Source organism: Drosophila elegans, unplaced genomic scaffold, assembly GCF_018152505.1.
Source record: "Drosophila elegans isolate 14027-0461.03 unplaced genomic scaffold, ASM1815250v1 contig_405, whole genome shotgun sequence".
Classification (NCBI taxonomy): Eukaryota; Metazoa; Arthropoda; class Insecta; order Diptera; family Drosophilidae; genus Drosophila; species Drosophila elegans.
The window spans coordinates 26,697-87,896 of record NW_024545792.1 but is presented as its reverse complement, the minus strand read 5'-3'; the positions used below and the strand labels follow the sequence as shown (position 1 = coordinate 87,896).

The 61,200-nt window shown below is 36.5% G+C and overlaps 1 protein-coding gene across 2 annotated transcripts; it reads right to left on the bottom strand.

The window, feature by feature from the left end:
• Positions 1–2,093: 2,093 nt before the first annotated feature.
• LOC108150543 lies at positions 2,094–36,013 on the bottom strand. Of its 2 annotated transcripts, XM_041708877.1 has the most exons (5): positions 35,723–36,013; positions 21,040–21,330; positions 6,990–7,163; positions 2,595–6,121; positions 2,094–2,420 (listed from the first exon to the last, which is right to left on the bottom strand). In XM_041708877.1, exons 2-5 carry the CDS (start codon positions 21,116–21,118, stop codon positions 2,109–2,111), a joined length of 4,092 nt encoding a protein of 1,363 aa, XP_041564811.1. In that variant the 5' UTR covers positions 21,119–21,330; positions 35,723–36,013; the 3' UTR covers positions 2,094–2,108. The 2 variants fall into 2 exon arrangements, with proteins under 2 accessions (XP_041564811.1, XP_041564812.1); XM_041708878.1 differs by lacking the exons at positions 21,040–21,330; positions 35,723–36,013 and having other exon boundaries at positions 7,012–7,030.
• Positions 36,014–61,200: the final 25,187 nt, after the last annotated feature.

Genomic DNA, 61,200 nt, shown 5'->3' with positions numbered 1-61,200 from the left:
GTCCGTCTGTCCGTCTGTTTCTACGCAAAGCTATCTGCCTGCCTATTGCAAGTAGTATTGCAAATATTGCAATACATTTTTAGTTCTTCGGGATATAGTAATGGTTATATATTTTAGAATTACGGCTTAAATTTCATCAAAATCGGACGACTATAACATAAAGCTCCCATGAAAACAATAAATATATTAAAAAAATAAAAATTTAAACTTTTTTAATATGTATTTTTTTTCAGAAATTTCATTTTGATTATTTAATTATTTGACAGTTGTGAATTATGCTTTTATTTATTAAAATTGGAATTTTATTATTAAAATCGGAAAACGATATCATATAGCTGCCAAAGGAACTATCGAATAATTATGCTGCAAATCATCATAGCTTCAATGTTTTTAAACATTTACGCAAGTAAATCATAATTTTAATGTGTTCAAGAATATTTCGCTTTTGCAATAGCTGTAAGGGTATATGAACTTCGGCTCGCCGAAGTTTGCTTCCTTTCCTGTCCTAATACCTATTCCCATTTATTTTGTGAAACTAAAACGAAATGCTTCCGTAAATGCGACTATAATAAGCCCCACTACTTGATTACCGAATACAACAGGACAATTGCACAATTGCATGTGTATGGAAAGTGCCACTGAATTATTCTATAGCGTTTTAAATACGTTTTTTAATGAATGCGTTCCTGACAGTCTTCCTCCAAGACATAACAGAACTCCGTGGTTTACACAAGAGCTTCAAAGACTTAAAAACCTAAAAACAAATACTTACAAAAAGTACAAAAGGGCGAGCAAGCCATCTGATTTTTATACCCTTGTAGAGAGTATTATAATTTCAGTCAGAAGTTTGCAACGCAGTGAAAGAGACTACTCCGACCCTATTAAGTATATATATTCTTGATCAGCAGATCTAGAAGAGTCGATCTAGCCATGTCCGTCCGTCTGTCCGTCCGCCTGTCCGTCCGTCTGTCAGTCTGTCCGTCCGTTTCTACGCAAACTAGTCTCTCAGTTTTAAAGCTATCTGCATGAAACTTTCCCAAAAGTTGTCTTTTTATTGCAGGTAATATATAAGTCGGAAAGAGCCGGATCGGTCGACTATAGCATATAGCTCCCATAGGAACAATCGGAAAAAAAAATTAAAAAGAATTATAACTTAGCTGTTTTTTAATTTTGTTTTTTTAGTTCTTCGACATATAGTAATGGTTAGTTATTTCAGAATTCCAGTTTAAATTTCATCAAAATCGGACGACTATAGCATATAGCTCCCATAGGAACAATTGTATAGCTGCCATAGGAACTATCGAATAATTAAGCTGCAAATCATCATAGCTTCAATGTTTTTAAACATACACGTAAGTAAATCATAATTAAAACGTTTTAAAGAGTGTTTAGTTTTTGAAATAGCTGCAAGGGTATATGAACTTCGGCTTGCCGAAGTTTGCTTCCTTTCTTGTTTTGTTTAGAAATTCTTTTTTTTTTTAAACTGAAAACCGAAAATAATTTTATCTTGAAGATGGAACATTCACGAATCTAACAAGTTATTAACCTCAACATTAAAAGCTAGTAAAATAAGCTGTCGATGACCGAAATGGGCTAAACAACACTGGAGATACAAAATAAAATTGGCCACTGGAAAAAAACGTTTTATAAACTTTAAAAAAATTATACCAATTTTGAGTGTTATTTTTGAATATGGGAGGTCATCTACACCAGAAAATTAAGGTTTTATCGCTAAAATCTCTGGACGATTTTTCGATTTAAATGAATTGATTCAATGAATTGCAAAATTAGTAATTATACTACGAAAGATTTATTAAGCAATAAAAACCTCGCTGGTTCAATTATTTTGTGTGTGGGTTAAAATTTTAACCCTAAAGATTAAATTTAAATGAAAAGTTTTTGTTTTTTTTTGCATAGCCGACACGAAAAAATTAAATTTTTCTCCAATTAACTTCTTTTGTACCAGATTTTATGATAATAATTAAATTCTACACTGAATTTAATTATTATTATTGGGTGTACAAGTAGAAAACCGCCGTTTTCCACTGGGTGGCGCCACCTTTGGAAATCGGTGAGGGAATTCCGATCAGAAGCATCACATAGCAAGCTTAGGTATCGGTCAACAACTCCACATCATCTCGCTCGTCTATTCTCATTGTCCATTTTTTTGTTGGTGCGCGAATACGTCGAAATTTTAACCGGATAAGCGTCATTTGCGGGAGATTTTGCTTTTCGCGTTTCATCCAAAAAAATCTGTTGCTGAAGTGCGTCAAATGATTGTGGCAACATATAGTGAGTCGTGTATCAGTGAAAGAACGTGCCGAGAATGGTTCGTGAAATTCAAAAATGGTGATTATGACGTGGAAGACAAGGATCGGCCGGGTCCCGTGAAAAAGTTTGAAGATGCAGCTTTGGAGACTCTGTTGGATGAAGATTCTTGTTAGACACAACAAGCCTCAAACTATGAAAAAAACGGCGGTTTTCTACTTGTACACCTAATATTATTATTATTTAAAATAAGAAAATACTACATTCTTAGGTAAATCATAAAAGTAAAGAAAAAGTGGTATCTTTCGGAAAACTTATGCACTCACCAAAACAAACTTCTGATTCTCCTTGTCCATCAGAAACTCCATACTCTTGTGCGGCCTGCGAACGGACGCGATTGGGACGCAACCTTTGCCTGTAGAGGGTATGACAGCTTCTCCGTCTATATTGTCCATGTCGTAGATAGCCCTGGTCAAATTTAGACGCTTTACAAGGTAAGCCTTGTTCGAAAAGCTAAGAGGGTTGAATTTTATGTCCATAAGCGAACGCGTCTTCCCCGAAATGACCGTTTCATGAGTGTCCAGATTGGTTTCGATCAAACCCATCTTACCTCCCTCTCGCATGGGAGGAACAGCCACCGGAACGGCGGTAACCACAGTGGGCCTGGCCGTGAACATATTCGTCGTTAGTGCGACGCTCACCCGCGATGGTAACTTAGTGCCCCGCATATTTTCCGCATTAAAGTCCGCCGTCAACTGATTACCGACAAGCTTGTACTGTTCCTGTTCGGCACTTAGAAGCAGTTCGGTGGCATTGGCAGCTGTGGTGCCGCTAGCAGCAACTCCCAAAGGCGAAGGTGACTGGTTGCCACTCCGGGTTGGCAGCTTGGGCAGCGGCGGCTTACAGATCACCACTTTTTGCAGGGTTGGGGTCTTGCCTAGGTGCCCCAGCTGACGGCTGCTGTTTACACTGGCAGTGCATGCCTTGCTGTCTTCCAATTGTGGTATTCTCGATGGCTTCAGCGGGATATGCAAACTGTCGCATGACTTGGCGCTTCCGGTGCTATTCTTAATGGGCGAAGCCTTGAGCACCAATATCTGATTAGGCGTCCCCTTCTCGTCACGATGCTCCAGATTCTGTAGCTTTTTTTTTCGGCGCAGAGAGAAGCGGAGACCGTTGGTAATTCTGGAAAGGAAGCCCTTAGGGCCGGGCTGTTTTTCGTCGGCCCTGCCCACAGTCGTGGTTGGCAGCATCTCGCTTGTCTGGGGACTCTCGTTAAGCTCAAGCAGTTGCTGTGAGGCGTACAGAATGTGGAGGGCGCGGTTGGTAGGCGGCTCGCTTAGAATAGGCAGGGTTAGACTCAGGGGTCGTGCGTTCGCTTCATGTGCTGAATTGAACGACAAGTTTGCGACAACGCAAGGTTCAAGACTGACTGCGCTGCTTGTTGCAAGCTCGCTTTCCGAAGTGGTTTTAGCTTCGGTTCTTTGACCGAAGCAATCGGGTGTGGCGATGTTGACTTTATATTCGGTGGTGGCGTTCTCTTCGATCGACGACTCTCTTAAGTGCAGCGCCTGGTTTTGTTCGTAAAGCGAGGAAATGTTTTCATTCTCTTTAGTGTTGTGCACTACAGTAGCGTCCTGCATATCTTCGTCGCTCGAGGGACCCTGCTCGCTGGACTGACACTGATCGTCGTTTGGCTGCCAGCAGTACTTGCTCACCACCGGACAGAAGCTAACTTCCTTGCCAAACGAGTGTCGCGACCCGGCGTGCAGTAGTATACCTAAAGGTTTAGGCAAGTGGTGCATTGAGGTGTGAGCACTATTCACGTAGATTTCGTCCTCCGGCTCCTGCCGGTCGTTGTCACAAGCCGATAGATTTGGCGTGCTGCTTACCAGGCTGCGTTGCTTTAAGGACTGAAACTGCCGCTTCGGCAGTGGTCTTTGCGAGATGACTTGCTGGTGGCACGGAACCGCAATGTTCTGCAAGTCAAAGTGACAGTGCTCAAGGCTCTGAGCGTAATTGGTGCTCAGATTGGTTGGGTCTTGGTCAAAAGTCTTGCCGAAGGACTGTTTGGGGTTACTAGCCGAACCCTTGTGGCGCGGTGGCTGCTTAATAATCAGCTGCACGTGCTGCATTTGGGGCTCCTCGGGTGCATTAGAAATACAGTCCCCTGGCGGCGGCAACGTCTCCTCCTGAATCGGCTTATCCGTCAGTATGGAAATATTTTTGTCATATATCTTGCTGATTTCGTCCAGCAAGAAGTTGTTCTTGCAGATAATCTGTTCGTAGATACCTCCCGACATGTCTTCCGACTTGCTCCTCTTGTGATTTCTCCCTAAATGCTCTTTTGGCGGACAAGCGTCCGTGTAGTCCAGAAGTGTAAGGTTTTGGTAGCTAGCGTTAAGATACCCTGCACTGGCCACACACAATGTTCGCCTGGCACTCTCGCTCACGCTGCAGCTCCTCCGAATACTCTGACATTCAAGGAAAAAGTCGTCGCGGGATTGGTCTCGCGCAAAGAAAAACGCCTCGCTGCAGCTGTTACTCACGCTGCTGTTCGTGTGCTGGTTGTGACGCAGGCGGCGGCGCAGTCCAAGCTGTTGCAGTTCGTTGGGAAAAGAGGTCGTTGTAGGCAAGCTGCTGTCGTTGGAACTGCTGCTCTGGCTACGGAAGCTGTGGCTGCTTGGGCCCAGAACGGAGCTGTAAGGGGAATACAGGTTGCCAATTCGAAATGAGAGTGGACCTCGCGGCTCGCGGATGTCGGGCAAACTGTTACGTAGACAAGTAAACGAGGCGAGAGACGACGTTGATGTGGTCGATCCGGTCGGGGACGGAAGAGGCGAAGACATTTCGGTCTGAGAGCCGGCCCTCTCAGGAAAACTATAAATAGACAACGAAGGAGAGCACGGAGAGCATGGCGTTGCGGCGGTGTCCGTAGTCTGCTCTATTTTGGGCAGACACAAATCAGGAGAGTTTCGGGAATGCGGCGAGCCCTCCTCCAGTAGCACCAGTTCCTCCTCCTCCTCGCTGAGCTTTTCGAAATTCATTGGTGTGCATTTAGACTTTTCTAGCTGCAGAGTTCTGAGCTCACAGTAGCCAGAGACTTCCGATCGATTTTTGGTAGAGTTGGGCGGCACTCGCCGGGTGGCCGTTATAGACTGAATTTTAGTTATCCTTGCATTTCCGCTGCCGAGATACGATCTTTGAAGGCTGTGACTACTGCTATCGCTGGACGAGCTGGAACTGGAGCAGGTCTCCGAGTCGGACTTCAGTTCAGTCTGGTGCGCGCACTTGAAGAACAGTCGCTGCTGGTCCTCAAATTTAAGCTTGTTCAGCTCGTAGTACGTCTGATGCAGACGACCATCGCTAGACTCATATCGCTTTATTAGCGACAGGGACGACGAAGATTCCCTTCTGCTCTCTGGATTGCTGTCACTGGGTCGAGTTGAGGCACCTAGCTCGCAGGTAAAAAGCGAGGGCGAGCTGTTGCCCAAAGTGCTCATACTTTGGTGTTGCTCCTGGAGTGTAAGCTGCCGCTCGAGGGACTCAAACAGCACCAAAGAAGAGCTGCGTGATAGCGAGTGGTAGGAGTCATTGTCCGAATTATAGTCCTCAAAGAAGCCGCCGCGCCGATTGCCTGAGTTGCTTCGCTGGCTCTGGCTTCCACAGCTATCCCGAGCACATGTATCTGGGACCAGAAAGCGCTCTAAACTATTGTGGTACTCGGAATGCTGACGCTGAGGACGGCGCATCAGGACGTTATCCTCAAAACCCTGGCAAGGATCGGTCTCCAAACTATGCCTTGGTCTCTTGGGCGGGCAGGCAAAGTCACGCTCAGACATGGAATCGACATCTTCATGAAAAAGTTTAATTAAACAAGAAAGGAAGCAAACTTCGGCAAGCCAAAGTTCATATACCCTTGCAGCTATTGCAAAAACTTAATATTCTTGAAATCAATCAAATAATGATTTACTTGCGTATATGCTTAAAAACATTCAAGCTATGATGATTCGCAGCTCAATTATTCGATAGTTCCTATGGCAGCTTTATGATATCGTTTTCGATTTTAATAAAATTAAAGGCGTTATTCTGAACTGTCAAATTATTAATAAGAATTTTTTAAAAAAGTACAAAATAGAAAAGTTACATTTAAAAAGAAACATTTTTTATATAGTTTTATAGTTTCCATGGGAGCTATATGATATAGTCGTCCGATTTTGATGAAATTTTAACCGTAATTCTGAAATATTTGACTATTACTATTTGTTGAACAACAAAAAAAAATATTTAAAAACAGCAAAGTTATAATTATTTTTCCGATTGTTCCTATGGGAACTTTATGATATAGTCGTCCGATTTTGATGAAATTTAAACCGTAATTCTGAAATAATTAACCCATTACTGCATGTCGAAGAACTAAAAAAAAAATTAAAAACACCAAAGTTATAATTTTTTTTATTTATTTTTCCGATTGTTCCTATGGGAGCTATATGCTATAGTCGTTCGATCCGGCTCCTTCCGACTTCTATACGACCTGCAATAGAAATACAACTTTTGAGAGACTAGTTTTCGTAGAAACGGACGGACAGACGGACATGGCAAGATCGACTCTCCTAGTGATGCTGATCAAGAACATATATACTTTATAGGGTCTTCTGACTGAAATTAAAATACTCTCTGCAAGGGTATAAAAAGGGAATTGTATATTTATAGCAGCTTACCCTTAATCACATCTATGCGTACCATTGTGCCCGATTCAGACTTAATGGAGCTCCAATAGCTGAAGCGCTGCTCTGGGCAGCCACTCCAGGTGCACTGGCCATGTTCCTCGTCTTCGCTAGTCTCCTCCATGATGGGCTCCAAGATTTGCCGAGAACTGGACAAGTAAACAGCATCTAAAATAAATCGACGGAATACTGTTATTATGTCCCGATTCTTTTCGATTTTTAGGCGTGTTTTTTTATTCTTTTTATACCTTTGCAGAGGGTATTATAATTTCTGTCAGAAGTTTGCAACACAGTGAAGGAGACATCTCCGACACTATAAAGTGTATATATTCTTGATCACCATCACTAGGCGAGTCGTTCTAGCCAGTCCGTCCGTCTGTCAGTCCGTCTGTCCGTCCGTCTGTCCGTCCGTCTGTCCGTCTGTCCGTCTGTCCGTCCGTCTGTCCGTCCGTCTGTCCGTCCGTCTGTCCGTCCGTCTGTCCGTCCGTCTGTCCGTCCGTTTCTACGCAAACTAGTCTCTCAGTTTTAAAGCTATCTGCATGAAACTTTCAAAAAAGTTGTCTTTCTATTGCAGGTAGTATATAAGTCGGAACGAGCCGGATCGGTCGACTTTGCTGTTTTTTAATTTTTTGTTTAGTTCTTCGACTTTTAGTAATGGTTAAATATTTCCGATTTACGGTTTAAATTTCATCAAAATCGGACGACTATAGCATATAGCTCCCATAGGAACAATCGGAAAAATAAATGAAAAAAATTAGAACTTTTCTGTTTTTTAATTTTTTGTTAAGTCCTTCGACACTTAGTAATGGTTAAATATTTCCGATTTACGGTTTAAATTTCATCAAAATCGGACGACTATAGCATATAGCTCCCATAGGAACAATCGGAAAAATAAATGAAAAAAATTATAACTTTTCTGTTTTTTAATTTTTTGTTCAGTTCTTCGACATATAGCAATGGTTAAATATTTCAGAATTATGGTTTAGATTTTATCAAAATCGGACGTCTATATCATATAGCTCCCATAGAAATAATAAAAATATATAAAATAACTATCAAATAATTGGGTTGCTAATCATCATAGCTTCAATGTTTTTAAACATATACGCAGTAAATCATAATTTTAATGTTTTCAAAAATGTTAAATTCTTGCAATAGCTGCAAGGGTATATGAACTTCGGCTTGCCGAAGTTTGCTGTCTTTCTTGTTTTTATTTATTTTTATTAAAAAATACCAAAGAGCTATATGCTGTAGTCGTCCGATTTTGATGAAATTTTAACCGTAATTCTGAAATATTGAACTATTACTATATCTCGAAGAACTAAAAAAAAAATTAAAAAACAACAAAGTTATAAGTTTTTTTTCATTTATTTTTCCGATTGTTCCTATGGGAGCTATATGCTATAGTCGTCCGATTTTTATGAAATTTAAACCGTAATTCTAAAATACATATATATCTCGAAGAACTAAAAACAAAATTAAAAAACACCAAAAATATATTTTTTTAAATTTATTTTTCCGATTGTCCCTATGGGAGCTATATGCTATAGTCGTCCGATCCGGCTCGATCCGACTTATATACTACCTTCAATAAAAAGACAACTTTTGGGAAAGTTTCATGCAGATAGCCTTAAAATTGAGAGACAAGTTTGCGTAGAAACGGACGGACAGACTGACAGACGGACAGACGGACAGACGGACGGACAGACGGACAGACGGTTATGGCTAGATCGACTCGGCTAGTGATGCTGATCAAGAATATATATACTTTATAGGGTCGGAGATGTCTCCTTCACTGCGTTGCAAACTTCTGACTGAAATTATAATACCCTCTGCAAGAGTATAAAAAATTAAAATAAGTTATAATTTTTTATACCCTTGAAGAGGGTCAGAAGTTTGCAACGCAGTGAAGGAGACGTTTCCGACCCTATAAAGTATATATATTCTTGATCAGCATCACTATTAGAGTCGATCTAGCCATGTCCGTATGTCCGTCCGTCTGTCCGTCCGTTTATATGCAAACTAGTCTCTCAGTTTTAAAGCTATCTGCATGAAACTTTCCCAAAAAGTGTCTTTCTATTGCAGGTAGTATATAAGTCGGAACGAGCCGGATCGGACGACTATAGCATATAGCTCCCATAGGAACAATCGGAAAAATAATTGAAAAAAAATTATAACTTTGCTGTTTTTTAATTTTTTGTTTAGTTCTTCGACATATAGCAATGGTTAAATATTTCAGAATTATGGTTTAACTTTCATCAAAATCGGACGACTATAGAATATAGCTCCCATAGGAACAATCGGAAAAATAATTGAAAAAAAATTATAACTTAGCTGTTCTTTAATTTTTTGTTTTGTTCTTCGACATAAAGCAATGGTTAAATATTTCAGAATTATGGTTAAAATTTCATCAAAATCGGACGACTATACAATATAGCTCCCATAGGAACAATCGGAAAAATAATTGAAAAAAATTGTAACTTTGCTGTTTTTTAATTTTTTGTTTAGTTCTTCGACATACAGCAATGGTTAAATATTTCAGAATTATGGTTAAAATTTCATCAAAATCGGACGACTATAGCATATAGCTCCCATAGGAACAATCGGAAAAATAATTGAAAAAAAATTATAACTTTGCTGTTTTTTAATTTTTTTTTTAGTTCTTCGACATATAGCAATGGTTAAATATTTCAGAATTATGGTTTAAATTTCATCAAAATCGGACGACTATATCATATAGCTCCCATACAAACAATAAAAATATATAAAAGAACAATCAAATAATTAAGCTGCAAATCGTCATAGCTTCAATGTTTTTAAACATATACGCAAGTAAATCATAATTTTAATGTTTTCAAAAATATTTAATTCTTGCGATAGCTGCAAGGGTATATGAACTTCGGCTTGCCGAAGTTTGCGTTCTTTCTTGTTTTTTTATATTTTTTTATGATTGTTCCTATGGGAGCTATATGCTATAGTCGTCCGATTTTGATGAAATTTTAACCGTAATTCTGAAATATTTAACTATTACTATATCTCGCAGATATATAACCATTACTATATCTCGAAGAACTAAAAACAAAATTAAAAAACACCAAAGTTATAATTTTTTTTTATTTTTTTATGATTGTTTCTATGGGAGCTATATGCTTTATTCGTCCGATTTTGATGAAATTTAAATCGTAACTCTGAAATATTTAACCATTACTATATCTCGAAGAACTAAAAAAAAAATTAAAAACACCAAAGTTATAATTTTTTTTTTATTTATTTTTTATGATTGTTCCTATGGGAGCTATATGCTATAGTCGTCCGATTTTTATGAAATTTAAACCGTAATTCTAAAATATATATATATCTCGAAGAACTAAAAACAAAATTAAAAAACACCAAAGTTATAATTTTTTTATATTTTTTTTATGATTGTTCCTATGGGAGCTATATGCTATAGTCGTCCGATTTTGATGAAATTTTAACCGTAATTCTGAAATATTTAACTATTACTATATCTCGCAGATCTAAAAAAAAAATTAAAAAACACCAAACAAAAATATTTTTTATACCATTGCAGAGGGTATTATAATTTCAGTCAGAAGTTTGCAACGCAGTGAAGGAGACGTTTCCGACCCTATAAAGTATATATATTCTTGATCAGCATCACTAGTAGAGTCGATCTAGCCATGTCCGTCTGTCCGTCCGTCTGTCCGTCTGTCCGTCCGTTTATATGCAAACTAGTCTCTCAGTTTTAAAGCTATCTGCATGAAACTTTCCCAAAAGGTGTCTTTCTATTGCAGGTAGTATATAAGTCGGAACGAGCCCGATCGGAAGACTATAGCATATAGCTCCCATAGGAACAATCTGAAAAATAAATGAAAAAAATTATAACTTTGCTGTTTTTTAATTTTTTGTTTTGTTCTTCGACGTATAGTAATGGTTAAATATTTCCGATTTACGGTTTAAATTTCATCAAAATCGGACGACTATAGCATATAGCTCCCATAGGAACAATCGGAAAAATAAATGAAAAAAATTATAACTTTGCTGTTTTTTAATTTTTTGTTTAGTCCTTCGACACTTAGTAATGGTTAAATATTTCAGAATTATGGTTTAAATTTCATCAAAATCGGACGACTATAGCATATAGCTCCCATAGGAACAATCGGAAAAATAATTGAAAAAAAATTATAACTTTGCTGTTTTTTAATTTTTTGTTTAGTTCTTCGACGTATAGCAATTGTTAAATATTTCAGAATTATGATTAAAATTTCATCAAAATCGGACGACTATAGCATATAGCTCCCATAGGAACAATCGGAAAAATAATTGAAAAAAAATTATAACTTTGCTGTTTTTTAATTTTTTTTTTTAGTTCTTCGACATATAGCAATGGTTAAATATTTCAGAATTATGGTTTAAATTTCATCAAAATCGGACGACTATATCATATAGCTCCCATACAAATAATAAAAATATATAAAAGAACAATCAAATAATTAAGCTGCAAATCGTCATAGCTTCAATGTTTTTAAACATATACGCAAGTAAATCATAATTTTAATGTTTTCAAAAATATTCAATTCTTGCGATAGCTGCAAGGGTATATGAACTTCGGCTTGCCGAAGTTTGCTTTCTTTCTTGTTTTTAATTTATTTTTCCGATTGTCACTATGGGAGCTATATTCTATAGTCGTCCGATCCGGCTCGATCCGACTTATATACTACCTTCAACAGAAAGACAACTTTTGGGAAAGTTTCATGCAGATAGCTTTAAAATTGAGAGACAAGTTTGCGTAGAAACGGACGGACAGACTGAATGACGGACGGACAGACGGTTATGGCTAGATCGACTCGGCTAGTGATGCTAATCAAGAATATATATACTTTATAGGGTCGGAGATGTCTCCTTCACTGCGTTGCAAACTTCTGACTGAAATTATAATACCCTCTGCAAGAGTATAAAAAATTAAAATAAGTTATAATTTTTTATACCCTTGCAGAGGGTCAGAAGTTTGCAACGCAGTGAAGGAGACGTTTCCGACCCTATAAAGTATATAAATTCTTGATCAGCATCACTAGGAAAATCGATTTAGCCATGTCCGTCTGTCCGTCCGTTTCTACGCAAACTAGTCCCTCAGTTTTTAGCTATACGCATTCCAATTTCTGAAAAAAATTACATATTAAACAAGAAAGAAAGCAAACTTCGGCAAGCCGAAGTTAATATACCCTTGCAGCTATTGCAAGAAATAAACATTTTTGAAAACATTAAAATTATGATTTACTTGCGTATAAGTTTAAAAACATTGAACCTATGATGATTAGCAGCTCAATTATTTGATAGCTATTTTATATATTTTTATTATTTCTATGGGAGCTATATGATACAGACGTCCGATTTTTATAAAATTGAAACCATAATTCTGAAATATTTAACCATTGCTATATGTCGAAGAACTAAACAAAAAATTAAAAAACAGAAAAGTTATAATTTTTTTTCATTTATTTTTCCGATTGTTCCTATGGGAGCTATATGCTATAGTCGTCCGATTTTCATGAAATTTAAAGCGTAAGTCGGTAATATTTAACCATTACTAACTGTCGAAGAAGTAAACAAAATATTGAAAAACAGCAAAGTTATAATTTTTTTCATTTATTTTTTATGATTGTTCCTATGGGAGCTATATGCTATAGTCGTCCGATTTTGATGAAATTTTAACCGTAGTTCTGAAATATTTAACTATTACTATATCTCGAAAATCTAAAAAAAAAATTAAAAAACACCAAAAATATATATTTTTTAAATTTATTTTTCCGATTGTCCCTATGGGAGCAATATGCTATAGTCGTCCGATCCGACGTATATACTACCTGCAATAGAAAGACAAATTTTGGGAAAGTTTCATGTAGATAGTTTTAAAACTGAGAGACTAGTTTGCGTAGAAACGGACGGACAGACGGACAGACTGACAGACGGACGGACAGACGGACATGGCTAGATCGACTCGGCTAGTGATGCTGATCAAGAATATATATACTTTATAGGGTCGGAGATGTCTCCTTCACTGCGTTGCAAACTTCTGACTTAAATTATAATACCCTCTGCAAGGGTATAAAAAATTAAAATAAGTTATAATTTTTTATACCCTTGCAGAGGGTCAGAAGTTTGCAACGCAGTGAAGGAGACGTTTCCGACCCTATAAAGTATATATATTCTTGATCGGCATCACTAGGAAAATCAATTTAGCCATGTCCGTTTGTCCGTCCATTTCTACGCAAACTAGTCCCTCAGATTTTAGCTATACGCATGAAACTTTCCCAAAAGTTGACTTTCTATTGCAGGTAGTATATAAGTCGGAATGAGCCGGATCAGACGACTATGGCATATAGTTCCCATAGGAACAATCGGAAAAATAATAAAAACAAGAAAGGAAGCAAACTTCGGCAAGCCGAAGTTCATATACCCTTGCAGCTTTGATGGTTAAATAGAATTACGGTTTAAATTTTATCAAACTCGGACGACAACTTTTGGGAAAGTTTCATGCTGATAGCTTTAAATCTGGGAGACTAGTTTGCGCAGGAACGGACGGACAGACGGACAGACAGACGGACATGGCTAGATCGACTCTCCTAATGATGCTGATCAAGAATATATGCACTTTATAGGGTCGAAGATGTCTCCTTCACTGCGTTGCCAACTTCTGACGGAAACTATAATACCCTCTGCTAGGGTATAAATATAACTTCGCTGTTTTTATACACTTGGAAAATTCCTGGATATAGCGGTCCGAATGGGAACATTCAAAAAGTGTATTTATATAGTCGAATGCCGATCCATTTTTCGTCACCTCGTTAGGAGGTGTTTGTGTGATATGTCGAAAGTTTCGTAATCTAAAAAGCTATAAGAACTCGAAAATAAAAGGAAATCTTTACTGGCACTTTCAAAACAATTACTAAACTGTGAACACAAAAACCTTATTTTGGTTATAGTTCCGTAAATATTATACTTGAAGAAATTATGTCAAGATTGTAAATAAGTAAGTAAAAATGGTTTCAAAACCCTCAAACATCGCATTATTTCGCACATACAAACCAAAAACGGAAAATAGTGCTCGTTTCAAAAACGCTGTATTTGTCTTGCTTGTTCAATATCTTTCAAACAGAGTACCGGATTAAGAGATAATTGTGGTGTCGTTGGACGCATTTTTAAAGCGAGAATACATCCATGCTATAAATGTAAGACTTTTTGCTCCACCGGCCCCAAAAGCTCTAGTAAAAGACAACATTTTGTTTGCACTTTCACCTCCATTTCTCCGAAACCAAATGTCTTTCTTAAACTCTTAGCATTACTATATCATTTTTTAAGATCGGACTATTCTGAGTTGACTTCGAAAATTTCGGCTATATAGTAGTCTCCTTGAGCACGCTTACCGGTGCTCATACTGTTCCCATTACCAGAGTTTTCCATTCGAACCGCTTTATACAGGTATTTTGCCTACACATACATTTTGTAGTTTAGCGTTACGAATGGGAACATTTAAAAAGTGTATTTATTTAGTCGAATGCATATTCATTTTTCGTCACAAAAATTGATATCAGATATTTTACATGGTGTTATTAGGGTCGGAAAAGTGATCTTCTGACTGAAATTAAAATACCATTTGAAATTATATAAAAACAAGAAAGAGAGCAAATATACCATTGCAGCTATTGCAAATATTAAATATTCTTGAAATCATTAAAAACTATCATTTACTTGCGTATATGTTTAAAAACTGTGAAGCTATGATGATTTGCAGCTCAATTATTCGTTAGTTCCTATGGCAGCTATATGATGTCGTTTTCCGATTTTAATAAAATGAAAAGCGTAATTCTGAACTGTCAAATTATTAAAAACTCAGAATTTTTTAAAATACCAGCAAAATAAAATTACATTTATAAAACAAGAAAGGAAGCAAACTTCGGCAAGCCGAAGTTCATATACCCTTGCAGCTGTTGCAAGAATTTAAAATTTTTGAAAACATTAAAATTATGATTTACTTGCGTATATGTTTAAAAACAGTGAAGCTATGATGATTAGCAGCTCAATTATTCAATAGATATTTTATATATTTTTATTATTTCTATGGGAGCTATATGATATAGACGTCCGATTTTGATAAAATCTAAACCATAATTCTGAAATATTTACCCATTGCTATATGTCGAAGAACTGAACAAAAATTTAAAAAACATAAAAGTTATAATTTTTTTTCATTTATTCTTCCGATTGTTCCTAAGGGAGCTATATGCTATAGTCATCCGATTTTAGTGAAATTTAAACCGTAAATCGGAAATATTTTACCATTACTAAATGCCGAAGAACAAAAAATTGAAAAACAGCAAAGTTATAATTTTTTTTCATTTATTTTTCCGATTGTTCCTATGGGAGGTATATGCTATAGTCGTCCGATTTTGATGAAATTTAAAACGTAAATCGGAAATATTTAACCATTACTAAATGTCGAAGAACTGAACAAAAAATTAAAAAACAGCAAAGTTATAATTTTTTTCCATTTATTTTTCCGATTGTTCCTATGGGAGCTATATGCTATAGTCGTCCGATCCGGCTCGTTCCGACTTATATACTACCTGCAATAGAAAGACAACTTTTGGAACAGTTTCATGCAGATAGCTTTAAAACTGAGAGACTAGTTTGCGTAGAAACGGACGGACAGACGGACATGGCTAGATCGACTCGCCTTGTGATGCTGATCAAGAATATATATACTTTATAGGGTCGGAGATGTCTCCTACACTGCGTTGCAAACTTCTGACTGAAATTATAATACCCTCTGCAAGGGTATAAAAATTGTTTTTTTTTTAATATTTTTATTGTTTTAAAATTGGACGACATTAATCTTCCAAAAATCATAGTCGTCCGATTTTGATTAAATTTAAACCGTAATTCCGAAATTTTAACTTTTACTAAATGTCAAAAAAATATAAAAAACGAGAAAGCAAGCAAACTTCGGCAAGCCGAAGTTCATATACCCTTGCAGCTATTTATAAAACTTAATACTCTTGAAAACGTTAAAATTATGATTTACTTGCGTGTATGTTTAAAAACATTGAAACTATAATGATTTGCAGCTTAAATATTCGATAGTTCCTATGGCAGCTATACGATTGTTCCTATGGGAGCTATATGCTATAGTCGTCCGATTTTGATGAAATTTAAACCGTAATTCTGAAATATTTAACCATTACTATATCTCGAAGAACTAAATAAAAATTTAACAAGAAAGTAAGCAAACTTCGGCAAGCCGAAGTTCATATACCCTTGCAGCTATTGCAAAAAATCAAATATTTTTTAAAACATTAAAATAATGATTTACTTGCGTATATGTCTGAAAACATTGAAGCTATGATGATTTGCAACTCAATTATTAGATAGTTATATTATATATTTTTATTATTTCAATGGGAGCTTTATGATATAGTCGTCCGATTTTGATGAAATTTAAAACGTAATTCTGAAATATTAAACCATTACTATATCTCGAAGAACTAAAAAAAAAATTAAAAAACACCAAAGTTACAATATTTTTTTATTTTTTTTTTGATTGTTCCTATAGAAGCTATATGCTATAGTCGTCCGATTTTGATAAAATTTTAACCGTAATTCTGAAATATTTAACTTTTACTATATCTCAAAAATCTAAAAAAAAAATTAAAAAACACCAAAAATATATTTTTTTAAATGTATTTTTCCGATTGTCCCTATGGGAGCTATATGCTATAGTCGTCCGATCCAGCTCGATCCGACTTATATACTACCTGCAATAGAAAGACAACTTTTGGGAAAGTTTCATGCAGATAGCTTCAAAACTGAGAGACTAGTTTGCGTAGAAACGGACGGACAGACGGACAGACGGACGGACAGACGGACAGACGGACGGACAGACGGACAGAAGGACGGACAGACGGACAGAAGGACGGACAGACGGACATGGCTAGATCGACTCGGCTAGTGATGCTGATCAAGAATATTTATACTTTATAGGGTCGGAGATGTCTCCTTCACTGCGTTGCAAACTTCTGACTGAAATTATAATACTCTCTACAAGGGTATAAAAATCAGATGGCTTGCTCGACCTTTTGTACTTTTTGTAAGTGTTTATTTTTAGGTTTTTAAGGCTTTGAAGCTCTTGTGTAAACCACGGAGTTCTGTTATGTCTTGGAGGAAGACTGTCAGGAACGCATTCATTAAAAAACGTATTTAAAACGCTATAGAATAATTCAGTGGCACTTTCCATACACATGCAATTGTGCAATTGTCCTGTTGTATTCGGTAATCAAGTAGTGGGGCTTATTATAGTCGCATTTACGGAAGCATTTCGTTTTAGTTTCACAAAATAAATGGGAATAGGTATTAGGACAGGAAAGGAAGCAAACTTCGGCGAGCCGAAGTTCATATACCCTTGCAGCTATTGCAAAAACGAAATATTCTTGAAAACATTAAAATTATGATTTACTTGCGTATATGTTTAAAAACATTGAAGCTATGATGATTTGCAGCATAATTATTCGATAGTTCCTTTGGCAGCTATATGATATCGTTTTCCGATTTTAATAATAAAATTCCAATTTTAATAAATAAAAGAATAATTCACAACTGTCAAATAATAAAATAATCAAAAAGAATTTCTGAAAAAAATTACATATTTAAAAAGTTTAAATTTTTATTTTTTAATATATTTATTGTTTTCATGGGAGCTTTATGTTATAGTCGTCCGATTTTGATGAAATTTAAACCGTAATTCTAAAATATATAACCATTAATTACTATATCTCGAAGAACTAAAAACAAAATTAAAAAACAGCAAAGTTATAATTTTTTTTTATTTTTTTTATTATTGTTCCTATGGGAGCTATATGCTATATTCGTCCGATTTTGATGAAATTTAAACCGTAATTCTGAAATATTTAACCATTACTATATCTCGAAGAACTAAAAAAAAAAATTAAAAAACACCAAATTTATAATTTTTTTTATTTATATACCCTTGCAGAGGGTATTATAATTTCAGTCAGAAGTTTGCAACGCAGTAAAGGAGACATCTCCGACCCTATAAAGTATATATATTCTTGATCAGCATCACAAGGCGAGTCGATCTAGCCATGTCCGTCTGTCCGTCCGTTTCTACGCAAACTAGTCTCACAGTTTTAAAGCTATCTGCATGAAACTTTTCCAAAAGTTGTCTTTCTATTGCAGGTAGTATATAAGTCGGAACGAGCCGGATCGGACGACTATAGCATATAGCTCCCATAGGAACAATCGGAAAAATAAATGAAAAAAAATTATAACTTTGCTGTTTTTTAATTTTTTGTTTAGTTCTTCGATATATAGTAATGGTTAAATATTTCAGAATTACGGTTTAAACTTCACCAAAATCGGACGACTATAGCATATAGCTCCCATAGGAACAATCGGAAAAATAAATGAAAAAAATTATAACTTTTCTGTTTTTTAATTTTTTGTTTAGTCCTTCGACATTTAGTAATAGTTAAATATTTCAGAATTATGGTTCAGATTTTATCAAAATCGGACGTCTTTATCATATAGCTCCCATAGAAATAATAAAAATATATCAAATAACTATCTAATAATTGAGCTACTAATCATCATAGCTTCAATATTTTTAAACATATACACAGTAAATCATAATTTTAATGTTTTCAAAAATGTTAAATTCTTGCAATAGCTGCAAGGGTATATGAACTTCGGCTTGCCGAAGTTTGCTTTCTTTCTTGTTTTTATGATTGTTCCTATGGGAGCTATATGCTTAACCATTACTATATCTCGAAGAACTAACAAAAATATTAAAAAACAACAAAGGGTATTATAATTTCAGTTAGAAGTTTGCAACGCAGTGAAGGAGACATCTCCGACCCTATAAAGTATATTTATTCTTGATCAGCATCTCTAGTTGATTCGATCTAGCCATGTCCGTCTGTCCGTCCGTTTCTACGCAAACTAGTCTCTCAATTTTAAAGCTATCTGCATGAAACTCTCCTAAAAGTTGTCTTTCTATTGCAGGTAGTATATAAGTCGGATCGAGCCGGATCGGACGACTATAGCATAAAGCTCCCATGGGGACAATCGGAAAAATAAATTTAAAAAATATATATTTTTGGTGTTTTTAAATTTTTTTTTTAGATCTTCGAGATATAGTAATGGTTATATATTCTAGAAATACGGTTTAAATTTCATCAAAATCTGACGACTATAGCATATAGCTCCCATAGGAACAATCATAAAAATAAATAAAAAACAAGAAAGCAAGCAAACTTCGGCCAGCCGAAGTTTATATACCCTTGCATCTATTTCAAAAACTAAATACTCTTGAAAACGTTTAAATTATGATTTACATGTGTGTATGTTTAAAAACATTGAAGCTATGATGATTTGCAGCTTAATTATTCGATAGTTCCTATGGCAGCTATACGATTGTTCCTATGGGAGCTATATGCTATAGTCGTCCGATTTTGATGAAATTTAAACGTAATTCTGAAATACTTAACCATTACTATATCTCCAAGAACTACAAAAAAATTAAATAAACGACAAAGTTATAATTTTTTGTTTATTTTTTCGATTGTTCCTATGGGAGCTATATTATATAGTCGTCCGATTTTGATGATTCTGAAGTATTTAACCATTACTATATGTCCAAGAACTAATAAAAAATATTAAAAAACAGCAAAGTTATATTTTCCTATGGCAGCTATATTATATAGTCGTCCGATCCTACTACCTGCAATAGGAAGACAACTTTTGGGAAAGTTTCATGCAGATAGCTTTAAAACTGAGAGACTAGTTTGCGTAGAAACGGACGGACAGACTGACACACGGACAGACGGACGGACAGACGGACAGACGGACATGGCTAGATCGACTCGGCTAGTGATGCTGATCAAGACTATATATACTTCATAGGGTCGGAGATGTCTTCTTCACTGCGCTGCAAACTTCTGACTGAAATTATAATACCCTCTGCAAGGGTATAAAAAAAATTACAACTTTGCTTTTTTTTAGTTCTTCGACATATAGTAATGGTTAAATATTTCACAATTACGGTTTAAATTTCATAAAAATCGGACGGCTATATCATAGCTCCCATAGGAACAGTCGGAAAAAAATACAAAAAAAATTATAACTTTGCTGTTTTTTAATTTTTCTATTAGTTCTTCGACAAATAGAAAGGGTTAAATATTTCAGAATTACGCTTTAAATTTCATCAAAATCGGACGACTATAGCATATAGCTCCCATAGGAAATTTAAAAAAAATTATAATTTTGCTGCTTTTTAATTTTTTTTTAATTTTTCGACATATAGTAGTTAAATATTTTAGAGTTACGGTTTAAATTTCATCAAAATCTGTCGACTATATCATATAGCGCCCATAGAAATAATAAAAAAACAAGAAAGACAGCAAACTTCGGCAAGCCGAAGTTCATATACCCTTGCAGCTATTGCAAGAATTAAATACTTTTGAAAACATTAAAATTATGATTTAATTGCGAATATGTTGAAAAACATTGAAGCTATGATGATTTGCAGCTCAAATATTAGATAGTTATTTAATATATTTTTATTATTTCTATGGGAGCTATGTGATAGTCGTCCGATTTTGATGAAATTTAAAGCGTAATTCTGAAATAATTAACCAATACTATATGTCGAAGAATTAAGAAAAAATTTAAAAACAGCTAAGTTATAATTTTTGTTCATTGTTTTCCGATTGTTCCTAGTGAATTGAACAGAAACACTGCAATGTACGCATTTTTTCGATATGGACAAAATAATTATAATGACTCAAAATAAGCTAGTATAGGTATGCAAATCGAACTATAGTCGTTGTATAGAATATTTAGCTTTTGTAATAGCTGCAAGGATATATTAAAAACTTCAAGTTGCCTTATTTAGCTTCCTTTCTTTCTTTCTTGCTTTAGCCATCGTGATCTTCTTTTCTTTGAGTCCTACTTTTCGAAACGTAGCACATACCTTGCTGATCAAATGCGCCCAGACAATTCCAACTTTGGGTTGTGCTGCCAAGATAGCCCGCAAGATCCAGATGCTCCATTTCCAAAGCGTGTTATAGTCGAGCTTGTATGCGAAAGTCTTTCACAACCCTACACATAAAATTCAATCCGACAAGTTAAAAACGTTTGTTTAATTTTGCGGTGCTGGTCCACATCGGAAAGGGTCGATTTTCTTGTCTAGACTCTTTCCATTTCCTTATAAAATAAAACTTTTTATTTATTTCGAAGCTTTAGTTTATATTCAACACAATATCTATAAAGAAACAATATTAAAAAAATATGATTGACAGGTATTGTTGCTCTAATGTGTATCTATTATGAAAGATTATACAATATAATGATAAGACATCTTATACAAAGAGATATGGTGTATAGCGGATTCCAATTAGAGAATACATGGGAATATTGCTGCCAACTTAATTATGTTTGTTACACATGTTTGGCTCTATGTCTAGGCATTCGCAGAATACAAAATGCGTGCATAACATTTATTTATTTATTCGAAAGCAAACTTCGGCAAGCCGAAGTTCATATACCCTTGCAGCTATTGCATGAATTTAACATTTTTGAAAACATTAAAATTATGATTTACTGCGTATATGTTTAAAAACATTGAAGCTATGATGATTAGCAGCTCAATTATTTGATAGTTATTTTATATATTTTTATTATTTCTATGGGAGCTATATGATACAGACGTCCGATTTTGATAAAATCTGAACCATAATTCTGAAATATTTAACCATTGCTATATGTCGAAGAACTGAACAAAAAATTAAAAAACAGAAAAGTTATAATTTTTTTCATTTATTTTTCCGATTGTTCCTATGGGAGTTATATGCTATAGTCGTCCGATTTTGATATTATTTAAACCGTAAATCGAAAATATTTAACCATTACTAAATGTCGAAGGACTAAACAAAAAATTAAAAAACAGCAAAGTTATAATTTTTTTCATTTATTTTTCCGATTGTTCCTATGGAAGCTATATGCTATAGTCGTCCGATTTTGATATAATTTAAACCGTAAATCGGAAATATTTAACCATTACTAAACGTCGAAGAACTAAACAAAAAATTAAAAAACAGCAAAGTTATAATTGTTTTCATTTATTTTTCCGATTGTTCCTATGGGAGCTATATGCTATAGTCTTACGATCCGGCTCGTTCTGACTTATATACTACCTGCAATAGAAAGACAACTTTTGGGAAAGTTTCATGCAGATAGCTTTAAAACTGAGAGACTAGTTTGCATATAAGCGGACGGACAGACTGACAGACAGACAGACGGACGGACAGACGGACATGGCTAGATCGACTCTACCAGTGATGTTGATCAAGAATATATATACTTTATAGGGTCGGAGATGTCTCCTTCACTGCGTTGCAAACTTCTGACTGAAATTATAATACCCTCTGCAAGGGTATAAAAAGTTTAAATTTTTAAAAGTTGTATTTTTTAATATATTTATTGTTTTCATGGGAGCTTTATGTTATAGTCGTCGATTTTGATGAAATTTAAACCGTAATTCTAAAATATATAACCATTACTATATCTCGAAGAACTAAAAAAAATATTAAAAACACCAAAATTAAAATTTTTTTTATTTTTTTATGATTGTTTCTATGGGAGCTATATGCTTTAGTCGTCCGATTTTGATGAAATTTTAATCGTAGTTCTGAAATATTTAACTATTACTATATCTCGAAAATCTAAAAAAAAAATTAAAAAACACCAAAAATATATATTTTTTAAATTTATTTTTCCGATTGTCCCTATGGGAGCTATATGCTATAGTCGTCCGATCCGACGTATATACTACCTGCAATAGAAAGACAACTTTTGGGAAAGTTTCATGTAGATAGTTTTAAAACTGAGAGACTAGTTTGCGTAGAAACGGACGGACAGACTGACAGACGGACAGACGGACATGGCTAGATCGACTCGGCTAGTGATGCTGATCAAGAATATATATACTTTATAGGGTCGGAGATATCTCCTTCACTGCGTTGCAAACTTCTGACTTAAATTATAATACCCTCTGCAAGGGTATAAAAAATTAAAATAAGTTATAATTTTTTATACCCTTGCAGAGGGTCAGAAGTTTGCAACGCAGTGAAGGAGACATCTCCGACCCTATAAAGTATATATATTCTTGATCAGCATCACTAGGAAAATCAATTTAGCCATGTCCGTCTGTCCGTCCGTTTCTACGCAAACTAGTCCCTCAGTTTTTAGCTATACGCATGAAACTTTCCCAAAAGTTGTCTTTCTATTGCAGGTAGTATATAAGTCGGAATGAGCCGGATCAGACGACTATAGCATATAGTTCCCATAGGAACAATCGGAAAAATAATAAAAACAAGAAAGGAAGCAAACTTCGGCAAGCCGAAGTTCATATACCCTTGCAGCTTTGATGGTTAAATAGAATTACGGTTTAAATTTTATCAAATTCGGACGACAACTTTTGGGAAAGTTTCATGCTGATAGCTTTAAATCTGGGAGACTAGTTTGCGCAGGAACGGACGGACAGACGGACAGACAGACGGACATGGCTAGATCGACTCTCCTAATGATGCTGATCAAGAATATATGCACTTTATAGGGTCGAAGATGTCTCCTTCCCTGCGTTGCCAACTTCTGACGGAAACTATAATACCCTCTGCTAGGGTATAAATATAACATCGCTGTTTTTATACACTTGGAAAATTCCTGGATATAGCGGTCCGAATGGGAACATTCAAAAAGTGTATTTATATAGTCGAATGCCGATCCATTTTTCGTCACCTCGTTAGGAGGTGTTTGTGTGATATGTCGAAAGTTTCGTAATCTAAAAAGCTATAAGAACTCGAAAATAAAAGGAAATCTTTACTGGCATTTTCAAAACAATTACTAAACTGTGAACACAAAAACCTTATTTTGGTTATAATTCCGTAAATATTATACTTGAAGAAATTATGTCAAGATTGTAAATAAGTAAGTAAAAATGGTTTCAAAACCCTCAAACATCGCATTATTTCGCACATACAAACCAAAAACGGACGCATTTTTAAAGCGAGAATACATCCATGCTATAAATGTAAGACTTTTTGCTCCACCGGCCCCAAAAGCTCTAGTAAAAGACAACATTTTGTTTGCACTTTCACCTCCATTTCTCCGAAACCAAATGTCTTTCTTAAACTCTTAGCATTACTATATCATTTTTTAAGATCGGACTATTCTGAGTTGACTTCGAAAATTTCGGCTATATAGTAGTCTCCTTGAGCACGCTTACCGGTGCTCATACTGTTTCCATTACCAGAGTTTTCCATTCGAACCGCTTTATACAGGTATTTTGCCTACACATACATTTTGTAGTTTAGCGTTACGAATGGGAACATTTAAAAAGTGTATTTATTTGGTCGAATGCATATTCATTTTTCGTCACAAAAATTGATATCAGATATTTTATATGGTGCTATTAGGGTCGGAAAAGTGATCTTCTGACTGAAATTAAAATACCATTTGAAATTATATAAAAACAAGAAAGAGAGCAAATATACCATTGCAGCTATTGCAAATATTAAATATTCTTGAAATCATTAAAAACTATCATTTACTTGCGTATATGTTTAAAAACTGTGAAGCTATGATGATTTGCAGCTCAATTATTCGTTAGTTCCTATGGCAGCTATATGATGTCGTTTTCCGATTTTAATAAAATGAAAAGCGTAATTCTGAACTGTCAAATTATTAAAAACTCAGAATTTTTAAAAAACCAGCAAAATAAAATTACATTTATAAAACAAGAAAGGAAGCAAACTTCGGCAAGCCGAAGTTCATATACCCTTGCAGCTGTTGCAAGAATTTAAAATTTTGAAAACATTAAAATTATGATTTACTTGCGTATATGTTTAAAAACAGTGAAGCTATGATGATTAGCAGCTCAATTATTCAATAGATATTTTATATATTTTTATTATTTCTATGGGAGCTATATGATATAGACGTCCGATTTTGATAAAATCTAAACCATAATTCTGAAATATTTAACCATTGCTATATGTCGAAGAACTGAAAAAAATTTAAAAAACAGAAAAGTTATAATTTTTTTTCATTTATTCTTCCGATTGTTCCTAAGGGAGCTATATGCTATAGTCGTCCGACTTTGATGAAATTTAAAACGTAAATCGGAAATATTTAACCATTACTAAATGTCGAAGAACTGAACAAAAAATTAAAAAACAGCAAAGTTATAATTTTTTTTCATTTATTTTTCCGATTGTTCCTATGGGAGCTATATGCTATAGTCGTCCGATTTTGATGAAATTTAAACCGTAAATCGGAAATATTTAACCATTACTAAATGTCGAAGAACTGAACAAAAAATTAAAAAACAGCAAAGTTATAATTTTTTTTCATTTATTTTTCCGATTGTTCCTATGGGAGCTATATGCTATAGTCGTCCGATCCGGCTCGTTCCGACTTATATACTACCTGCAATAGAAAGACAACTTTTGGAAAAGTTTCATGCAGATAGCTTTAAAACTGAGAGACTAGTTTGCGTAGAAACGGACGGACAGACGGACAGACGGACGGACAGACGGACGGACAGACGGACAGACGGACAGACGGACATGGCTAGATTGTTTTTATACCCTTGCAGAGGGTATTATAATTTCAGTCAGAAGTTTGCAACGCAGTGAAGGAGACGTTTCCGACCCTATAAAGTATATATATTCTTGATCAGCATCACTAGTAGAGTCGATCTAGCCATGTCCGTCTGTCCGTCTGTCCGTCCGTTTATATGCGAACTAGTCCCTCAGTTTTAAAGCTATCTGCATGAAACTTTCCCAAAAGTTGTCTTTCTATTGCAGGTAGTATATAAGTCGGAATGAGCCGGATCGGACGACTATAGCATATAGCTCCCATAGGAACAATCGGAAAAATAAATGAAAAAAAATTATAACTTTGCTGTTTTTTAATTTTTTGTTTAGTTCTTCGACATATAGCAATGGTTAAATATTTCAGAATTATGGTTTAAATTTCATCAAAATCGGACGACTATAGCATATAGCTCCCATAGGAACAATCGGAAAAATAATTGAAAAAAAATTATAACTTTGCTGTTTTTTAATTTTTTGTTTTGTTCTTCGACATAAAGCAATGGTTAAATATTTCAGAATTATGGTTAAAATTTCATCAAAATCGGACGACTATAGCATATAGCTCCCATAGGAACAATCGGAAAAATAATTGAAAAAAATTGTAACTTTGCTGTTTTTTAATTTTTTGTTTAGTCCTTCGACATATAGCAATGGGTAAATATTTCAGAGTTATGGTTAAAATTTCATCAAAATCGGACGACTATAGCATATAGCTCCCATAGGAACAATCGGAAAAATAATTGAAAAAAAAATTATAACTTTGCTGTTTTTTAATTTTTTTTTTAGTTCTTCGACATATAGCAATGGTTAAATATTTTAGAATTATGGTTTAAATTTCATCAAAATCGGACGACTATATCATATAGCTCCCATACAAATAATAAAAATATATAAAAGAACAATCAAATAATTAAGCTGCAAATCGTCATAGCTTCAATGTTTTTAAACATATACGCAAGTAAATCATAATTTTAATGTTTTCAAAAATATTTAATTCTTGCGATAGCTGCTAGGGTATATGAACTTCGGCTTGCCGAAGTTTGCTTTCTTTCTTGTTTTTTTTTTTAATATTTTTATTGTTTTAAAATCGGACGACATTAATCTTCCAAAAATTATAGTCGTCCGATTTTGATTAAATTTAAACCGTAATTCCGAAATTTTAACTTTTACTAAATGTCAAAAAAATATAAAAAACAAGAAAGCAAGCAAACTTCGGCAAGCCGAAGTTCATATACCCTTGCAGCTATTTCAAAAACTTAATACTCTTGAAAACGTTAAAATTATGATTTACTTGCGTGTATGTTTAAAAACATTGAAGCTATAATGATTTGCAGCTTAAATATTCGATAGTTCCTATGGCAGCTATACGATTGTTCCTATGGGAGCTATATGCTATAGTCGTCCGATTTTGATGAAATTTAAACCGTAATTCTGAAATATTTTACCATTACTATATCTCGAAGAACTAAATAAAAATTTAACAAGAAAGTAAGCAAACTTCGGCAAGCCGAAGTTCATATACCCTTGCAGCTATTGCAAAAAATTAAATATTTTTTAAAACATTAAAATAATGATTTACTTGCGTATATGTCTGAAAAAATTGAAGCTATGATGATTTGCAGCTCAATTATTAGATAGTTATATTATATATTTTTATTATTTCAATGGGAGCTTTATGATATAGTCGTCCGATTTTGATGAAATTTAAAACGTAATTCTGAAATATTAAACCATTACTATATGTCGAAGAACTACAAAAAAAAAAAACAGCAAAGTTATAATTTTTTTTTATTTATTTTTTCGATTGTTCCTATGGGAGCTATATGCTAATTCCGAAAGAAATATAAAAAACAAGAGCAAGCAAACTTCGGCAAGCCGAAGTTCATATACCCTTGCAGCTATTTCAAAAACGAAATATTCTTGAAAACATTAAAATTATGATTTACTTGCGTGTATGTTTAAAAACATTGAAGCTATAATGATTTGTAGCTTAATTATTCGATAGTTCCTATGGCAGCTATACGATTGTTCCTATGGGAGCTATATGCTATAGTCGTCCGATTTTGATGAAATTTAAACCGTAATTCTGAAATATTTAACCATTATTATATCTCGAAGAACTAAAAAAAATATTAAAAAACACCAAAGTTACAATATTTTTTTATTTTTTTTATGATTGTTCCTATAGAAACTATATGCTATAGTCGTCCGATTTTGATAAAATTTTAACCGTAATTCTGAAATATTTAACTATTACTATATCTCAAAAATCTAAAAAAAATTAAACAAGAAAGAAAGCAAACTTCGGCAAGCCGAAGTTCATATACCCTTGCAGCTATTGCATGAATTAAATACTTTTGAAAACATTTAAATTATGATTTACTTGAGTATTTACTGAAAAACAGTGAAGCTATGATGATTTGCAGCTCAATTATTAGATAGTTATTTTATATATTTTTATTATTTCAATGGGAGCTTTATGATATAGTCGTCCGATTTTGATGAAATTTAAACCATAATTCTGAAATAATTAAACATTTCCATATGTCGAAGGACTAAACAAAAAATTAAAAAACAGAAAAGTAATAATTTTTTTTCATTTATTTTTCCGATTGTTCCTATGGGAGCTATATGCTATAGTCGTCCGATTTTGATGAAATTTAAAACGTAAATCGGAAATATTTAACCATTACTAAATGTCGAAGAACTGAACAAAAAATTAAAAAACAGCAAAGTTATAATTTTTTTTCATTTACTTTTCCGATTGTTCCTATGGGAGCTATATGCTATAGTCGTCCGATTTTGATGAAATTTAAACCGTAAATCGGAAATATTTAACCATTATTAAATGTCGAAGAACTGAACAAAAAATTAAAAAACAGCAAAGTTATAATTTTTTTTCATTTATTTTTCCGATTGTTCCTATGGGAGCTATATGCTATAGTCGTCCGATCCGGCTCGTTCCGACTTATATACTACCTGCAATAGAAAGACAACTTTTGGAAAAGTTTCATGCAGATAGCTTTAAAACTGAGAGACTAGTTTGCGTAGAAACGGACGGACAGACGGACGGACAGACGGACATGGCTAGATCGACTCGCCTAGTGATGCTGATCAAGAATATATATACTTTATAGGGTCGGAGATGTCTCCTACACTGCGTTGCAAACTTCTGACTGAAATAATAATACCCTCTGCAAGGGTATAAAAATTGTTTTTTTTTTTTTTAATATTTTTATTGTTTTAAAATCGGACGACATTAATCTTCCAAAAATTATAGTCGTCCGATTTTGATTAAATTTAAACCGTAATTCCGAAATTTTAACTTTTACTAAGTGTCAAAAAAATATAAAAAACAAGAAAGCAAGCAAACTTCGGCAAGCCGAAGTTCATATACCCTTGCAGCTATTTCAAAAACTTAATACTCTTGAAAACGTTAAAATTATGATTTACTTGCGTGTATGTTTAAAAACATTGAAGCTATATAGATTTGCAGCTTAAATATTCGATAGTTCCTATGGCAGCTATACGATTGTTCCTATGGGAGCTATATGCTATAGTCGTCCGATTTTGATGAAATTTAAACCGTAATTCTGAAATATTTATATCTCGAAGAACTAAATAAAAATTTAACAAGAAAGTAAGCAAACTTCGGCAAGCCGAAGTTCATATACCCTTGCAGCTATTGCAAAAAATTAAATATTTTTTAAAACATTAAAATAATGATTTACTTGCGTATATGTCTGAAAAAATTGAAGCTATGATGATTTGCAGCTCAATTATTAGATAGTTATATTATATATTTTTATTATTTCAATGGGAGCTTTATGATATAGTCGTCCGATTTTGATGAAATTTAAAACGTAATTCTGAAATATTAAACCATTACTATATGTCGAAGAACTACAAAAAAAAAAAAAAGCAAAGTTATAATTTTTTTTTTATTTATTTTTTCGATTGTTCCTATGGGAGCTATATGCTAATTCCGAAAGAAATATAAAAAACAAGAGCAAGCAAACTTCGGCAAGCCGAATTTCATATACCCTTGCAGCTATTTCAAAAACGAAATATTCTTGAAAACATTAAAATTATGATTTACTTGCGTGTATGTTTAAAAACATTGAAGCTATAATGATTTGTAGCTTAATTATTCGATAGTTCCTATGGCAGCTATACGATTGTTCCTATGGGAGCTATATGCTATAGTCGTCCGATTTTGATGAAATTTAAACCGCAATTCTGAAATATTTAACCATTATTATATCTCGAAGAACTAAAAAAAATATTAAAAAACACCAAAGTTACAATATTTTTTTATTTTTTTTATGATTGTTCCTATAGAAACTATATGCTATAGTCGTCCGATTTTGATAAAATTTTAACCGTAATTCTGAAATATTTAACTATTACTATATCTCAAAAATCTAAAAAAAATTAAACAAGAAAGAAAGCAAACTTCGGCAAGCCGAAGTTCATATACCCTTGCAGCTATTGCATGAATTAAATACTTTTGAAAACATTTAAATTATGATTTACTTGAGTATTTACTGAAAAACAGTGAAGCTATGATGATTTGCAGCTCAATTATTAGATAGTTATTTTATATATTTTTATTAGTTCTATGGGAGCTATATGATATAGACGTCCGATTTTGATAAAATTTAAACCATAATTCTGAAATAATTAAACATTTCCATATGTCGAAGGACTAAACAAAAAATTAAAAAACAGAAAAGTAATAATTTTTTTTCATTTATTTTTCCGATTGTTCCTATGGGAGCTATATGCTATAGTCGTCCGATTTTGATGAAATTTAAAACGTAAATCGGAAATATTTAACCATTACTAAATGTCGAAGAACTGAACAAAAAATTAAAAAACAGCAAAGTTATAATTTTTTTTCATTTACTTTTCCGATTGTTCCTATGGGAGCTATATGCTATAGTCGTCCGATTTTGATGAAATTTAAACCGTAAATCGGAAATATTTAACCATTACTAAATGTCGAAGAACTGAACAAAAAATTAAAAAACAGCAAAGTTATAATTTTTTTTCATTTATTTTTCCGATTGTTCCTATGGGAGCTATATGCTATAGTCGTCCGATCCGGCTCGTTCCGACTTATATACTACCTGCAATAGAAAGACAACTTTTGGAAAAGTTTCATGCAGATAGCTTTAAAACTGAGAGACTAGTTTGCGTAGAAACGGACGGACAGACGGACAGACGGACGGACAGACGGACATGGCTAGATCGACTCGCCTAGTGATGCTGATCAAGAATATATATACTTTATAGGGTCGGAGATGTCTCCTACACTGCGTTGCAAACTTCTGACTGAAATAATAATACCCTCTGCAAGGGTATAAAAATTGTTTTTTTTTTTTTAATATTTTTATTGTTTTAAAATCGGACGACATTAATCTTCCAAAAATTATAGTCGTCCGATTTTGATTAAATTTAAACCGTAATTCCGAAATTTTAACTTTTACTAAATGTCAAAAAAATATAAAAAACAAGAAAGCAAGCAAACTTCGGCAAGCCGAAGTTCATATACCCTTGCAGCTATTTCAAAAACTTAATACTCTTGAAAACGTTAAAATTATGATTTACTTGCGTGTATGTTTAAAAACATTGAAGCTATATAGATTTGCAGCTTAAATATTCGATAGTTCCTATGGCAGCTATACGATTGTTCCTATGGGAGCTATATGCTATAGTCGTCCGATTTTGATGAAATTTAAACCGTAATTCTGAAATATTTATATCTCGAAGAACTAAATAAAAATTTAACAAGAAAGTAAGCAAACTTCGGCAAGCCGAAGTTCATATACCCTTGCAGCTATTGCAAAAAATTAAATATTTTTTAAAACATTAAAATAATGATTTACTTGCGTATATGTCTGAAAAAATTGAAGCTATGATGATTTGCAGCTCAATTATTAGATAGTTATATTATATATTTTTATTATTTCAATGGGAGCTTTATGATATAGTCGTCCGATTTTGATGAAATTTAAAACGTAATTCTGAAATATTAAACCATTACTATATGTCGAAGAACTACAAAAAAAAAAAAAAAACAGCAAAGTTATAATTTTTTTTTATTTATTTTTTCGATTGTTCCTATGGGAGCTATATGCTATAGTCGTCCGATTTTGATGAAATTTAAACCGTAAATCGGAAATATTTAACCATTACTAAATGTCGAAGAACTAAACAAAAAATTAAAAAACAGCAAAGTTATAATTTTTTTTCATTTATTTTTCCGATTGTTCCTATGGGAGCTATATGCTATAGTCGTCCGATCCGGCTCGTTCCGACTTATATACTACCTGCAATAGAAAGACAGCTTTTGGGAAAGTTTCATGCAGATAGCTTTAAAACTGAGAGACTAGTTTGCATATAAACGGACGGACAGACGGACAGACGGACATGGCTAGATCGACTCGCCTAGTGATGCTGATCAAGAAAATATATACTTTATAGGGTCGGAAATGTCTCCTTCACTGCGTTGCAAACTTTTGACTGAAATTATAATATCCTCTGCGGAGTCAACAATGAGCAAGATCACTACGGCGAGACGTTCCGAATTGAGACACAGGTAGCTGAGGTCGTTACGGCATCACACAGCTAAGTCCAGGCGCTTTGTCACAACTTCTGTCGCAATTTGAGCTTGGCATCCTACCCGGCGTGTCCGACAGAGTTGAACAAATAGAGTCCTTCGACAAGGAACCGTGGGCACGGAATAAAAGTTGTCTAGAACTAGCTACCTGCCTACAAGGACTGCACTGGCGAACTCCGGCGTATGCCTCATCGTCCTGCAATAATTGTACAAGGTCCTGGTGCAACTAGCCCGGAAGGACGCGCGTTTGTCCAGCTAGTGTCTCGAAAAGCGTATGCGTATGCAGTTTATCGCTAGAGTCCCACAACGGCAGCTTACCGAATCGCGAGCGCTACGCCAACAAGGAGCGGAGCCAGTCAACATATCCGGAGGCAGAGCAAGGACAACGAGGACACCAAGGACGACGAACGACAAGCGCCATGCGAGCAGCAGATACGCCGACTTCTTAAGTCTGCGGCAGAGAGGGTAGGGTGGAAGCGTTCGTCTAGAACCTGGCGTTTGACCAAGGGACTGCGTTGGCGGCTTCCGGCGTACGCTTGAACCGTCAGGTCGAAACTTAGCCGACGTCCGGTGTGACCGACCGGGGCAGAGCAAGGGACAGGAAGCTGCGGCTGCGAAAGGCGTACGCCTTGAGAGCACAGTGCATGTTATGGAAACGGTGACGCATCCCTAAGCCCTGTTATCCCGCCGAGCCAAAGGCAGCAAAAAAACGAGCATAGCAGGCGACGGAGACATCACTCTGCAGCAGTCATAACCCAGCGAGCCGTTCAACATGGGAAGGAACCTACCAAACCTAGGCCGAGGGTCAAGTCGGCGAATAAAAATCCTTTTATACTCTGTGCGTTTTCACTGATCAATACGGTAATATCGTTTATATAAATTTGGGGGGACGAACACATACATCTTCTGAGCTAGACGCTCGATATTCGTAGCAAGCAAATAACCAAGAAAAGTTCGTTACACAATTTAATTGCAATTAAATACCTTTTTCTAATCATCAAATTCTAAAAATACGTCATAACATTTACATAAACAGAACACCCTTACACCGGCAAAATATCTTTTGGACGTGGAGAACATATATAAGTGAACTTAAAGCTAGTTATTTTATATTTTCTATAAAATCTATAAATACGTGAGAAAACAAAAAAAACATGCATTGAACACAAAATTAAAACATCTGTCATAACTGCAAGCTCCCACACAGTTTGACAATCATTGTTCCGTGCTTTTAACACCGCTCACATAACTATAACTACAATTGGAAAAATAATTATAAATAAAATTTAAACATTTATTAAAAATAATAAGACTAATTTTTCAAATAATTTAAACAATTATTATTTAACTAAAAAAAAAACGGAGAATTAAACAATTAAATATTAATTACTAGCAATAAAATAAATTTTTTGTTTTAATTTAAATCATGAATATTATATGAATTTTGTATTGATTTCATTTCATATTTTTATAGCCTTCCAGAGCGTATTAAATTTTTTAATAAAAAGTCTAGTCTCTCAGTTTTAAAGCTATCTGCATGAAACTTTCCCAAAAGTTGTCTTTCTATTGCAGGTAGTATATAAATCGGAACGAGCCGGATCGGACGACTACAGCATATAGCTCCCATAGGAACAATCATAAAAATATATAAAAACAAGAAAGAAAGCAAACTTCGGCAAGCCGAAGTTCATATACCCTTGCAGCTATTGCAAGAATTAAACATTTTTGAAAACATTAAAATTATAATTTACTTGCGTATATGTCTAAAAACATTGAAGCTATGATGATTTGCAGCTCAATTATTATATAGTTATTTTATATATTTATATTATTTCTATGGGAGCTTTATAATATAGTCATACGAATTTGATGAAATTTAAACCGTAATTCTGAAATATTTTACCATTACTATATGTCGAAGAACTAATAGAAAAATTCAAAAACAGCAAAGTTATAATTTTTTTTGTAATTTTGTTTTCCGATTGTTCCTATGGGAGCTGTATGCTATAGTCGTCAGATTTTGATGAAATTTAAAACGTAATTCTGAAATATTTAGTCATTACTATATGTCGAAGAAATAAAAAAAATTAAAAAACACCGAATATACATATAATTTTTTTTATTTATTTTTTTCGATTGTTCCGATGGGAGCTATATGCTATAGTCGTCCGATCCGGCTCGTTCCGACTTATATACGTGTACTACCTGCAATTGAAAGACCACTTTGAGGAAAGTTTCATGCAGATAGCTTTAAAACTGAAAGACTAGTTTGCGTAGAAACGGACGGACAGACGGACGCACATGGATAGATAGTGATGCTGATCAAGAATATATATAATTTATAGGGTCGGAGATGTCTCATTCACTGCGTTGCAAACTTCTGACTAAAATTATAATACCCTCTGCAAGGGTATAAAAACGTGGATGCCAATATCATCAACTTCACCATTTAAAATGGAATAAGAAAACATATCGATACTGTGGTGAATTTATACGAAGTCGTCGGTTTTCGAACTCAATTCATGAATTCACTTGATTTGCAGGGCATGCCACCGCACGTTCTTACATTGAAAATTTTTACATTTCTTCTTCGACAGCACCAGGCTCTGAGTCAAGAAATTGATGAACAATTTTATCGCGCCAACAATTTTGACTGAAAAATTCAACAATGAAGCTTAATATATCCCAATAAGCCCGATAAATATGCCATTCGAGCTCAAACAATTGCAGTTTCCAGGGCGAATCGGTCTCGTAATACCTATCAACAAAGAGCGTCCATGCTTCTTACATGGCCTGCTCATGGGTCAAAAATCCTTTTGATTTATTTGTTTAAGCACCAGATTGAAACAAAATATAGTGTGCATCCCACATCACTTTAATTAATATACTGCCTTACAAAATTAAATTGTATTTTGTATGACAGAATTTTTTAACTTATATTTTTAAATCCAGTTCTGCTTAACCGATCGATAGCTTGTTCTACTACAAAAAGAACGTTCTTCAACTTTCTAATACAAGTTATATGCTAGAGCTGGACATAGTTTGTAAAAATTGTTAAAACTAAAGTTTTTACACCATAGAATAACATATGCATAATCTATTTTATGTATGTAGGTAAACAAGTGATACAGAATTGAACAGAAACACTGCAGTGTACGCATTTTTTCGATATGGACAAAATAATTATAATGACTCAAAATAAGCTAGTATAGGTATGCAAATCGAACTATAGTCGTTGTATAGAATATTTAGCTTTTGTAATAGCTGCAAGGATATATTAAAAACTTCAAGTTGCCTTATTTAGCTTCCTTTCTTGCTTTAGCCATCGTGATCTTCTTTTCTTTGAGTCCTACTTTTCGAAACGTAGCACATACCTTGCTGATCAAATGCGCCCAGACAATTCCAACTTTGGGTTGTGCTGCCAAGATAGACCGCAAGATCCAGATGCTCCATTTCCAAAGCGTGTTATAGTCGAGCTTGTATGCGAAAGTCTTTCACAACCCTACACATAAAATTCAATCCGACAAGTTAAAAACGTTTGTTTAATTTTGCGGTGCTGGTCCACATCGGAAAGGGTCGATTTTCTTGTCTAGACTCTTTCCATTTCCTTATAAAATAAAACTTTTTATTTATTTCAAAGCTTTAGTTTATATTCAACACAATATCTATAAAGAAACAATATTAAAAAAATATGATTGACAGGTATTGTTGCTCTAATGTGTATCTATTATGAAAGATTATACAATATAATGATAAGACATCTTATACAAAGAGATATGGTGTATAGCGGATTCCAATTAGAGAATACATGGGAATATTGCTGCCAACTTAATTATGTTTGTTACACATGTTTGGCTCTATGTCTAGGCATTCGCAGAATATAAAATGCGTGCATAAAATTTATTTATTTATTCGCCAAAGGATGGATAAATCCTTATCTGGCTCTCAGCTACCTTAACTTTATAACTAAATATTAATTAAAAACAAGAAAGAAAGCAAACTTCGGCAAGCCGAAGTTCATATACCCTTGCAGCTATTGCATGAATTTAACATTTTTGAAAACATTAAAATTATGATTTACTGCGTATATGTTTAAAAACATTGAAGCTATGATGATTAGCAGCTCAATTATTTGATAGTTATTTTATATATTTTTATTATTTCTATGGGAGCTATATGATACAGACGTCCGATTTTGATAAAATCTGAACCATAATTCTGAAATATTTAACCATTGCTATATGTCGAAGAACTGAACAAAAAATTAAAAAACAGAAAAGTTATAATTTTTTTCATTTATTTTTCCGATTGTTCCTAAGGGAGTTATATGCTATAGTCGTCCGATTTTGATATTATTTAAACCGTAAATCGAAAATATTTAACCATTACTAAATGTCAGTAAAGTTATAATTTTTTTCATTTATTTTTCCGATTGTTCCTATGGAAGCTATATGCTATAGTCGTCCGATTTTGATATAATTTAAACCGTAAATCGGAAATATTTAACCATTACTAAACGTCGAAGAACTAAACAAAAACAGCAAAGTTATAATTTTTTTTCATTTATTTTTCCGATTGTTCCTATGGGAGCTATATGCTATAGTCTTCCGATCCGGCTCGTTCTGACTTATATACTACCTGCAATAGAAAGACAACCTTTGGGAAAGTTTCATGCAGATAGCTTTAAAACTGAGAGACTAGTTTGCATATAAGCGGACGGACAGACTGACAGACGGACAGACGGACGGACAGACGGACATGGCTAGATCGACTCTACCAGTGATGTTGATCAAGAATATATATACTTTATAGGGTCGGAGATGTCTCCTTCACTGCGTTGCAAACTTCTGACTGAAATTATAATACCCTCTGCAAGGGTATAAATATTCCCTCAGCAACCTTCTGGATCCCCAAACCAATCGAATACTTAGTGGCAAAGAGTTAAAAAATCTTAAAGTTCTTAAGATTGGCTCATTCCGCTCATAGTTAGTCCTCGCAGCACTTTAAAAAATGGGATGACGGTACGGAGACTCCTGGCTGGGATATTGAATTTAATTGAGCTTAATATGAATGGATTATCAATATAACCAATTATAACATCGTTGATAAAGAGCAAGCTCGCTATAGAACGCCGATCCACTAGACTACCTCTAATGCCTCTAATAATTAACGGCAGTGCGCTGGCGAACAGTATAAATATGCAGTTGTCGTCGCATACACATATTGACAAGTTGTTTTTCGCCGTGCAAAAAACTCACACAAATGAAGTGCGAGAACGTCCCTGTCGTTCGCGTGGTTGCCATTGGGATACAAAAGGGATCGGCCACCTATTCGCCCCTTTGGGACCAGTAACTGGGTTGTGTGTTTTTTAACAGGTGCGCGTAAAGTTAATGAAGTTGTGAATTCTAGTTAAATAAAATACAATTTTATGAACAAATGTTTTCGAAAAAATTAAAATTATCTTAAGTATTTCTAAACCAAACAAAAATAAATCATAAGCACCAAATACAAATTATAATATAAGTAATTGATAGGAATAAAATAAACAATAAACACTTAAGTTTTATTCTTTCACACTTCTTTTTTCTATTATTAATCATTTTTTTAATAAAATTTAACGCTAAACAAAAGTTATAAAAAAAAACCATTCTTTTATTTGGAATATGAGTATTGCTCGCTTACATGAAGTGCTAAAAATATATAGTGGCATTTAAAAAGTTTTGGAGCTTCAACTAAGCTACCGTCATTTATCAGCTAGCGTCGCTGAAATAGTATTTGCTTGCTTAAATTTTTGTGCAATTGTATTTGTAACGACCTGATTTCTTATGTATTCTCGCTCGCTACGTTAACGGGCGGCTTGCCCAGATAGGTTATGGGTTCGTTCCACCAAATTTATATTGGGTGATTGCCTTTGACCAATGAATAACGCAAGAGTTCTGTTGGGATCGTAACTGTCTTTATTTGTCTCCTTATACAAGCCTCGCGGTTCTTCAGCTGCTGCTTCAGCTGCCGCTGTCCTTCGCGGCGTCGCTCCTCGTCGTCGACTGCTTGCTGGTATCTGACTCGTGACGACTCCTTCGAGACTCTGGATATTATGCGAATCCCACTGTCGGGATCGGCAAGGTGTTTCGCCTAGCAGGTAGAACGAGGTTCTGCCTTTTCGCCTAGCCACCTTTATCGCTGGCCCCTAAGTTGGTCCGGATTGTGTCGGCAAGGTGTATCGCCCAGCAGGTAGAACTAGGTTCGACCTCTTCGCCCAGCCACCTTTATCGCAGACTCCACGCAAGGACTCACTGAGCTCGATTTAACCCGTTGGATCTCAGCGTTGAAGCCTCAGCCTTGTAGACTCTCAGTCGTTCGGCGTCTCGACTTTGCGATCTTGATCCTGGTACTCGGCACTTGATTAACTTGCTACTGGTCTCGCGTACACGCACTCGCTCTGATTCTCGCACTATTACTTCCTTGTGTGCTGCGCTTGCGCCGCCTTTTATAGACTGTGATGGTCCCGTTATTTCCCTTTTCCAGCTCGCGTGATCGGGTCCAAGGTCCACTCCGTTAGTTCACGGTGCGTCCTCTTTGTGCGGGTCCGAAGTCCGCAAATTTACCGTTCGACCCTGTTGCCCTTGCCGTGTGAGGGTCCAATGTCCAGCGCGTTACCGTTAATTCACGGTGTCTCCTCGTAAGACTCCCCCGACAGCGCTCTGAAACCCAAATAACAACTGCTGGGCTTCCGTACTGGGATCCACTTTATTGGGCCCGGCCCCCTGCTACCTTTACTCGGTAGCGCTCTCCTCCGCCCAGCATGAGCTTGGCCCACCTGTCCTTGCTGCGCCTCCCTCGCTGCCGTCGCGCCTCTTCGGCCACTCGCGTCGGCCACTCCGCCTCCGAAACCTCCGACCACGGTTCCGCGCCCTCCGACTGCTGTCTCCGCAGCGTCGGCCTCGCCGGTGGGGCTCGCGGCTCCGAGCACGAGATTTGCAGCGCCAGCTTCGGGGGTGGCGCCGCGTCCCGCGACGTCTGTGATGGCTACTCCCATGGCCCCTTCTCCAGCACCTCCTGGGCCTCGCGATCGGCCGTCTCCGCGACGCGTTTCGCCGATTTGTCTTTCGGATCGCGCGGGTTCAACGGCGGTGGGCACTGCCAATCGATGGCCTCGATTGCCTCCCGCATCCGGGCATCCTCGGTCGCGGGCCACGTCCATGTGACCGTCTGCTGATAAAGCCCACTCCTTGGGCTTGCCCGACGGTGGTATCTGCCCTTGGCAGATCCTCCCGAGCCCTGCCGTCGCCCTGCTCAACCGGCGGAAGATCATCCGGTCCCTCGCAGCTCGCAGCTCGCCGCGCCGCGTTGTCCTCGTCCGATGACACCTCGGGACTGACGGTCTCAGTCCCCTCCTCCTCCACACTCGCGTCCTCCTGTCCACTCTCATCAGAGGTTATGTCGACGACCTCTCCGACCTCCGTCGCGCTCGGACCTACATCCTCCTTCTCGGACGGCAATTCCACGTCCGAGATCTCACCGGTGGACTCCTGGTCAGCCTCGCTGACCGTTGCCGGGGATCGCGACACCAGGGGGGACGCCAGAAGCTGGAGGACGGAATCGGAGTCCCGTCTCCATTTCGCTACTGGATGTTCCCCGGCGCGCTCATCCCTCACCTCGTGCTCCACTCGTTGCTGGGTGCTGTTGCTACGTGCGCTCATGTTGATGATCTTTATTGGAAAGATCTGAACCATGCCGCGCCGTCACTGACGAAACCTCGGTTCTTCCGCGTATCCTCGGTTCCGTTATTCGCGGAGACGTGTACCGGTAACGGGACTCGCTCTCCGCTCTGTGCGGTAACGGTGCCCTCCGTGTACACGTCTCCTACGCGACCCGTGCATGTGTGCGTTTAGCCAGTAACGGTGCCTACGGATTTTTAACCCTCCCTGTCCCGCTCTCGCGCTCCTGATGTGTGTGCCTGTGTGTGTGTGCTTGACCGTTAATTTCGATACCGTGTATCGTCCTCCCCCTTTCTTCGGTTAGGGTACAGTGCTCCTCCGACACGCCGGATTTGTTGAGACTGTCGTGCCGCAGGTTGCAAATAACCGGAGAGTCGAAATTAATTATTTCAAACATTCCTTCGTATCTGGGGGCCAGTTTCGCCGCGAATCCTTCTGCTGCCTTGGATAGTTGGTGCTCTTTGGCCCATAACGGGTCTCCGATCTGTGATTTCCAAGGGCGCCTCCGGAGATTGTAGTGGCGCGCCTGATCCTGCGCCGCCTTCTCCATGTTCCGTCTGACCAGCTCGAAGATTTCGTTTATTTTTTTCGCATTCTCCGACGGGGTCTGGGTTTCCCTTCCTGTGCCGGTGGTTTCTTCATCAAACAAGGCGCTCTACCCTGCGTGACGAATGCCGGCGAATACTCTGTGATTTCGGCTACACTAGTGTTCACGGCCAGCTGCAATTCTGGCCATTTCTCATCCCACGTTCTCTGGTCTTGTCCGGCGAACTGGGCGATCATTGTTTTTACAGTTCTATTGGCCCTCTCCGTGGGATTTTCTTGTGGTTTTTACGGGGCTGTGAACTGGTGCCGCACTCCCAACTCTGTCAAGAACCGCTTGACGCATACTGTGGCCCAGGGCTCCTCTGGATCTGTGTGAGCATTTTTCCGGCTGCCTGGAGCTGACTGGGCTTGTACCTGAGGCAGCTCTCACAGTTCCGCACGTGCTTCCTAATGTCGCGGTGCACGCCCGGCCAATAATACCTCGCTGCCACCCTCGCGATCGTCTTCCGGCTGCCCATGTGTCCGGCCGTCGGCATATCGTGGTTCTCGGCCTTGACTCGCTGCCTTGACCCGATTGGTACGCATAGCTTCCATGCGACCACATCCTCGTTGCCTGCTCTGTGAGGAATGTGCCGATACAGCCGGTCGGCCTCCACTAAGTAGTCCGGATATTTTTGGGGGTTCTGTGCTATCTTGCCCCTTATGTCCCTTATACAACTACATTCGGCTTGTTTTGCTGGCTGACCAGGTGACTTCGTTTTCAACCTTCGGCAGGTTTGAGGTAAGGGCTGCCCCGATAGTGCGTCCGCCACAATATTGAGCTGGCCTTTCCTGTATGTGATTTCGAAGTCGTATTGCTGGAGCTCCAGTGCCCACCGTGCGATTCTTCCGGTTGGGCTCTCGATGCTATTCAACCACTTCAGGGCCATATGATCTGTTATCACTTTGAAGTCGTATCCCTCCAGGTATTGCTTTAATTTCCTTATGGCCCACACGATTGCTAAACATTCCTTTTCAGTGGGGGAGTAATTCTTTTCCGACCCGTTTAGGGTCCGGCTGGAATAGGAGATCACCCGCTCACCCTGGTCGGAATTTTGAGTGAGAATGGCGCCCAGCCCATAATCGCTGGCATCGGTCTGCAGCACAAACGGCTTTGTAAAATTCGGGCATGCCAAAATTGGGTCGGCGAACAATCTTGCCTTGACAGCTTCAAAGGCCTGCTGGTAGTCGTCGGTCCATTCCCATTTGACACCCTTTCGGAGAAGGCACAAAATGCCTGTACCACGACGCCACTTCCAAATACTACCGCAGTTCTTTGGCAGTTGCCGGTGGTTTTACCAATGCTATCGCTGATACCTTTTCCGGATCCGTCCCGATGTCTTGGTCTGTAATGCGATGCCCTAAGTATTGAAGTTCCTTCCTGAAGAATTTACACTTATCAGCGTTTTCTTTCAGGTTCGCCGCTCGCAGTCTTCTGAATACTTCCTTCAGGTTCCGCATGTGCTCTTCTAGTGTCCATCCGATGACGATTATGTCATCCTGATACGCGAAAGCGTGCGGCATCATTTCGGGTCCAATTACCTGGCCCAACGCCCGCTGGAATTTTGATGATGCCGAGTGTAAACCAAAAGGCATAACTTTCCATTGAAACAGGCCTTTCCCTGGCACTGTGAATGCGGTGTACTGCCTGCTGGCTGCCTCCAACGATATCTGCCAGTACCCGTCGAGGCTGCTAATATATTTTGCTTCTCGGAGTTGGTCCAGGGTGTAGTTGATAATCGGCATTGGATATGCATCCTTCACGGATTTTGCGTGGATCTGGCTGAAATCCACAAAGAGTCTCCATTTCCCGGTCTTCTTTCTCACCATGACTATTGGTGAGCTGTACGGACTCCTTGACGGTTCGATGCAGCCCTTTTCAAGTAGCTCGTCTACTTTGGCGTTGATCTCGCCCTGCATTTTTGGATTCTTCGGACAGTACCGCTGTTTGACCGGCTGAACGTTTGACGTGCCTTGCAGATTTCCCAGGCTCTCCAACTCGGTCTTTAATCGCGGCTTCCACGATTGCTATCGGCAGTTTTTCCTCTAGCCAGCCTCGGTGTCTGTCCCTCGCCAGTATTATCACTATGTGACCTGCGCATTTCACCTCGGCGCCGATTTTGGTGAGCAAGTTCCATCCTAGCACCAGTGCGTCGATCAATCCTGGGAGGATCAGCAGCTCCATTCATATTTTTTTTTGTGCCAAGTCCGATTTCAATTTCTAGCTGCGATTTTGCGTCTCCGCATCTACCGTCCGCCATCCGTACTTGCCTCTTTGTGGGGCAGCCTGTCCGCTAGCTCTTTGCTGATGAAACTCACTGTCGCGCCGGTGTCCACCGTGGCCTTAACGTTCGCGTCACCTATGAGCACTGTGGCAGACAGTTGCATTTCTTCCGTCTTTAGGTCGCCCATTATTTTTGAGAGGCAGCACCTTTTGATCCCTGGCCGCCCCTCAGGGGCTGGGATCGTTGCGCGTTTCCCGAACAGCGCTCCACCGTTCGGACGCCCATCTTTCCGCATCGCCAGTAGAACGTGAGTCGCCGGTTCCGGCACTCCTTCGTCCAATGGTCCGCGCCCCCGCATCTGCTGCAAGCGTTGGCCGGATTCTGGATAAATCCACTGCGATCGGCTGGTGGTCCGTGTTCCTGCGGCGTATGCCTCCGTGGCGCCTCCGTGTCCTCCTGGCACCGCCTACACACCGCACCCTGCTCTGCCCTTGGCCTTGGCACTGGGCGGTTCTGTGTCCTCTGGGAGTGGTTTTCCATTTCAAACTGCTCCCGTTGCTTCTCCAGCTCCTCGAACTCGACTGCCAGCGCCATCAGGGTGTCCAGGTGCCGAATATCGTACGGCCGGATAAACATTCGGAGGGCCGGCGTGCTGTTCTCCTTTATCCTGTTCAGGACTTCTTTGGCAGACATTCCCAGGGGCCGCATCATCGTCTGCATGTCCAGCATGTAATTCTTAAATTTTTCCCCGTATGTCTGCCTCCGCTGTCTGACCTAAGCTGAATATAAAGTCTCCCCAGTTGTCCCACTGCCGGTTGTTGGCTATGAACCACTTTAGGGCTCTGGCATGCAGCAGCTCCGGCATTGCTCGTGGGATCTGGTTTATATCCAGACCATATGTCACGGCTGACCACTCCACCTGCTCCAAGAACTCCAGTGGTTTGTCGTTGCCGTCATACCGAAAGTTCCACTCTCGGACTTGCTTGGCCACCTTGGCGTAGTCCTGCGAATGTGGCCGTACGCTTTCTTTCCTCTCGCGGCTGCCTTCTCGCTGCCTGCCGTCGCTTGCCATGCTCTGAATATCCAGGCTTGCTATAAGGCCTTCGGCATCTGCGATTGTCAGTTTGACTTTTGGGACCGGCAGCTTCCGGAATTCGACCTCCAGACTTGTCACTAACTCTGCGACCGGGTCTTTTGTTATGCGGTCAACCGTCTCTGCCAGGGTCTTCCTCATCGCCTCTACCGAGCCCTCGAGTTCTGTTCCCAAAACATTGCTCACCTCGGCGAAGTCCTCCTTCCTGAGATTATAAATCCAGGACTTTCCCATCTTTGATCTTTTGTTCTCTTGGTCAGGGCAATCACTCATGGGCGCCAGATGTAACGACCTGATTTCTTATGTATTCTCGCTCGCTACGTTAACGGGCGGCTAGCTCAGAGAGGTTATACCTTTGACCAATGAATAACGCAAGAGTTCTGTTGGGATCGTAACTGTCTTTATTTGTCTCCTTATACAAGCCTGCTGCTGCTCCTCGTCGTCGTCCTCTGCGGCGTCGCTCCTCGTCGCTGTCCTTCGCGGCGTCGCTCCTCGACGTCGACTGCTTGCTGGTATCTGACTCGTGACGGCTATGCGATATTATGCAAACCCCACTGTCGGGACCGGCAAGGTGTTTCGCCTAGCAGGTAGAACGAGGTTCTGCCTTTTCGCCTAGCCATCTTTATCGCAGGCTCCCTAAGTTGGTCCGGATTGTGTCAGCAAGGTGTATCGCCTAGCAGGTAGAACTAGGTCCGACCTCTTCGTCCAGCCACCTTTATCGCAGACTCCACGCAAGGACTCCCTGAGCTCGATTTAACCACGACCTAGCACCCGTTGGATCTCAGCGTTGAAGCCTCAGCCTTGTAGACTCTCAGTCGTTCAGCGCCTCGACTTTGCGATCTTGATCCTGGTAGTCGGCACTTGATTAACTTGCTACTGGTCTCGCGTACACGCACTCGCTCTGATTCTCGCACTATTACTTCCTTGTGTGCTGCGCTTGCGCCGCCTTTTATAGCCTATGATGCTCCCGTTATTTCCCTTTTCCAGCTCGCGTGATCGGGTCCAAGGTCCACTGCCGCACCGTTAGTTCACGGTGCGTCCTCTTTGTGCGGGTCCGAAGTCCGCAAATTTACCGTTCAACCCTGTTGCCCTTGCCGTGTGAGGGTCCAATGTCCAGCGCGGTACCGTTAATTCACGGTGTCTCCGATTTGCCCGGGTCCAAGGTCCTTTGTTTACCGTTTGACATCGTTGCCCTTGACTCCTCCGGCATTCTCGCCTGCTTCGCTGTTGCTATGCAGCTCTCCTGCATCGGAATTTGTGAGGAGTTTTAAGACTCCTCACAATTTCAATTTGTAATTATTTGTTTGTTTAGTTGTGCGTGATTTGAAGTTTCGTCAACAGGTGAGTACCACCAAAAAGTGTTTAAGCAAGTGAAATACTAAGTAAATTGTGTTTTTAGCCATGTACAGCAACAGGCACATTTATCCCTAAAATAAAGAGGAGAAAGAAAAAATCCTAAGACTTAGGAAAAGAGGAAAAAAATGCGCCGGAGTTACAGTCCTGCTACCGAAGGAGTAGAGGAGGTCTCATATGCTGGTATGACTTCATAAAATGATGGAAGGAAGCTTGCAAACAAAACGACTGTATTGAATGCTAATTTATTTCAAACAAGAAAGAAAGCAAACTTCGGCAAGCCGAAGTTCATATACCCTTGCAGCTATTGCAAAAAGGAAATATTACTGAAAACATAAAAATTATGATTTACTTGCGTATATGTTTAAAAACATTGAAGCCATGATGATTTGCAGCTTAATTATTAGATAGTTATTTTATATATTTTTATTATTTCTATGGGAGCTATATGATATAGTCGTCCGATTTTGATGACGTTTAAACCGTAATTCTTAATTATTTAACCGTTACTATTTTTCGGAGAAAAGTTATTATTTTTTTTTGTGTTTTTTTCGATTGTTCCTATGGGAGCTGTATGATATAGTCGTCTGAAATTTAAACCATAATTCTGAAATATTTAACCATTACTATATGTCAAAGAACTAAAAAAAAATTAAAAAACAGCAAAGTTGTAATTTTTTTTAATTTATTCTTTCGATTGTTCCTATGGGAGCAATATGCTATAAACGTCCGATCTGGCTCGTTCCGACTTATATACTACCTGCAATAGAATGACAACTTTTGGGAAAGTTTCATGCAGATAGCTTTAAAACTGAGAGACTAGTTTGCGTAGAAACGGACGGACAGACGGACAGACTGATAGACGGACGGACAGACGGACATGGCTAGATCGACTCGCCCAATGATGCTGATCAAGAATATATATACTTTATGGGGTCGGAAATGTCTCATTCACTGCGTTGCAAACTTCTGACTAAAATTATAATACCCTCTGCAAGGATATAAAAATCCTTGTAGAGTCAAATAACAAAAAACTATAAAAGAAGCAAACTTGCAGTTATTGCAAAAACTTTCACCTATACTTCAGTACTAATTCTGTTTTAACAAACTACGTTTGACAAGTCTTTAAAGCTTAAATAACTAGAGAGGAAGCAAACTTCGGCAAGTCCAAGCACCTATTCCAAAAATTAAAATTTTTTAAAACAATATTTTTATTTTTATGCTTTTATGCTTTACAATCAGCTATTTGATATCGTGGTCTGATATAAATAAAATTAGAACCGTAATTCTGAAACAATAAACCATTAGTTTGTTTGGAAGTATATTCAAATCAATTTAAAAACAGCATAATAATAATTTTTTCATATGATATCCCGATTGTTCAAAGGGGAGCTGAATGATATAGACGTCCGATCCGGTTCGTTTCAACTTCTACTAATAGTTTTAAAACTGATGGTTTTCGTAGAAACGAGTGGACAAACAATCGGAAATGGCTAGATCGACTCTTATAATGATGTTGTTAGGGTAGGGAACGTGTTCTTCTGACTAAAATTTCAATACCATTTGTAAGGATTTAAAAATTAAAGAAAAAAATATTTGATCCTATAGAACATTAAAATTTGAATAATTTCGTTGTCTTTAAGATATTTGCTTACATCTTGCTCATTTTTTTGCAAAGTATCTGATTTCAAAAAAGTTAGCTTAAATTAAGATGAGTTTTAAATTAAAATTTAAAACAACAATTTTTTACAATATTAAATGAAAATGTTTCTTCCTTTAACCTGAAACCATTTTTTCATAGCATATTCCTCACTAAATTGGTGTTAGACATTTTTAGGGGGAAATTCTGGCCTAAGCAGCGTTAACTTCGTCAAACTGAGAAAAGTATCGAAAACATTCATGCAGAAAAATTCCTTATTTACCAAAAGTTGAGGAATTTTGAGGGATATAAACTTAAAAAAATAAAAAAAAACCGACTGTAACAATTTTGAAAAATTTGTTGTATTTTTCGTCACGATCGGACCATCACAGCAGATTTTCAATTCTTCGTCTGTATAATAGTAGTGCGCTTTTACACTACATGTACTGTCGTCCATGGTGATATGTATTCGTCCGATCTTAATGAAATTTAAACCGTTAATCTGAAATATTTAACCATTACTATACCTCGAAGAACTCAATAAAATTAAAAGACAGAAAAATTAAGCGACTTCTCAAATCTGCGGATCGAGTATCTCCTCTGACAAGACTAGGCAATAAAACAGAACCAAGCATGATTCAGCGATTAAAAAGAGTAGGTTGGTTAAGCTATAGTTATTTATTATAATCTACAACGAAGGGCAACACAAGACATACATCGATGCGATACATATGTAGTTGATATTGGGGACTCTTAACGGGAAAGCAATATTCTAAATTATGACAGACAAGTAAAGTAAATAATAATTTACTTAAGGATCAAATAAAAACAAATTATTTCGATCATCGCTTAAAAAACCAACAACACTCATAGCCTAGTTAATTAAGGGGCAAGAAAAAGTACTAACCCACTAACTTAATATATACGTTCCAGTGGCATATTATGAAGAGAATAGCCTATAAACGTATTCTAATAAAAAGTCATTTAAGAGGTTAGATTAATTCCATCTCTGTAAACAATATACATATGACTGTAAGCCGAAACCCGACTGCAAATTATTATAGGATAAGCAAGGTATAACACATCAGCATACATTGGTACGCGAGAAAGTGTTAATATAAAGGAAAGATCATTGATGAATAGAGTAAACAGCAAAGGGTTTAAAAGACTACCCTAAGGCACACCAGATGTTATGTATATCTTATTGGTATCGCACTTTTAAAAATATCTCACTGAATAACTTGGAGTCCAAGCTAATAAACTCTTCAGACACCCGAGCTAAAATGATTCGAATAAAAAAAGAGAATCAAAGGCCGCCTTGAAATCTGTATGTATAACCAGGGATTAAACCCGAATCAAATATCGGTTTCGGTTACTGTTACGGCTACAACCAATATAACTATTTGGACTACGGTTTTGGTATTTTTATTTCAGTTGCGGACACGTACCGCAAACAAAACAAGTTGCGGGTACCGTTATTCAACCGGTTCAAATAAAAATAAAATTTCTAACATTATTACTAATTTTTATAGTTATCGTAATATCAGCGAAGTTTCTAGAAGCTTTGATTTTTTTTATCTGTACGCTTTTCAACTTCATATATTGATCTGCGTACACATGTTTTAGTACGGCTATGAAAGTTTCAGATAATTAATTTTCAAACGAAACTTGCAAACGGTATTGAAACAGACAGGCAGACGGTCAGACGGACAGACGGACATGGCTATATCAACTCCCCGATTGATCATGATGAAGAATATATACACTTTATCGGGTCGAAAATGTCTCCTTCACTGCGTTGCAAACTTCTAATGCCCTCTGCAAGGGTATAACAATTTTTTCTCTCTATTTTTCTATTGTAGAAAAACAAATCGTAACTTTTCTCATTTTTAAATTTTGTTTTAATTCTTTTGGGAAACGACATCATTTAGCTGTCATACGAACGATCTAATTACTAAGTTAAAAATCATCATAGCTTCAATTTTTTTTAACTTATAGGCATATTGTTTGAAATGTAGATGTTTAAAATAATATTTCAGTTTTGGAATATCTGCAAGAATATATAATCATCGGCTTCCCAAGTTTGATTGTCTTAAATAACATTTATTTGCAAGTTTCTTTTTTATACCCGTTGCTCGTAGAGTAAAAGGGTATATTAAGTTCGCTGAAAAGTATGTTACAGGTATAAAGTATATAAGTGACGTATTACCAAATACTCCAGATATCAAGCCTAACACCCAGCCTGTATATCCCGAGATACCCATTACTTCATTTGTCAAACATAACACCCAGCCTGTATATCCCGAGATACCCATTACTTCATTTGTCAAACATAACATTTCAGAGCCTACTATAGGAGTTATTCAAATTAATCAGACATAAACATTTCCCGTTAGACATAAACATTTCCCACGCCTGTTATCAACAGTCCCCTTATTATAAACATTTCACACGCCTTTACCGACGACAGCAGACATAAACAAGTGGTAAACTTTTAAACAAAGGGTCCAGCATGAGAACCCATTCATCAGCATAAAAGCTTTGACCAATCCAAATTTAATAAACAAAAGATGCAGCCTGACAACCCACCCATCAGGCCACCAATTCGACCAAGTCCACTTTCGCTGCTAGCGTCGCTGTCACTGATAAAAGCCATAGTTATAAGAATAATGCAATTGTAAAGACAGTTCAATTTTGGGAATCTAACTATAAAGACATTACCAATAAAACTCCACTGTATATTAAAATAAAAATCGCTTTTTTTTAATATATCGCAAAGTGAAAAATCTAATTGGCGCAGCCGGTAGGAAACAAGTAACATCCTCGCGAGTGAATACCTAAAAAGGATATCAAAAAATCACTTCGTGATAATAAATTTATTTATATCCGCAAAACGAACTTACTTAAAATATTGTGAAAATAAAACAACAACATTAGTCAAATCACGAATGGGGATTTCTAGTGTCTAAATTCAGCGATAATACTCTTATTACTGATATATTTCGTGTAAACAAATTTTTTTTAAGAATTTAAAAAAATGTATTAAAGTGTAAAAATGGAAATGCCATCAACATCAGCCGCAGCCACAGCCGCAAAAGCAACACAAAATCTTACAGACGTGGCCATGAACCATTTTCTTCTGCAACAGCAGATAAACAAATTTAATGGAGTCTCACTCTACTTGGCTCTCTTCATAAAGGAAGTTGACGAACTAGTTTACCGTTTACCGACAACATCAGAAGCCCAACATCAAATTATACAAGCAGCCATCCGAAACCTTCAAAAAGGACGAGCCCGAACATTGCTGATAAGAAATGTACCACAGGAATGGAAGGAATTAAGGACTTTACTTATCAGCGAATACAACAGCGCAACACCTCCACATCGGATGATTATGGAATTACGTGAGACTAAATATAAAAATAATTTACGTAGATTTGTTGAAGAATTAGAAGAACAAACAAGTAGAATATGTTGTAAACTCAGCTTAGATAACAAACCATCAAACACGGTTTTAGTTTCAAGAACAGTACAAACATATATTACGTTGAGCAATTTTGATATATCAACTCCTCTTAAATTAAAACAAGCTGCCCAAGCTGTAGGATTTTTTGTAGATAAACCTTTAAATACCCGCTCGCATACATCCCAAAACTCTAATGATGACGACGAATATCCATATTTTAGATCAGCAAGAAACTTTAACCCAAATAATCAGTCAGATAATAGTCAAGGAGAAAGAATCCAAAATAATAACTACCAAAATCGATATAACAACAATAAACAGAGACAGAACAAGTTCGACTCAAATAGGAACTGGGGTAATAATAGCAGTTATAATAATAATTCTTCTGGCAATCAATATTATGCTAGATCTTTTCAAAATAATCAAGTACAAAATGCCCAGACTAAAAGTACTAATATTCCCCAAAAACGTGCCCGAACCTCAGACTCAGGTCAACAACGTAGAACTGAGCCAATGGACACAATTGAAAATTTTCAGACAACAGCCTCGGAAGAAACACCACCGCATAAAAAATTAAAATTGATAGCAAACTATGCCTCTGTCTTATTGATACAGGCTCAAGCAAAATTTAATAAACGAAAACTTTTTGAAATATCAAATTAAAAACATTTTGACAAAAGTCCAAACGATAGGAGAATCAGTAACTTTAGAGAAATATATCGAATTTAGCATCCCAAAATTATTTTCATCTAAGCAAACTTTTTTTTTTTTTGAACTTTTCAAATCACTATGATATTCTTATAGGAAGAAAAATTCTAAAAGAAACCTCACCCAAAATTGATTTCATGAGAAACACTATAATTCTAAATAATTACGAATTCCCAATGATAAATATAACAGAGGAACGTAATCAAACCTTTTCAGGTATTACAAATGATGACGAATATATTTATGCCATGCAAACAGACTTAACAAATAATTACTTAAGAGACGATCACTTAAATAACTAAGAAAAAACTGAGCTTCATTATTTAATGTCCAAGTATTTTGATATTCACTATCGCGAAGGTGACAATTTGACTTTCACGAACGAAATCAATCACATAATAAAAACAAAACATGAAGAACCGATTTATAGGAGACCATATAGTTATCCCTACATTTATGACACAGAAGTAGAAAAACAAATTGAGGAAATGATAAATCAAGGTATTATCAGAAAATCAAAATCTCCTTATTGTAGTCCTATTGTAATGGTACCAAAGAAAAAGGATGCATCGGGCATTCCCAAATTTCGTATGGCCATTGATTACAGAGGACTCAATGAAATAACCATAAATGATAAATTTCCTATTCCGAACATGGATGAAATATTAGATAAATTAGGTAAATATCAATACTTTACAACATTAGACCTAGCTAAAGGATTCCATCAAATTAAAATGAACCCAGGATCTATACAAAAAACTGCATTTTCCACCAAGAAAGGTCACTATGAGTATAATAGGATGCCATTTGGTCTAAAAAATGCCCGCGCGACATTTCAGCGTTGCATGAATAATATTTTATACGACCTAATAGGTACCCATTGTCTTGTGTATTTGGACGATATTGTCATATTTTCAACCTCTTTGCAAGAGCATATCCAATCTCTTAGAAAAGTATTCGAACGTCTTCGCAGATCAAATCTTAAACTGCAATTAGATAAATGTGAGTTTATGAAACGAGAAACTGAATTTTTAGGACATATAATTACAACTGAAGGAATCAAAACTAATCCAAATAAGATTCAAGCTATTCAAGATTTTAAAATTCCAAACTCTCCGAAACAAATAAAATCATTTTGAGGTCTTTGCGGATTTTATCGCAAATGCATAAAAGACTTTGCAAAAATTGCAAAACCAATGACTCTTTTGTTTAAAGAAATTCTCACATATCCGGATTTCGAAAAAAAGTTTGATTTAACTACAGATGCAAGCAATTATGCATTAGGTGCGGTTTTATCACAAGAAGGTAAGCCTATTTGTTTCGCCAGTAGAACTTTAAATGAACATGAGTTAAATTACGCAGCTATTGAAAAAGAATTACTAGCTATAGTATGGGCAACCAAATATTTCCGCCCTTATCTTTTTGGAAGAAGTTTTAAAATATGCTCAGACCATAAACCGCTTGTTTGGTTACATAATATAAAAGAACCTAATATGAAGTTACAACGTTGGAAAATTAAACTTAGAAAGTTTGATTATGAAATAAAATACATTAAAGGAAAAGAGAATAAAAAAAAGGAAACTAAAGATAAAAAATTTGAAGAAGAAGCTTTTCAAAATGATGATGAATTAGAAACTACTGCAGCAACAGTGCATAGTGCACAAGAAGATAATGGCAACTGCATACAGATCACTGAACGACCTATTAACGTTTTTAATCACCAACTAATATTTGAGAAGGGAAATAAAGACACTAAATAACTTATTCACTACTTTAACAAAACTATTAACAAAATAATTTACAGTGACATGACTGACCGTTTAGCAAAAGATATAATTATAAAATTCATATGTGGACACAATTTTGTTATGTTCATTGATAATGACGAAGACTTTGCTATCTTTCAACGAGCCTATATGGATTTAATTGAACCAAACACTGGTACAAAATTAATGAAAACTTCAGTAATACTTCCAAACTTGTCCACTTATGCAGACTTCCACGAAAAAATATAAGAAATACACGAAATGACAATACACCAAGCCATTAAAAAGTCGTATGACGATTTTAAAATTAAATATTATTTCCCAGACGCACAAAAACTTATTCAAAACATTATAAATAAATGCGAGGCCTGTAATTTATGCAAAGCAGAGCACAGAAAAGTTGCACTCCCTTTGAAAAGACTCCTGAAACTCAAAATTTTTGTGATTAATATGTTATTGACCAACGTAAATTTTTGACATGTATTGAAATTCATTCAAAATTCATTTCTATTATAGAAATAAAAACCACAGACTGGATTGAAAGTAAAAAAGCATTACTCAAAACTATTAAAATGGATCAAAATCCCGGCCTAGAATCCAAATCTTTACAAAACTGGCTACAGAAAGAAAATATCAATATTGAAATCACTAGTAGTAAAACCGGTATAGCTGACATAGAGGATTCATAAAACAACGAAAAACTTATAATCATAAATACACTCTCAGATGCTAAAGACAAATTAATGAATATAGAAAAAGCAACTTATGTCTACAATCACGAAATAACCCATGATGCCACTGGTAAAACCCCTGCTCAAATCTTTCTTTATGGTATGGAACCGAGTAAAAATATGCAAAAACAAAAAGAACATAAAATAGATAAAATTAATAAAAATCGCGAGGAACATGAAGTGGATCTAAGATATACCAAAGTTGAAAAAGAAATGAAACGTAAAGCGAAATTAGTAAACCCATTCAAAAATACAGGTGCATTAGAACAGAAAGACGAAAATCATTGGCAAGAAACTAATAGGGGTCATAAAGTAATAAAACACATAACTAAATTTAAAGAAAGCTAAAGCGCAAAATCTCTCTAATCATTCCAGGGAATCTGACAATACTGACTCTGATCTTGAAAATGATCTTGATAATGACGTGGACGAATGTAACATCGACAACAGCTCAACAAATTAGTATTACACCTATCACTTCAAATAACGGTTATTTACTTCTGAACACAGGGATTGTAAAACTACCTTTAAGTTACGAACATCATATGATACAGATTAATCAAACAAAAATATTAGAAACATGGCACTTTAATTACGTACAAAATATTGCCTTAGCACTAAAACAACTAAAACATGAAATCAAGGGAATTATTTCTACACAAAGACAAAAACGAGGATTAATTAATATTGTAGGAACTGCTTATAAATACTTATTTGGAACATTAACAGAAGACGATAAAAAAGAGCTAGAAGATAAATTAGAAAATTTACAAGATCAAGTAATTGAAAATAAAGATTTTGATGAAATAGTTACAGTAATAAAAAACAATCCGAAGACATAAAAAAACTTGTGAAAGATGAAGAAGAAATGGATGCATTACACATTTTTAGATATTCATTAAACATTTTCCTTGAGTATATTGAAGATTTACAAATGGGATTACAATTAACAAGAATAGGAATATTCAATCCTAAAATATTGAAACATGAAGAGTTGGATGATATAGACGAAGAAAAACTTTTATCAATCAAAACTTCAGCTTGGATAAGTAGCCAAACTAAAGACACTTTTATTTTAGTTCATATACCAACTTCATTTAAGGAAACCCAAAAATATAGAATTATAAAATACCCAGATAATATAGGCCGACAAATTGACATAAATGATAACTTTTAATATTTTGTAACTGATAAAAACACTGTTTTTTATTTAGAAAATTCACCAAGCTTAGACCAAAAATTTATAATCACTGATCAATGTATCTCTCAAATTCTTACTAATCAACTAGCGAATTGTCAACACACGTTTATATCAGAAAATGAATCTATAAAATATATTGAACCGAACATCATTATAACTTATAATTTAAGCAAAACACAAATTAAACAAGATTGTGAAATATTTAACAAAACGATACAGGGAAACAACATAATACAATTAAGTCAATTCAGAAATAAGAAACATAAAATTTACTACTTCAAAGATTATAAACGAATATAAAATTATATTATCTAGCACGAATGTAACATTATATGAACCAATTCCATTGTTAACAAGAAAGAAAGCAAACTTCGGCAAGCCGAAGTTCATATACCCTTGCAGCTATCGCAAGAATTAAATATTTTTGAAAACATTAAAATTATGATTTACTTGCGTATATGTTTAAAAACATTGAAGCTATGACGATTTGCAGCTTAATTATTTGATTGTTCTTTTATATATTTTTATTATTTGTATGGGAGCTATATGATATAGTCGTCCGATTTTGATGAAATTTAAACCATAATTCTGAAATATTTAACCATTGCTATATGTCGAAGAACTAAAAAAAAATTAAAAAACAGCAAAGTTATAATTTTTTTCAATTATTTTTCCGATTGTTCCTATGGGAGCTATATGCTATAGTCGTCCGATTTTGATGAAATTTTAATCATAATTCTGAAATATTTAACCATTGCTATATGTCGAAGAACTAAACAAAAAATTAAAAAACAGCAAAGTTATAATTTTTTTTCAATTATTTTTCCGATTGTTTCTATGGGAGCTATATGCTATAGTCGTCCGATTTTGATGAAATTTTAACCATAATTCTGAAATATTTAACCATTGCTTTATGTCGAAGAACAAAACAAAAATTTAAAAAACAGCAAATTTATAATTTTTTTCAATTATTTTTCCGATTGTTCCTATGGGAGCTATATGCTATAGTCGTCCGATTTTGATGAAATTTAAACCATAATTCTGAAATATTTAACCATTGCTATATGTCGAAGAACTAAACAAAAAATTAAAAAACAGCAAAGTTATAATTTTTGTTCAATTATTTTTCTGATTGTTCCTATGGGAGCTATATGCTATAGTCGTCCGATCCGGCTCGTTTCGACTTATATACTGAGAGACTAGTTTGCATATAAACGGACGGACAAACGGACAGACGGACGGACAGACGGACATGGCTAGATCGACTCTACTAGTGATGCTGATCAAGAATATATATACTTTATAGGGTCGGAAACGTCTCCTTCACTGCGTTGCAAACTTCTGACTGAAATTATAATACCCTCTGCAAGGGTATAAAAATTAAGAATTCAATTAGTTATCAAGAAAAGCAAGAAACAGTTTACAAGTGGATTGTATTCACAATTTTAATAATTATAGTTTTAACCTTCACTACGTACATCATATTTACCTACAGGCGCCTAGCCAACAAAAAGAAATTTTTGTTAGATTCAACAAGGATGTTGAATGTTATAAAGGAGGGACGAGTGACGTATTACCAAATACTCCAGACATCAAGCCTAACACCCAGCCTGTATATCCCGAGATACCCATTACTTCATTTGTCAAACATAACACCCAGCCTGTATATCCCGAGATACCCATTACTTCATTTGTCAAACATAACATTTCAGAGCCTACTATAGGAGTTATTCAAATTTTCAGACATAAACATTTCCCGTTAGACATAAACATTTCCCACGCCTGTTATCAACAATCCCCTTATTATAAACATTTCTCACGCCTTTACCGACGACAGCAGACATAAACAAGTGGTAAACTTTTAAACAAAGGGTACAGCATGAGAACCCATTCATCAGCATAAAAGCTTTGACCAATCCAAATTTAATAAACAAAAGATGCAGCCTGACAACCCACCCATCAGGCCACCAATTCGACCAATCGAAATCTTCTGATCGAAGTCCACTTTCGCTGCTAGCGTCGCTGTCACCTATAAAAGCCATAATTATAAGAATAATGCAATTGTAAAGACAGTTCACTTTTGGGAATCTAACTATAAAGACATTACCAATAAAACTCCACTGTATATTAAAATAAAAATCGCTTTTTTTAATATATCGCAAAGTGAAAAATCTAATTTATATATTATTTAACAGAATCAATTGCCAAGTTGATCATGTCATGTCCCTCTGTCTATTATCTCACTCTGAGACATGTTAGACTTAGTTATTGAACAGTGTGTCACAAATCAATATCGAGCTTTTAATTTAGAAGTTATTGGCAATATAGTTTGAAGAAGTAATGAACGTCCGCTTCTACGCAAACTAGTCTCTCAGTTTTAAAGCTATCTCCATGAAACCTTTTTAAAAGTTGTCTTCCTATTGCAGGTAGTATATAAGTCGGAAAGAGACGGATCGGACGACTATAGCATTAGCTCCCATAGAAACAATCAGAAAAATAATTGATACAAAATTATAACTTTACTGTTTTTCAATTTTTTTCTTAGTTCTTCTTGTCTTGTCTTCTCTTGCCTTGTTTTTTTCATGTCTTTCTATTGCAGGTAGTATATAAGTCGGAACGAGCCGGATCGGACGACTATAGCATATAGCTCCCATAGGAACAATCGGAAAAATAAATGAAAAAAAATTATAACTTTGCTGTTTTTTAATTTTTTGTTTAGTTCTTCGACATATAGCAATGGTTAAATAATTCAGAATTATGGTTTATATTTCATCAAAATCGGACGACTATAGCATATAGCTCCCATAGGAACAATCGGAAAAATAAATGAAAATAAATTATAACTTTGCTGTTTTTTAATTTTTTGTTTAGTTCTTCGACATTTAGTAATGGTTAAATATTTCCGATTTACGGTTTAAATTTTATCAAAATCGGACGACTATTGCATATAGCTCCCATAGGAACAATCGGAAAAATAAATGAAAAAAAATTATAACTTTTCTGTTTTTTAGTTTTTTGTTTAGTTCTTCGACATTTAGTAATAGTTAAATATTTTCGATTAACGGTTTAAATTTCATCAAAGTCGGACGACTATATCATATAGCTTCAATAGGAACAATCGGAGAAATAAATGAAAAAAAATTATAATTTTTCTGTTTTTTAATTTTTTGTTTAGTTCTTCGACATTTAGTAATGGTTAAATATTTCCAATTTACGGTTTAAGTTTCATCAAAGTCGGACGACTATAGCATATAGCTCCCATAGGAACAATAAAAATATATAAAAGACCTATCAAATAATTGAGCTGCAAATCATCATAGCTTCAATGTTTTTAAACATATACGCAAGTAAATTATAATTTTAATGTTTTCAAAAATGTTTAATTCTTGCAAAAGCTGCAAGGGTATATGAACTTCGGCTTGCCGAAGTTTGCTTTCTTTCTTGTTTTTTTTAAATTTCGACTTATGGAACATTTTTTGCTTATGTGCTATTCTTTCCCTTTTCCTTATTGCAACATTCTAAATAAATTAGGCAGTGTTTAAAAAATGCCGTCAAAGTAGCAAAAGTCGCAAAAATTTTTTTTCCCCAGCTTGCGACTTTTTAAAATGAGCTGTTGATTCTGCTCCTAGAAAAACAGAAGTCGCAGTCGAAGCAAATGCAAAAATCTAAAAGCGACAAAAATCAGAAAGCTTCAAAGGTCGCTGTTTTTCGTTTCATTGCCTGCTGCTAAGCTGCTGCTTACATTTATGAGCGTAAGTCGGAGCTGTGACAGGCACCGAAGTTCATATACCCTTGCAGCTATTGCTGTTTTCAAGAACATTTTATTTTGGTTTATTTGCGTATATGATTAAAAACTTTGCAGCTATGACGATTTCTAGCTCAATTATTCGATCATTTCTATGGCAGCTATATGATATCGGTTTTGATTTGAAAAAAATTAAAAGCAAAGTAGTAAACTATCAAGTGTAGTGCGCTTGGTTTAACCTAATAGTATACCCTGATTAAGGATAAGCTTGAAGTTTCCAACATATAGATAAAGTAAGCCCAGCTCACCACTATTTGATTTATCATACCATTCTAACTTCCACGCCTACGAGCTTTTAAAACTTTCCGCTAAGCAATGATTAGACTTATCTTCACCCGGTCTATTACCTCGTGGCTGCCAAATTATAAGGACATATAGTGTTTTCATAGGATTTTGGGTGCCTTTTAAAGAATTCCCTTCACAGAAAATTTGTACATGCATACATACGCCCTACCACATGGTTTAGGCACCCAGTTCCACACCAAGATCAAAGGGATCTATTGTCTCATAGTGGTTGCACTGCAGATGGATAGCTGCCTTTATTATTGGCCCGTCTATTTTCAATACCTTAACCTTGGTCGGGAGCTCCCATACCCCTCTGTGCGGACCGGCTAGGAACAGCCCTCTGGCCCGGAACCGCTTTCAATCAGCTTCACGGGATGCCAAGTAGATCTCGTCAAGGTGTAACTCGTCAGGATCGGAGTGGCAATTACGGTTTTAGGTGCCACTACCGACAAGCGCTACAAGTTCTTTTAGACCCTCATTTGGCCGCGAAAAAGGCGTTTGTATTTGCGCTGCATATAGGTTATATCGGAAGCGAAAAAGAAAAAAATAATAAAACCTCATAAAGAAATAAATTTTTTTTTTTAACCTATTTTTGTGATAATATATTTTTTGGTATTTTGTGGCCTAGTGTGCTAAGAGATAAAACATGTAAATTTGAAATCAAAAACAAAATTATATCTTACATAAGAAAACGCAAATGGCATATTAACTCCCCACAAGTTAAAAAGCAAGCAGAATAAACGCATGCAAGCAGTGACCTACCAATTACTAGTTACGCGGCGAATTCGCCCGTAGTAACGGTAGTGCGGCGAGAGAGAGTGGTGGAGCACCAGACAAGGACAGGGAGAGTCAGAGAGAGACGGCAATGTAAGAAGCAGCGAAGAGCCGTGTGCAGAAGGAAGTAATGGGACGGCACCGGACTTCGGACCCTGATATTGGTTCCGTGCGTAGAGGGCGAAAATTCGAACGGTAAGACCGTGGACTTTGGACCAGAAGGCAAGGAGACACCATGAATTAACGCTAAACAGAGGCCTTTATAAGCAGGCCGGACGATGGAAGCGGGATCAGTCGGTTATCAGTCAATCATCGAGCAGTTATCATCAGTGAAAGTTAATACGAGTACCAACGCGAGTAAACAACACATCGAATCAACGTCAGCAAGGAGCAGAACCTTGCGGAGTCAACAATGAGCAAGATCACTACGGCGAGACGTTCCGAATTGAGACACAGGTAGCTGAGGTCGTTACGGCATCACACAGCTAAGTCCAGGCGCTTTGTCACAACTTCTGTCGCAATTTGAGCTTGGCATCCTACCCGGCGTGTCCGACAGAGTTGAACAAATAGAGTCCTTCGACAAGGAACCGTGGGCACGGAATAAAAGTTGTCTAGAACTAGCTACCTGCCTACAAGGACTGCACTGGCGAACTCCGGCGTATGCCTCATCGTCCTGCAATAATTGTACAAGGTCCTGGTGCAACTAGCCCGGAAGGACGCGCGTTTGTTCAGCTAGTGTCTCGAAAATCGTATGCGTATGCAGTTTATCGCTAGAGTCCCACAACGGCAGCTTACCGAATCGCGAGCGCTACGCCAACAAGGAGCGGAGCCAGTCAACATATCCGGAGGCAGAGCAAGGACAACGAGGACACCAAGGACGACGAACGACAAGCGCCATGCGAGCAGCAGATACGCCGACTTCTTAAGTCTGCGGCAGAGAGGGTAGGGTGGAAGCGTTCGTCTAGAACCTGGCGTTTGACCAAGGGACTGCGTTGGCGGCTTCCGGCGTACGCTTGAACCGTCAGGTCGAAACTTAGCCGACGTCCGGTGAGACCGACCGGGGCAGAGCAAGGGACAGGAAGCTGCGGCTGCGAAAGGCGTACGCCTTGAGAGCACAGTGCATGTTATGGAAACGGTGACGCATCCCTAAGCCCTGTTATCCCGCCGAGCCAAAGGCAGCAAAAAAACGAGCATAGCAGGCGACGGAGACATCACTCTGCAGCAGTCATAACCCAGCGAGCCGTTCAACATGGGAAGGAACCTACCAAACCTAGGCCGAGGGTCAAGTCGGCGAATAAAAATCCTTTTATACTCTGTGCGTTTTCACTGATCAATACGGTAATATCGTTTATATAAATTTGGGGGGACGAACACATACATCTTCTGAGCTAGACGCCCGATATTCGTAGCAAGCAAATAACCAAGAAAAGTTCGTTACACAATTTAATTGCAATTAAATACCTCTTTCTAATCATCAAATTCTAAAAATACGTCATAACATTT

Excerpts from the sequence above, each read along its gene's own strand:
- LOC108150543 (XM_041708877.1), bottom strand. The coding sequence starts at position 21,118 with ATGGAGCATCTGGATCTTGCGGGCTATCTTGGCAGCACAACCCAAAGT. Across the intron at positions 7,164-21,039 it reads GGGCGCATTTGATCAGCAAG|ATGCTGTTTACTTGTCCAGT; the intron begins GTATGTGCTACG and ends GATTTATTTTAG. Across the intron at positions 2,421-2,594 it reads AGAATCAGAAGTTTGTTTTG|AGTCTCCAAAGCTGCATCTT; the intron begins GTGAGTGCATAA and ends TTCATCCAACAG.